The following is a 72,089-nucleotide window of genomic DNA, read 5'->3' as shown; positions in this document are numbered from 1 at the left end:
AGATGTATACAGCGCATAGCTGCCCCAGCAACGGGGCGTCCCAGCGCTAACCCAATGATACCCGTAAGTAGTGACAGCCCGGGAGAGGGAGAAGAGTTATGCTGGGAAGAGCCAAGTCTTTATGGCCTTACAGAAGGCCAGGTGGTCTCTGAGCCCTCTAATAGCAACCGGCAGGGAATTCCAGAGTTTAGCCGCCAGAACTTTAAAAAAGGGGCCACCAGCTTTGGCTCTTAAAACTCTGGGGTTACATGTCAACCCTTGTTCCGCTGACCGCAGACAGTGGCTTGGAACATACGGTGTTAGCAGGTCTGATAAGACTGGGGGGCTTGCTGAATTAAGGTTGTATGAGCAACGCATAGGATCTTAAACTGAATTCTCTTTTTTACCGGTAACCAGTGTAGTTTTGGTAGGGACCTAGACACTGAACAAGTTTTCGGCAGCGCCAATAGAGTGTGGGTTGCTGCGTTTTGTATTCTCTGAAAGCGCTGAATACAGGATTTGTTGGCAACCCAAAAAAGGGAATTGCCATAATCCAATCTAGATAGAATAGTGACCTGTACTATAGTCTGTCGGACTTTGGGCTAAAAAAAAAAAAACAAGTAGGGGTTTTAACCCTCTCAGGCCCGAAACAGGTCCCTGCGATTGCTTTGGATTGTGCGTCAAAAGAGAGACCTCTATCGATCCACCGCCTCCTTTGACGGTGGTGCTGGTTTTAGTTGGTCTGGCCACCATTGTTCTGACCACATCTCACGATGAATGGTATCACAGGCCGGTGTGCCGAAGGGTTTATTTATGCCCCATCCTAGACTTTTATCCTAGTTGATGATCAACCACATAATGAAGGATATGACCTTGTGTGGATGAGGGTTCATATCCTTTCTAAGGTCGACGAAACAAATAGCAGTACTCGTTCCACTTTAGTATAAAAGTAGGGTTTTGAGGTTTAGTATAGTGCATACTCAATTACTACAGCATATTTCTCTGTAGTCATGATGGAGAAAAATGCTGCAGTAAACCCATTAAGGCATTTTAAAACATTCGTTTTTACACTGTTATTTGATTTATACAAAAGAAATGTTGAGATGATTGTTTTCATATACATGTGATTGACATACTTGAATGTTCTTTGCTTCTTCCTTTTATTCTTCGATTTGTCTTCAAATGTATAATTTGTATTTTATGTATGATGATATTTATATACTGAACATAGTTTGTGTTATTTTTGAAATGCCAAGAAAAAAATTTGGGGAAAAAAAGAATGATTAAGAAAACTGAAACAAAAAGAAAATGATTTGTGAATTGCCCCTACAATCTTATAATTTTCAGTAACATACCTACAAGACAGAGATGGCAAGAAGAAAGGTGTCTTCAGACGAAGGAATCCATATGCTAGGGGGCTCTATTGTAACGGTGCCGCTTGGCAAGCAGAATGGGTATCAAGGGCAGGGGAGGCTAGTGACATATGTGTCTAGGATCAAGGCTGGCAAACAATGTGTTAAGAGAGTCATTAGGGAACATTCTATTGTGTGCATAAGGTAAAGTTAGGGAAATTGAAATGTCACTTTATAAGCCAGTGGTATTATTGAAAGCTGCAAAATACACAATGGGACTTTATGGAAACTTTGAAGGGTGTAAAGTGAGGCTGTACCAGGAAAACCTGGGAACTGGTCTAACCTAATAATGTGATGTTACAGAAACCCTTGAAAGTTTGTTACTAACTTACCACACTTTCCATGAAAATGACCTACTTCATTAAGCTTGCCTTCTTTCCATGTTTCCATAACAAATCAACATTAAGTTCATATGCTTCCCTTTTTGGTATAATAGATTCTCATTAACAGATCCTCATTAATGGCCTGGGTATTAAAAACCTCTAAGCACCGAGTTTCATCTTAGCTATGCAAACATGTCATTTGCAAAAGTCAAATACCATTCCGGATTCATAGAATCGAATGTTAAAGATTTTGCACTAATAAATGGTATTTACTCACAGAGAAGGGTGCAAGCAGTAATGTTGGCAGTGTGTCCTTGTGGCTCTCTTCACATGAAAAGGTATTTTCCTTAAGTAGAAAGCAAAAATCATAGGTGTAAATTAACTTTTGAGTCACATCTCCACATATCAAAATGTACACCCGTTAAATGTATGTATTTTTTGCCTGCAGAAATAGTTATGCATTTAGATACTCCTGTGAATGTGCAACAGTGGCTTTCTCCTGGAATAGTATGAGAATTACTAAAAAGTAATGTGTGCTCCAAAGTGCGACATAAGCCTATGGTATACATTTGAGGCTCTTTTTCTGGAGTTTTTGTGTCTTGGGTTCTCAAGTTCACACACTTCCCACGTTTCCATAATACATATCAGTAGCTTCACACATTTGCCAGCTTTCCATAGCACATCGTCAATAGCTTCACACACTTCCCCAGTTTCCGTAACACATCGTCAATAGCTTCACAAACTTCCCACGTTTCCATAACACACCGTCAATAGCTTCACACACTTACCATATTTCCATAACACATTGTCAATAGCTTCACACACTTCCCAGGTTTCCATAACACATCATCAATAGCTTCTCATACATTCCCAGGTTTAGTAACACATCATCAATAGCTTCACACACTTCCTAAGTTTCTTTAACACATCGTCAGTAGCTTCACACCCTTCCCACATTTCCATAAAACATCGTCAATTGCTTCAGACACTTCCCAGGTTTCCATAACACATTATCAATAGCTTCACATACTTCCCAGGTTCCCATAACACATCATCAATAGCTTCACACACACCCCAGGTTTCCATAACACATCGTCAATAGCTTCACACACTTCCAAGATTTCCATAACACATTATCAATAACTTCACATACTTCCCAGGTTTCCGTAGCACATCGTCAATAGCTTCACACACTTCCCAAGTTTCCATAACACACCGTCAATACCTTCACACACTTCCCATGTTTCTATAACACATCGTCAATAGCTTCACACACTTCCCAGGTTTCCATAACACATCATCAATAGCTTCACATACTTCCCAGGTTTCCATAACACATCATCAATAGCTTCAAACACTTCCCAAGTTTCTTTAACACATTGTCAGTAGCTTCACACACTTCCCACATTTCCATAAAACATTGTCAATAGCTTCACACACTTCCCAGGTTTCCTTAACACATTATCAATAGCTTCACATACTTCCCAGGTTTCAATAACACATCATCAATAACTTCACACACTTCCCATGTTTCCATAACACATCGTCAATAGCTTCACACACTTCCAAAGTTTCCATAATACATTGTCAATAGCTTCACACACTTCCCATGTTTCCATAACACATCGTCAATAGCTTCACACACTTCCAAAGTTTCCATAACACATCATCAATAGCTTCACATACTTCCCAGTTTCCCTTAACACATCATGAATAGCTTCACACACTTCCCAAGTTTCTTTAACACATCGTCAGTAGCTTCACACACTTCCCACATTTCCATAAAACATCGTCAATAGCTTCACATACTTCCCAGGTTTCCATAACACATTATCAATAGCTTCACATACTTCCCAGGTTCCCATAACACATCATCAATAGCTTCACACACATCCCAGGTTTCCATAACACATCGTCAATAGCTTCACACACTTCCAAGATTTCCATAACACATTATCAATAACTTCACATACTTCCCAGGTTTCCGTAGCACATCGTCAATAGCTTCACACACTTCCCAAGTTTCCATAACACACCGTCAATACCTTCACACACTTCCCATGTTTCTATAACACATCGTCAATAGCTTCACACACTTCCCAGGTTTCCATAACACATCATCAATAGCTTCACATACTTCCCAGGTTTCCATAACACATCATCAATAGCTTCAAACACTTCCCAAGTTTCTTTAACACATTGTCAGTAGCTTCACACACTTCCCACATTTCCATAAAACATTGTCAATAGCTTCACACACTTCCCAGGTTTCCTTAACACATTATCAATAGCTTCACATACTTCCCAGGTTTCAATAACACATCATCAATAACTTCACACACTTCCCATGTTTCCATAACACATCGTCAATAGCTTCACACACTTCCAAAGTTTCCATAATACATTGTCAATAGCTTCACACACTTCCCATGTTTCCATAACACATCGTCAATAGCTTCACACACTTCCAAAGTTTCCACACCACATCATCAATAGCTTCACATACTTCCCAGTTTCCCTTAACACATCATGAATAGCTTCACACACTTCCCAAGTTTCTTTAACACATCGTCAGTAGCTTCACACACTTCCCACCTTTCCATAAAACATCGTCAATAGCTTCACATACTTCCCAGGTTTCCATAACACATCGTCAATAGCTTCACACACTTCCAAGATTTCCATAACACATTATCAATAACTTCACATACTGCCCAGGTTTCCGTAGCACATCGTCAATACCTTCACACACTTCCCAAGTTTCCATAACACACCGTCAATAGCTTCACACACTTCCCATGTTTCCATAACACATCGTCAATAGCTTCACACACTTCCCAGGTTTCCATAACACATCATCAATAGCTTCACATACTTCCCAGGTTTCCATAACACATCATCAATAGCTTCAAACACTTCCCAAGTTTCTTTAACACATTGTCAGTAGCTTCACACACTTCCCACATTTCCATAAAACATTGTCAATAGCTTCACACACTTCCCAGGTTTCCTTAACACATTATCAATAGCTTCACATACTTCCCAGGTTTCAATAACACATCATCAATAACTTCACACACTTCCAAAGTTTCCATAACACATCATCAATAGCTTCACATACTTCCCAGTTTCCCATAACACATCATGAATAGCTTCACACACTTCCCAAGTTTCTTTAACACATCGTCAGTAGCTTCACACACTTCCCACATTTCCATAAAACATCGTCAATAGCTTCACATACTTCCCAGGTTTCCATAACACATTATAAATAGCTTTACATACTTCCCAGGTTTCCATAACACATCATCAATAACTTCACATACTTCCAAGGTTTCCATAACACATTATCAATAGCTTTACATACTTCCCAGGTTTCCATAACACATCATCAATAGCTTCACATACTTCCATGGTTTCCATAACACATTGTCAATAGCTTCACACACTTCCCAGGTTTTCATAACACATTATTAATAGCTTCACGTACTTCCCAGGTTTCCATAGCACATCGCCAATAGCTTCACACACTTCCCATGTTTCCATAACACATCGTCAATAGCTTCACACACTTCCCAGGTTTTCATAACACATTATCAATAGCTTCACGTACTTCCCAGGTTTCCATAGCACATCGCCAATAGCTTCACACACTTCCCATGTTTCCATAACACATCGTCAATAGCTTCGCACACTTCCCAGGTTTCCATAACACATTAACAATAGCTTCACATACTTCCCAGGTTTCCATAACACATCATCAATAGCTTCGCACACTTCTCAGGTTTCCATAACACATCGCCAATAGCTTCACACACTTCACAGGTTCCTTTATCTCACTGTCATTAGCTTCAACAAACTTCCCAGGTTTTCTTAACAGATCGTCCATAGCTTCACACATTTCCCAGGTTTCCATAAAACATTGTCAGTGGGTAGTCACACTTCTCAGTTTCAAAAATACATCATCCACAGCTTGACACCTATCCATGGTTTTCCATAACACATAATCAATAGCTTCACATGCATCCCAGATTTACCTGACACACTCTCATAAACCCTTTTTGGCTTTCGTAACCCATATTTATTTACATCATACACTTCTTATTTTTCCTGTTTTATGCCTAGGGGCTGCTAAGAGTGTATGTTTGGTGGAAACTAAGGAGAGCAGTCACGGATAACTGCAAAGTTTGCATGAGGAACATAGTGAATGACAGAAAAGTGTTATAACTGGTATTTAAATAAAAAGGGTCAAATAACAAAAAGATTTGTGTTACGACTTTTATCTCCTGCATAAGCAGGACATTCTGCAGAGTGTTGGGGAGCGTGGATTTGACTCACTGAAAGTTGCTCTGCAGCTGGCAAAAGGGGAAGCCACGTATCTGGCAGGCCCCATTAAAGAAGATGATAACCTACCATAACGATGTGTGAGATGTTCCTTTACCACATTTGGTGACGACCTGCTAGGTACAGTCCACCGGGTTGGCTGTAAACCCATGCGGAGAGGCAAGATTGAGCAAACTGGTAAGGTACGGCGCAGCGCCAGCTTGTTAATCAACGTATGCGCGTACTCCAGTATATTTGGAGGCTCGCATCTGAACTGGTTCGTTGTCCTCTGACAGAGTTTTTCCTGTGATTTATTTATTTATTTCATTGTCAAATTGAAATTTGTTGGAAAGCGGCATGAGCTCAGGTGTGCACGTGCATTCACTCAGTTTCAGTTTGGACTGCAACATTTCTCACGCTGGCACGTTAAGGTCGTTCATGGGACTCTTAGAGTACTATGCTAAATTTGTGGACAAGTTCGCTGGAAAGAGAAAGGTTTGCAAATTCTTTTGAGGAAGGGATGTCATTTTACGTGGGGTAAGGAGCAGGAAGATGTGTTTCAAAGTATTAAAAAAGATATTTGCAATGCAGATATCTTCTGTGCCTTTTGAAACGTCTGCTAAGACTTTTTAACTGTGGATGTCAGTGCCACCGGTATTGGAGCAGTACTTACTCAGTTGCATAACATGGTGGAAGGAACTGTGGCTTTTGCCTCCTGTTACTTGACAGAAATGGAATGTCACTATTCTGTCATTGAACAAGAGGCATTAGCGTCTGCTTTGTCAGTGGAACATCTGCACACCTATCTCTGGGGTTTGGGTTTTGTACTCCATACGGATCACAAGGCTTTAGGTGTTTATACCTGCAGGGGCTGGGAAAATCTCTGCGAAACTGGCGGCAAGATGCAGGATATTAGGTTTAGGGTGGAATATATTCCTGGTTGAGGAACACTCAAGCCGATTGTCTATCTCGACTTTCTGTTGATTGGCAAGAAGTAGATAGGAAGGCCCTCGTGTCGAAGGAACTTGAGGGTGCTGTAGCTTGGTTTACGGTATTTGAAGATGGTGCCAGGGGTACCGTGTTTACCAGGGAAGATTGGATGAGAGAAATGGATCTAGATGAAACATTGAAGAAAGTGAAATCCTTGATTGTTAAGGGTGCCAGACGTGAGAGTTCCTTGGTGTTGGTTGTGAGACAATTTTTAAAGGTATTGGAGGAACCTTCTTTAGCAGAATAGGAGATCATTATGAGAAACAACAAATTTGTGCCACCACAGGGTTTGAGATGCATTGAGATGCAGGTTGGTTTCTTTGGTTCATGAAGGACACCTGGGTCAAACCCTCACTAAGAAAAGGTTATGTGAGGTGTTTTGGTGACCTGGTATGGATGAGGATGTTGTTGGTTGGGTGACGAGATGCCAGGAGTGCAAAAACAGTGAAAAAATGGTTAAAACAGATTGAAAATCGGAGTGCTGGCATATCTAGGACCCGGGGGAGCCTTGGCATGCAGTGTGTATGGATTTTATTGGACCAATGAATAAATTGAAGGCTGAAATAAAGTATGCACTTGTCATGATGGATGTGTATTCAAAATGGCTGGGGGTGAAGTTTATGAAAGAGGTCACAACTAGGAATACTATTGTTATGTTGGAAAAGGTGTTTCAATAAGAGGGTTACCCTAAACTACACTTTACGGACAATGGTACTCAACTTATGTCTGGAGAAATGCAATACTCCTTATCAAAGCGCAAACACACTGCTCTGTTCAACCTGCAAGGGAATGGTTTGGTGGGGGGGGGGGGTAACCAGTGGGTGAAAGGCATCGTTTTGATGGCTCTTCAGAATGCGCAACACATTTGTACAACTTTCTCACCGGATAATTTATCCTCTTCTTGCTGTAGTTGTGGCATCTCTGCTTCCTCTGGACCCCACAATAACTCATCCCCCTTATTGGCCCCCAATATTCCTACTTCTTATGGTGCTAAAAAAAGGAAACGCCCACTAAATAATTCCTGTTCTTCAGTATTATGTGCAGGTCCCTTCCTAAACATAAAGAAGATATTCATGATTTACTTTTGACTTCCCAGTCTGATGCCATCTTTCTTATCGAAACCTGGCTTAACGCCTGTTCTGGACCTGATATTGCCACCGCTATACCCCCCAACTACACTATTCTTAGGTTTGATTGTGCGAATAAAATGGGAGGGGGCATAGGAATTATTTTTTTAAAGATTTTTACATGCAAATTGTAAGTGCTTCCGATTAATAATTGTGAAGTCAGCCTTATTAAACTTGCTCTCACATCACAATTCACCTTCCCAGGGACGCTGATTTAGTGCCCCCGGGTCCGGCTGAAGCTTGGGCAGCTGCGCTTCCAGATTTAATTGCTCCCCTCATACTAGAAAATACACATTTTTCTATCTTAGGAGACTTAAACCTTTATCTTAATGATCCTAACTGCTCTATTAGCTCCACTTTAATGGCTCACTTAGCTGCCTTAAACGTTATCTTACATAACTCTGGCCCTACTCATAAGGCAGGCCATCAACTTGATCAAGTCTTCTCTAATTTAGCATTATATCCTTCCCTTGCTATGGTCGTATCACTTTCTAGTTGATTTTAAGCTTAAACAGGTGATGGGGCATGTGCCTTCGTCCTCCACAGCAGGCAAATCTGGTTCTAGAAACTGGAAAAAACTCAACGCTGACGATCTCAATCTTCACCTCCTGAACACTAGGCCGGCCATTATTACAGTTAGCACCTCGGACGCTGACACTATTCACGACTGTCTAACATCGTCCATTGACAGATGCCTTACTCTTTCTAGGAATAAAACTCATAGTCATCGACCTCCTGCCCCATGGTTGTCCAATAAGCTCAAATCAGAAAAATCTAAGTGCAAACCGCTGGAGAGACACTGGAGAAACGTTTATGCTCCGGCTGCGAAACAGGTTTACAAACGGGCCATCAAAGATTACCAGGCACTTTGTAGAACTGCGCAAGCAGAATACATAAACAACAACATCTTGCTGTCTCAAAATAATCCTAAAGCTTTGTTCAAGATGGTGCAAGAACTGTCGGGTGTTGCGCACCAACCCAAGCCTCCAGAATTAACCAAAACTCAATGTGAAGATCTAGCAATGTTCTTCACAGACAAAATTGAAAAAATGTATTAGGAATTTGATACTAAGGGAGATACACCTCCTAAGACCAATAATTTATTATCTGACTACATCTCGCCTTCTGTCATACTAAACAAAGAGGCTAATTCTGAGGGTTTACTTCATAGCTGGCTACAATTTCATAATGTGTCATTTAAACATATATTAACTAGAATCAAATTTGGCTCCCCCAAGGACCCTCTTCCTATCTCCGTTGAAAAAAATGTTGACCCCCATATTCTTAGTCTTATTAATGAACTTCTTAATGCCTCACTTTTGGAAGTAGCAGTGCCAGCAACCTGGAAACATGCTATGATCCTCCCTTTGTTAAAGAAAGCAAATGCTGATCCAGAAGTTCTCACGAACTTCCGTCCTATTTCACTGCTCCCCGCATTTTCCAAAGTTCTAGAAAAACACATTAATCGTCAATTGACACTATTTGTGGACTCCCAAAACATTCTGTACCCATCCCAATCTGGCTTCAGAACAGGCTTTTCCACTGAATCGACGCTCTTAGGAGTCACAGAAGCTATCCGCTAACGATTGGATAAGGGTGATACAGTGGCCTTCATATTATTAGATTTGAGTGCCGGTTTCGACACTGTATCCCATGAGACCCTTCTTCAAGTCTTATGATCTAAAGGCATTGTTGGCTCTGCTTTAAACTGGCTGGCGAGTTTTCTCACTAACCGAACGTTTCAGGTTTGTTCCCCCAACAGCCAGTTCCAGATCCCATAACTCCCCCTATGGAGTGCCCCAGTGCTCTATCTTAAGCCCGCTACTCTTCAACATTTACATAAGTCCTCTAGTGTCTCTAGCAGAAGAAGCTGGGCTTACTATTTATTCCTATGCTGATGACACCCAGCTTATCTTTTCTTTATCCACCAAAGACTCTTCGAAGGTTTCTTCTCTTCAATCAGGTTTACAAGCAATTGCTGGATGGATGCATACTAATAAGTTAAAGTTGAATGGAGGGAAAACAGAGCTTTTAATTTTCAGTGGAAACAAAGCACTCTGGGGCCCGCAACACTGGCCTCTGCAAATGGGTGCCCTTCCCCTACCTTCGCAATCTGTTTGTAACCTTGGCATTATTGTTGACAAACAACTGTCCATGCGTCAACAAGCGGTCAAGGTTGCATTAACTTGCTTTTTAATTTTGAAGTAGCTTAAAAAATCCTATGGATGCTGCCATTTATGACTAAAAAAACTGTGCTTCAAGCCTTAATCGTATCCAGATTGGATTACGGTAATGTTTTATATCTAGGTGCCAACAAGGATGTAATCAGGAGGCTTTAAGTGGTTCAAAACTCAGCGGCCAGACTCCTTTGTCACTTACCTCGAATTGCTCCCATCACAGGGTCTCTCAGGGATCTACACTGGCTAAAGATTGAAAACCGGTCTAAATTCAAAGCCCTTTGTTATATGTACAGAATTAATGCCGGTATTGCCCCTTACTACCTTAATGCACTAGTTCAACCGTATACCCCCTCTCGCCTTCTTAGATCAACAAGTCAGGCAAAGTTTGTAGTCCCTAGGTTTAGACTTGCCCGCATGGGCGTACGGTCTTTTGCCTACTTGGCCCCGTCTCAATGTAAATCGCTTCCACCCTCATTGCGGTTTGAACAAAATGATGTTAAATTTCGGAAAAGCATCAAAACGTGGTTATTCAATGCCTGAGCTTTGACCCGCTGCTCCCCTCTTTTATTCATGTGTCTGTAGGCACCGGGAAACCTCCGTGTAGCTGTCGCGCCATATACATTTAAATATAATAATAATAATAATGGTGAGGAGGTTGAAAGAATGGTGAAGGAGTTAGTTTGGGCCTATCGCAATACTGTTAGTGGTGCATTGAATGTTTCTCTGTTTGAATGTATAAAGGGAAGGACGCCTAGTGCCACTCTTCTTCCCACGTGGTTGGTGTTGAAGGGTGATGATGTTTTCAAGAATAGAGCTGAAGGTGTTGGGGGTGAAAGGGTAGCAGTGGGGGAATGGGTGAAGGTCAAAAGTGGATGTGTGGGTGTGCAGCTGTCTAAATGTATGGGCCCCTTTAAGGTTAAGGCTGTCTATGACTGGCATGTTGTGCTTGAAAATGGTGACAGTTGAAACAAGAGGGGGGTGGCTCTCTCTCAGGAGGGAGGTGATGTGTCACCGTCACTTTTTTTTTTAGTAAAGGTATTAGCAGATACATGATGATGGATGACAGTGAATTGGTGGGGAAGGGAAATGGTGGTGACAGGAGTGTTAGGGATGGAGGTGAGTGTCTGGAGGTCGCAAATAGGGCTCTCCAAGTTCGTAAACCTCCCTGTTATCTCACAGATTATGTAGTGAAATGATTTCCTAGTTTACCTCAATTGGGCAAATGGTGCAGTTTTGTTTCAAAGCTTGCAGTCTTTATTGTGTTTGATTAAGTCAAAGTGTCCAGTTTTATTGCACTTTAAGTGTCCTGTCTTGCTTGTTCCTTCATTATTCTTTGTTATGCTTTTGATTCTTTTTCCATTGTCTTAGTTCAGTAAGGGGGAAGATCGTGTGGCGTAACACAGGCCCCTGCAGCCCCCGCGGTGCTGGGGGTCCCCAAGTTCCAGGGGGCCCCCACAGTGCTCTGCCCACAGAGATCCTCAATGTGTCTGGAAGGGGTCCCTCCACGTACCTTGCAGGCCCCCCCCCTCAAGTTTTGTTACGCCAGTGAGGAGGCTGTGTTATGACTTATATCTCCTGCATAACGGGTACGTTCTGTAGAGTGTTGGGGAGCGTGGATTCCACTCACTGACAGTTGCTCCACAGCTGGCAGGAGGGAAGCCATGATTCGGGCAGGCCCCATTAAAGAAGACGATAACCTACCATAACGTGTAAGAGGTCTTTTTACCACAATCTTTCTAACCACGTGCTGTACTAACTGGAATTTCTGTATTCGCCTTAGTCGAAGAGGAGATAATAAAATGAACCGGTGCAAAGGAGCATTCATAGCTTCCCCGATAACTAAAGATATTCTTCTGTACAATGGTAAAATGTGTCCGTGTTCTTTAGACCAGAACTTGGATTTGGGAGAAGTTCCACGGTTTTTTCTCAAATCCGTTGTTGGATTAAATTCAGCCCCAGCTGCCAGCAGAGTCCTGAACAGAACCCGATACGTTGCGCCTTCATGGAAAATCGCATTTATACCGTGTCTGGGCTGTGGGTGTCTTTCCTGGAAAGAGTGGGGGAAATACGAGCTCTGTGATACATTGCCAAAAGTTTTACGATTTTTTCAGATATAGCAGAAAAAACAAAGGAATGCGTCGAAACTGGACTATCCGAAAGGTGGTCTGGCTGGCCCTCCGCCTGCACCATCACTCGGCCCCTCTCGGGGTGGTTTAAATCATCCTGGGCTCGGTAAGAAATAAAGAACTTAAGATGCATTTTACAGCCTTCCAGTGCGCTGTAAATAGCAAGTGTTACTATTACTCAATATAGTGGAATGCCTCATAAGAACACACAGTGCTCCCTTTGTTTACAGTCTGCTTATAGCATCCAAGGTCCAGTTGTTTCCTCTTTCACGCACTTCGTAAATCTCAGGGTCGAGTTGGATTTGTAAATCCTGCCAGAGCCAGAGTGCGTGGAACTGAAGTTCTCCCCATCTGGACACTGCGGGGGCAGTGGCTGCAGCTGCAGTGCGCGTGCACTGCAATCACTGGAACCGAAGAACAGAGCATCCTTTTCTCATTGGATGCAGCGCTCAAGTTCTAATAGTTTTGTTTTGTATTGTCAGTGACGAAGATCAACATTCAGTCAACTACATAATCATTTGTCATGTTATATAATGTTGTAATGTGCACAGTGTTCCATTGGTTTCGCCTCGTAGCGCTGTCAACTGTTGAATTGCACAACAATGTATGTTCATTTTGTTGAATAAACCTTTAAAAGCTATTATTTAAAATAATTGGGCACACTAGCAATAAGGTTGTTCATCAAAATTCAACAAACTGAACAGGCCAAATTTAAAATTCAAATAAGAGCTTAAGACCATATGTAAACATAAAGGGGTGCTGAATTAATGAGCCTAAACAACATACAGGAACATAAAGGGATATTAAATTAATGAGCCTAACCAACAAACAGGAAGATAAAGGGCCTAAACAAGAAAAAGTTAAATAAAGGGGTGCCGGATGAAGAACCCTAAACAAATAACAGGAAAAAAGGGGTACTAAAGTAAGGTGCATAAAACAACAAACATGAATATAAAGGGGTGCTAAATCAAGGTGCCTAAACAACAAAAAGGAAAATAAAGGGGTACTAAATTAAGGGGCATAATCAACAAATAGGAAAATAAAGGGGTGCTAAATGAAGGAGCCTAAACAATAAACAGGAAAAATAAAGAGGTGCTGGATGAAGAAGCCTAAACAACAAAGAGGAAAATAAAGAGGTACTAAATTAAGTGGCCTAAACAACAAAGAGGAAAATAAAGGTGTACTAAATTAAGTGGCCTAAACAATAAAGAGGAAAATAAAGGGGTACTAAATTAAGTGGCCTAAACAACAAACCGGAAAATAAAGGGGTACTAAATTAAGGAGCCTAAACAACGAACCGGAAAATAAAGGGGTACTAAATTAAGGGGCCTAAACAACGAACTGGAAAATAAAGGGGTAGTACATTAAGGGACCTGAACAACAAACAGGAAAATAAAGGGGTGCTAAATTAAGGGGCCTAAACAACGAACCGGAAAATAAAGGGGTACGAAATTAAGGGGCCTAAACAACGAACTGGAAAATAAAGGGGTAGTACATTAAGGGACCTGAACAACAAACAAGAACATAAAGGGGTACTAAATCAAGGGGCCTAAACAACAAACAGGAAAATAAAAGGGTGCTGTATGAAGAGGCAAACAGGACACTCAATTGGTGCTGAATTAAGAGCAAAATAATAAACAAGAAAAAACCCAGAAAGAAAGCAGATACGATTTCAATATGCATTGCTGGCAGGGTAAGAACAGAGCTAGAATTATACATCTGCGGAAAGGAGAAACGTGTTAAGGGCAGGATTGAGAATAGTAGAATTGTTTAGCAAATAAGATTTTTTGACAGATATGTAATGAATAACACATGTATCTATGGAGTATAAAGAATATGATACAGATAAGTACCTTTATGGCAGGAAAACTCGGGTTGCAACTGGCAGAACTAAACGCTCATGCGTCAAAGAGGTCAAAGGGCGAGCGTCATGGCGTACAGAACAAAGCATTGGCAGCACTACTGAGAACCTTCCACGGAGAAGAGCAGATGCGTCGAACTTCTCAAAAATGGAAGCAGGGTGAGGCTAACAGCTAAACTAAAGGAAAATATTCGGCATGAAAGAAAGAGTATTGAAACAGCATGACCTCAGGAGATAACACAATTATAGCCTCATGCTTTTAGCAGGGCGCGGTGACACTAGGTCTACCTACCAGATTTAAGCGAATAGGTCAGTTTGCTCAGACTAACTTCTTTAAGGTGCTTTGTGGCGCCTCATGCTGCTGTGAGGCAATCTAAGAGGTCGGAAGAGTGCAATGTGCATGGTTACAGCTCAAGGAAACAGGTTACAGACTACGGGGCATATTACCAAGGAATAGCGATATTTATCGAAAAATGCACTTAGCGCATTTTTTTATTGCTGCCTATCGCTGGATATGTTAGCGGAGAAAACATGCTATTAGCAACGTTTTTCTCCATTGTGCTAAAATATCCAGCGTTAGCGGCGAAATGCGTGAATATCGCTGAGAATACAGCGATATTCACGCATTAGCGATGAAATGCTCTTAGCCATGTTATCCACCTCCCATTGGATAACATGGCTAAGAACTGGTCTGGGCAGGTGTTAGTATTTGGAGATATTTGCGCTTAGCGCAAATATTTCCATCGCTACGCCTTCCTTGCTAATAGGCGATAACGACGTTAGCGACTGCTCTCAGTCGCTAACTGGTTGGGTACGCCCACCTTGCATGTCATTAGCGATAAACATCGCTGACAAGCAAAGCGGGCCCCAAACCGCTCGCTATTGCCTAAAAGCTGTCGCTTTTACAGCTTTCTAATAGGGTGATAGAATTATCGCAGCTTAGCGGCCGAAAATATTAAAGACTCAAAGTTTATAACAACAAGCAGTCTTTTGAGAATTTCATTTTAGATTATCACAGCTTTCATTACAGCTCCCAACATTTAAGCATGGTTCTGTTTGGCAGTTATTATAGAAATCAGTTTACTGAGTTACAAAGTCCCACTGCCATTAAGGCAGAAGGATAGTTCATTGTCTAACAGCTCAAATCCTGTGAGGGAAAGGGTTTGAAAAAAATTGAAATAAATGTCTTGGCAAAGAAGGTTTCAGTCCATCTGCTACCGATTGTAGCAGCAGTAAAGCAGTCCAAAGTAAAATATAGTTCTTGGTAATCATCAAAATCGATCAGCATAGCATCCAGGTCTAAAGTTAGAAAAATCAGAATGGTGGTGCCCCTCCTTTGGTGTTTCTTCTTTTGTAAAGTCTCTGACATCATCCCAGTGATGTGGCATCACACCACCATCAAAAGACTATCATGTGTTGAGATTCACATAATGTCACCTAGGACACTTGCAACAGTGAGATGCTTTCACAAGCTAGTCATGATAAATGAAAGATTCGAAAGTCCACACAGGCCAGACATTGGTGGAAAAGGAAATACAAAGTAACAACCTATATGGACAGCTGAACTCCTGTTCCCACAGGAATAATTCACAGTGGTCATTGAAAAAGCATTTAGGAATGTTAAAAATAATACATGTACTGAACAAATCAAGCAACATTTCTCTAGATGTGAAGAGGCCCATTGTATTAGGCCAGTGGAAAGGTCATCATTAGAGGGAAAGCATTTTCGTAAAGCCTTTAAATTGGCATTACACATTCAAATTAAATAAACTTTAAATCAATAGCAAATATAATGAAATGGACTAAATTCAAATAAGGAATATGTAGAACTTCCACCAGGCATTATTACATCGAAAAAGATAACTTTTGGAATACCCTTCCATGACAATTGTTATCAATATTCATATATAACAATTATATAACATTTTCTAAGTTCATAGTACAAAATTGACTTTCAATTGTTCATAAACTATGGCATATTTATGATTATTATGTGAAATTTCAAGATTGTACCTAGTTGCTACATGTTTTTGCACCAACATTTCTTTACGGTGTACTCTGGCAATAAACATTAGAAACACTAGGTCACTTTATTAACAACACATTCCCATTAGTAAACATTGATAAACAACATTTCCATTAGAAATACATTAGCGCAACTTGTTTATATGTACGAGTATTATTTTGTAAGTATGTTTTCCTCATCTCACATTTTAAAGCATGCTTTTGCGGTGTTATTGCTACACTTGTCTTAGTTTCGTGTGCTGCAGTATCTAAAGTGTGCAAAATGTACTTTCAGCCTTTCATGTCTTTAATTTAATAAATGTGCCATGTATTATTATTTTTAAAATCGTGCTCCATCATCCGTATAAGGTAACGCTCGTAGAGTCAGCAAGGGTAGCAGGGCAGGAATCTAAATAGAGCAGACAGACTATCACAGAGTACCATGTGAGCCAAGATCTAAATGAGGCCCTATGTTAATCTATGAGCATTACCAAGATAAACAACAGTAGACCATTCTTGCACCTAAACCAAAATGCAATAACCAGCACTGTTATGCCCCAGGGAGGCCACAAGGGAAGCAACAAAAAGGTATTAGCTGTCAGGCTGGTAGATTCGAATGCTTCCAATCTTCTTACCACTCTTTTTGGGGGACTCAAGCTACGGTTCAACAGGAGAGACAGATGTCTCTACCCCTTTTTCTTTAGGGCCAAAGCAAAAGTCCAGTCTCACTGACCTGCTGTGTCCTTACTCACAGGGGAAACAGTTTCTCACTATCTTTTTTCTGTAGTACTATAGACAAGAGTCCTACATTATTTAGATGGTAGATATCCTCCTCCTGGTCAGTCATAAAGACCCTAGAATGATAGTGGGAATTTCCACTAGATGGTTAGCGGTGAGAGCCAGGTTCAAATACTCCCTGCAGCTAGGTCTGAAGCATAGGCCAGTCCACTAGTCAGCTGGTTCTTCAATATGATGCCTCCTTATCCCTGAGAGTCCAAGAGAACCATTCCCAAAGCTTGATACAGACAGAAAGTGTGGCTTCTTCTTATCTTCCACAATTTCATGCAGTGTTGTGAGGTGCTGTTGGGGAGAAGCCTTAAGTATAATTGGACACTATCAAGTGATTGATAATAAGTCATAATACTTTTCAAAGACAGTTTATCAGCTAACCAAGCCTACTTTTATAGTCATTCCAGGTGCTTTACTGCAAACAGCCAAGATATCCAAGCACTTAGGGTTCTTCTTTGTAGTGAGTTGATGTAGCTTAACTGGGTTCTGGCCACCATTAAAGGCATTCCTTACACCATAGCTCTCTTTGCATCAACCTGCATGCTTTACCCATTCTTCTAACCTTTATTCATGGCAGTCTCAAACACAAATCATAGAAATTCTGCAGAGAGTGATTTTTCAGGGTTTAAATCCTGCAGTTCAGATAGGAATGAGTTAGTTGATGACTGAGTCTAACTGCACCAGAGCCAATATGGCACAATGAGTCTCACACTACTCCTATACATAGGTAGGCACGTGGCTTAGAACGAACAGACTCTTAATCTCATTGGAAGGTTTTTTGGGGTGTTGGGCTTGCATTCTTTCCACTTCTAAAAGATCGAACAAGTAGATTATATTTGACCAAATAGATCCCAATTAAATCAGATGTGGCTGATGACTTGCATATTCCCTTATCTGTCAGACTATGCGGGAATTGGAATGGTCCTAGGCTTTCAGCTTAATGTACATCATAGTCACAGGTGGTCTTTCTATAGAAACATGTTGTTAGTTTTGGTAGACACAAACATCGTTAAAGCATTCAGAATTAAATCTGTGAAATTTTTCATGTGTAACAAAGATTCAATTACATTACAACTAGTTTAGGAAGCTTTTAAGGCTCATCCTAGGGATATGATCACTTAGATTTTGCTGTGCAAATCTAGAGGCAGCAATATAAAATGAGCTGCTAAGGCAGATCAAATAGGTAAAGAATATTCTTAGACACCTGGGCTAAGCTCAAGAGATAAGAACCTTTACGTAAAAGGCTCAAGCCATTACAATGAGCAGGATCTAAATGGGAGAGAAAATTGGACCGGGCACCAAAATTAAATTAGACTCCATTAGTGAATTAGAAAGCTAAAAAAGTGGCCCTTAATGGCTAATCAACACAGTTTTGAACGTGTACAGAAACGCTGTATAAGTCTTTTGAAAGCTTTGAGCTTGCTGCAGTTAATGTTTATTTAAATGTCAGGGAAATGAACAGTACAAACCTGCCCACCAGACTATAAAATAGGCTCACAAACAGACAAAAACTGTCCCACACACTGACCTTTCAGACCAGCCCATCAGGTACTGTCTGATTGCCCTGTAGGCCAGTCCAACCCTGGGTCAGTGGGAATATTGTTGGATGATGGAAATAAAAGTTAGAGAAAATGGCAAACTAAGAACATGTATTATTGTTAATCTAGGAAATCAAGCACAGCTGAGTCAGCATGGATCAACCATGGAAGTATATTGAAACAGTGTGCAGTTTAAAATATCGAGTTGGATAAATATTGAGTCAGAACTATTGTGGTTCAGAAATATCGACAGCAAGAATATCATGGTAAAGAATATTGACTTAAAGTAAGTAATATCGATTTTAAAAATATTGAAGTGTTTAATATTGTTTGCAAAAATATAGTTGTTAAAAATATCGATTTTGGAATTATTTTGATGTATTTAAGTATGTTTTAAATATATGCGATGTATGTTTTTTTGTATAAGAATTGTTTGTATTTTTAATATATTTGTTATATTTTTTGCGGTTATTAATTCTTTTTATTAGAATTTTGCATTTTTTAGTTTTGTAGCGGGTTGTGGGTTTATAAGGGAATAGGATGGGAAGCAATTTAATTATACATGAATTGATTTTTTTAAATAAATATTTGTGTAATTGAGATGTTATAGTGGAAAATGTGTGAAGTAATTTATTATCAATTAATTAATATTTGTTGTTAAGTATTAATAATTATTTATTTTGTAATTAATTACGGTAATTGTGTAATTCATTTTAGGTTTGTATTTTGGTGTTTAGAGGTGTAAAGCAGGAGCGGACATTACCAACTTGTCCAATTTTCGACCAATTTCATTGCTTCCCATTTTTTCAAAGATCCTGGAAAGACACATCAATACTCAATTAACACATCTAGTGGAGAGCTCGGGCTTCCTACATCCGTCCCAATCAGGCTTTAGAGCGCATCATTCGACTGAAACCACACTTCTAGGAGTTACCGAGAGCCTGCGGCACAGTGTCGATCGCGGAGAAACATCCGCCCTTATTCTTCTTGACTTAAGTGCGGCGTTCGACACTGTGTCTCATTCCATCCTTCTTGCGACTCTCCGGTCCCTGGGAGTAGAAGGTGCGGCTCTAGCCTGGATAGCCTCCTTTTTAAAAGACCGCACTTTCCAGGTATTTTCTGCTTCTGCTTCCTCTACTATTCATCCCTCGGCGTATGGTGTTCCCCAGGGGTTGATACTTAGTCCCCTATTGTTTAACATTTATGTAAGACCTCTAGCCACTATTGTGGAAGAAGTGGGTCTTACACTGTACTCCTACGCCGACGACTCACAGATCATCTTTTCTCTCTCTGATAAAGAATGCCATAATACTTCTGATTTGAAAGAAGGTCTGATCCGGGTCTCGAGATGGATGAAGACTAACTTCTTAAAGTTAAACTGTGATAAAACCGAGGTTGTGATACTGGCTAAGAATAAGGACCTCTGGGGCTCCCACCACTGGCCCCCTGATATGGGACCAACTCCGCAACCAGTAACCGTAGTTCGCAACCTTGGATTTCTCAATGATGAGAAACTCACAATGAGACAGCAGACTGTAAAGGTGGCCTCCATCTGTTTTGCCACCTTGAGATGGCTACAGAAGATCCTGTGGATGTTGCCCCTTTCCACACGAAAAACGGTAGTCCAGGCGTTGGTTGTTTCCCGCCTGGACTATGGCAACGTCCTATATCTTGGAGCCGACCTAACAACTATAAAAAAAACTCCAGGTTGTGCAGAACGCTGCTGCCCGCCTGCTCTGCAACATCCCTAGGAGAACATCTGCCTCTACAGCACTTCGCGACCTTCATTGGCTTAAAATTCCCCATAGAATCAAATTCAAAGCTTTGTGTCACGTTTTTAAAATTAAATACGGCTCAGCCCCTAAATACCTTCGGGACCTTATCCAGGCTTATAAACCTAGCCGAACTCTAAGATCATCACTACATGGTGACTTACCTGTTCCCAGATTTAGGCTGGCAAAAATGGGAGGCCGTTCTTTTGCCCATCTAGGCCCTAAGTTCTGGAATACTCTTCCTGTGACTCTAAAGACAGAAACCAGTCTTCTCTGTGTCCGCAAGGGACTCTTCTGTCAGTAATTTGTAGCCTGTAAACTCAGCCTGCCAGTCTTCTTCTTCAGTCTGTCCCTTAGCGCCGGGAAACCCACTGCGGGTAGCTGCGCGCTTTAGAAGTTTAAATAAATAAATAAATAAATAAAGCATGGGAAGTAATTTATTTTTAATTGATGAATTAATAATTGTTAACTAATTTTAACTAATTATTTGGTAATTAATTATGGTAATTGTGTAATGAGTTTTAGGTGTGTGTGTTGGTGTTTATAGGTGTAACGGGTGGGAAGTAGTTTATTGTTTTATAATACTAATTATGTGCTATTTGATATTAATTACATTAATAAAAAATGTATTATGGCAATTGTGTAATTAATTGTAGGTGTGTGTTGTGGGTAATGGACGGGTAGTAATTTGTGTTTAGTTAATTAATATATAATTAATTCATGTTAATCATTTTATTTTTATTTTGGGTAATTGTTTATTTTTGTGTGTGTTGTTTTGACTTTTAAAGGGGTATAGGGTGGGTATTAAGTACATTTTATTCACTTTATAATAAGATTTTATTAGTTATAGTTTTTAATTTAAAAATAAGTTTTAATTGTGTTTTTTATTTTATATTTTAATTTAGGTGTGTGTTGTGGACATGATAGTGTTAAAATGTGTGTAGTTAATGAATGTTTATTAGTTTTTTTATTAATAATACATTTTAATTGATTATTAATTGTGTAAATTATGGAAGTAAATTTAATTTAAAATGTTGAATTGTGCTGTTATTGATGTGGTGTTATAGGGTAGGAAATAAAATAAATACATTTATGTATTAATTAATTTGTTTTAAATGTATTTATTATTTTATTTTATATAATATTTGTATCAATCAATCAATCAATCATGCCATTTGTATAGCGCACTACTCACCCGGGAGGGTCTCAAGGCGCTTGGGGGGAGGGGTATGCTACTGCTCGAACAGCCAGGTCTTGAGTTGTTTCCTGAAGGCGAGATGGTCCTGGGTCAGCCGAAGGTGGATGGGGAGGGAGTTCCAAGTCTTGGCAGCCAGGTAAGAGAAGGATCTTCCTCCGGCAGTGGCTCTTCGGATGCGTGGTACGGCTGCGAGGGCGAGGCTGGTGGACCGTAGCTGGCGGGTGGGCGTGTAGAAGGTCAGGCGGTCGTTGAGGTACTTGGGGCCCAGGTCGTGGAGAGACTTGTGTGCGTGGGTGAGGAGCCGGAACGTGATCCTCTTATCGACGGGGAGCCAGTGCAGGTTCCTCAGGTGGCTGGAGATGTGGCTGCGTCAGGGGACATCCAGGATGAGTCGGGCGGAGGCGTTCTGGATGCGCTGGAGTCTTTTCTGTAGCTTGGCTGTGGTTCCGGCGTAGAGGGCGTTTCCATAGTCCAGTCGGCTGGTGACGAGTGCCTGGGTGACAGTCTTCCTGGTCTCGGTCGGGATCCAGCGGAAGATCTTGCGAAGCATACGCAGGGTGTTGAAGCACGATGAGGAGACGGCGTTGACTTGTCTGGTCATCGAGAGGGAGGGGTCCAGGATGAAGCCCAGGTTGCGTGCGTGGTCGGTTGGCTTGGGTGCGGTGCCCAGGGCTGGGGGCCACCAGGAGTCGTCCCAGGCGGAGGGCGAAGATCCCAGGATGAGGACTTCCGTCTTGTCCGAGTTCAGTTTCAGGCGGCTGTCCTTCATCCACTCGGCGAGTTCTTTCATCCCTTCGTGTAGGCAGGTTCTGGCGGTGTCGGGGTCTCTGGTGAGGGAGAGGATCAGCTGGGTGTCGTTGGCGTAAGAGATGATGTTGAGGTTGTGCTGGCGTGCGATGGCTGCGAGAGGTTTCATGTAGATGTTGAAGAGGGTGGGGCTGAGTGAGGATCCTTGCGGGACGCCGCAGATGACTTCAATAGGTATTTGTTATATGTAATTAATATTATAATATGTTTTCTTTTTTATATATTTTATATATTTGATGTGAAATTATTTAAATATTTATTTATATTTATATATTTTTAAAACATTTGAATATACATATATTTTTTAACTGTTGAGAATAGTAATTTTTGCTTCTCCGCTATCCAACAATTTCCCTACTGTTGCACTCACAGGAGTGGGAATAGTAAATATTACTCCTCCGTTATCCAGCACTTTCCCTACTGTTACACTCATTGAAGTTGGAATAGTAATTTCTACCCCTCCACTATCCAACATTTTCCCTACTGTTGCACTCACTGGTGTGAAAATAGTAATTTTTACCCATCCGCTATCCAACACTTTCCCTACGGTTGCACTCACTGAAGTGTGAATATTAATTTTCGTCTCTCTGCTATCCAACAGTTCCCCTACTTTTGCACTCACTGGAGTTGGAATAGCAATTTTACTCCTCCGCTATCCAACACTTTCTCTACTGTTGCATGCACTGGAGTGGGAATAGAACATTTTACCTCTCTGCTATCCAGCACTTATCCTACTCTTGCACTCAGTGGAGTGGGAATAGTAATTTATACTCCTCTGCTATCCAGCACTTTCCCTACTGCTCTCACTGGAGTGGTAATAGTAATGTTTTCCCCTCCACTGTCCAACACTTTTCCTATTGTAGCATTCACTGGAGTTGGAATAGTAAATTCAATGACTTCACTGTCCAACATTTACCCTACTGTTGCACTCACTGGAGCAGGAATAGTTATTTTTAACCCTCTGCTATCCAACACTTTCCCTACTGTTGCACTGTATTATGAAATTCAAGTTTGAATATTTTTTAATAGTGTAATGTTTTAATTTATTATAGATTTTTGTTTTTTTATATTTTAAATCATTGATATATTTTCTTTGTATTTCATTGTAAACTTTCAACATAAATTAAAAACAATAGTTTATTAATTGTTTTAAAGTAATTATATATGTATAAACAAATATGTTTGTGTGTTTATCTTTTTTATTAATTGTATTTGTTATATTTTATTAAAATATATATTAATTTTATTTTATTTTGTTAAAATGAAATGTAATATTTAATATATTTAAAATATATGATTTTATTCAATATTTATATAAAAGTCGATATTTTATACATCTATATTTTTACATCGATATTTTTTAGTCGATAGTTTTGTACTTACCTGTTTAAGTATAGGAGTCGATATTTTTGTTGTCTATATTTTTTACTCAATATTTTTTACATCGATATTTATTACATCGATGTTTTGTGACAGTGAACCCATTGAAACTGTTGCGAACCTTTTACATAATGTTAGATCCACTTCCAGCAATGAAATGAAAGTGGATTTTCCTCAGTATTCTAGCACTATTTACAAGTAATGATAATAATATGTTCAGGATTCCATATACCTTCCAAACCTTCCCAAAATTAACAAGTCAGGCTAGATAGGCTTGATTGGAGCCCTTAACCTGAAGAGGGGGAAAGCTGCAGACCAGGTGGATTACCAAGGAAAACTTGAATTTATTGTCAGATTTAAATTGCATATTCTAAATTGCCTTTTCAGTGGTACACAACAACAGGACACCACATCCCTGAACATATGTGACAATTATTTGACAATGTTACGGATATAGTCCAATATCATTGTTAAACTGCAACTCAAAAATATTTACTGGGGTTAAGCTAATATATTAAACAGCATTAATAGTTCACACTCATACACAGTGACCAGGATGTTTTTACTCTATAAGGCATTTGAATGGTCTCTTCTATGCATTAATTTGTACAGTAGTTCCTGGCAGTAGCATTTTTCACCCCTGTACAAGTTTACATGTTGAACATCAAAAATGCATTTGACAGTGCATATCTTTGGGCCACTTTGAAACACTTTGCCTTTAGCAGTGCTCCAACCTCTGCAATACACGCTATATACTGGATACCTCCAACTAAAAGCTGATAGGATTTTAATGCAGGAATTCAGTATGGAATTGAGGGATGAAGTAGTTGTCCTCTTCTATCTGTCCATTTTCATTTATACATCAAACTGTTAGTGCAACGATTGTGACAAAAGAAGAATGTAATTCCTTTCTCCTGCAGGGAGCATAAATGCCTGCTTTCTAGGTAGATTAGTTGAGTTACTATATGCCAGTCATTGCATATTTTGTCAATACTGTGGAAAAGTGTGAATGTTGACTAGCTTAGCAATTTAAAATAGTGGTAACCTACTCTTTGCTATGCTTCAGCTATATAGTACGGTAGTGTGGGTCTCTCCTAGGCCTCCAGAGTATTTGAAAGACTCTCTAAGTCCACCACTTAGCAGAGATCTTTTTGTTTCCTCGCCACATGATGCCTGTGAGAGAGTGTTCATAAGTGGTGAGTGAATATAAAACTGACTAGAGGATATCGATTCTGTGTTTCAATGGTTAGATTCTCCTGTCAGATTAAAAACCATGTAGGTTGATGCTACTGTAGTAGGTTGCGATACCCCTGAGTAGTCAAGTGTGAATATAGCTGAAATCTAAATAAAATAGAAGTGGGTCAACATGTTTTTAAAAGAGATCCTTTGCGCTTCCTTAGGACCAGGAGAATGTACGATAAATGTTGAATGGAGTGTGGAGTTTCCACCCCAGTGGGGTTCAGTAGAAAGTGGTCCCCCTCTAGTAGGGTGATAACGTTGGACTTGGTCCTTTTTGCAGGGTCATCCCAGAACTTTTTGCCTTCCTCCTCTATTTTTTCTGACCTGTTGTTGGCTGTTTTATGACTCTGGGCACTTTACCGCTGTTGATCAGTGTTAAAGTGCATATGCTCTCCCTATTGTAAATTGATGTATGGATTAGTGATTCCATGATTGGCTGATTTGATTTATTGGTCAGACCCTAGTACAGTGCACTGAGTGTGCCCAGGGCTTGTAAACCAAATGCTGCTAGTGAGTTTGCAGCACTGGTTGTGCCACCCACAGAAGCAGCCTGTAAAAGTGTGTCTAAGGCCTGCCATTGCAGAGCCTGCATGCAGTCTGTTACTGCCATGCTGACAGGGCAAGTGCACCCACTTGCCAGTCCCTAAACCTTCCCTTTTCTTCATATCAGACACCCCTATGGTAGGCCCATGGGCAGGGTGCATTGTAAGTATAAGGTAGGGCATGCCCTGGTGTGTGTGGCATGTCCTAATAGTAAATTACTGCCATTTTCGTTTTTCACTTTTGCAAGGCTACCTGTTCTCCATAGGCCAGAATGGGCAGTTAGATTATTACATCTTATAATCCTAACTGACTCAGGGAACATGGTGGAAATTCGAGTTGAGTATTCCTGAACTCAGAATGATAAAATACATCTTTTAGTGAAGTTGATTTTAACATTCTGTGTTTGAAAATACCACTTTTAGAAAGTAGGTATTTTCTTGTCTAACTACCCAAGCCTGCGTCTGCTAGGTTGTGTATTCCTTGTCTGGAGTTTGAGTGACAGGGCTGGGGATTCAAGGAGACAGGGTGAGTCAGCCCAGTGGTGAATAGAGAGATCTGCATCTAGATGGGTGGGAGGCGTTTTACCTAGGACCTGAATAGGACTGTGCCTCCCCCCACAGTGCTGGCTCCACCTTCTGTGGTGCGTCTGATGTCTCTGACCTGCACTGTGAAAGGAGAGAAGGAGTCATGTCAACAGAGTGCTTCAGGGCTGTGCCTTCCCTCCACAATGCTGGCTACACCTCCTGTGATGTGTCTGATGGCTCTGCCCTGCACTGTGAAATGAGAGAATGAGTCATGTCAACAGAGTGCTCCAGGGCTGTGCCTTCCCACCACAATGCTGGCTCCACCTCCAGTGGGGCGTCTGATGTTTCTGCCATGCACTGTGAAAGGAAAGAAGGAAACAGAGTGCTCCAGAACTGGTTTGGACTAGGCAAAGGCCCCTCTGCCCTCAGAGGGCAAAGGATATTGGGGTATAAGTATTGGGACCCAGATCCCAAGAATTTAGATCACTTTTGGACTACAAGAAGAAACCTTTGCTGAGAAGAGGCACCTGAAGAAACTGAGGAGAGACTATTGGGGGATTAGCCTGCAGTGGTTGCCTGACTGCCAAAGAAAGTAGAAAGGACTTTGTGTGCACTTTATTCAACTTGTGAAGGATCTACAAGGGCTTGATAAAAAAGATTGCCTGCTGAAGTCTCAGGGACAACAGACTTCAACCCCCAGCTCCCCAGTGTTCTTTGGAAGTGCCTGCTGCTGTTTTGGGCCTTCTGAGGGACTGCGTGTCGCAAGGAGCTGGAAGCGTGTTAAAACGAAGAATGTTGCGCAGGTATGCCTTGTAGGTAAAGGTAGTAGTTTTTTTCTTCAAGTTACATCACAGGTTCTAGGTTACAGGAAGATGTTCTGATCCATAAAAGTGCCCTACCAGGAGCAGCCGCCTCGCTGTACATTACAACACATCTCCCCCCTTATAATGATCAAAAAATTCAAAAGGACTTCAGGTGATAAGATACACATGTCAGCAAAGGAGGATGCATTAACAACAAAAGATTATAACACCTCCGTGCCCACGCAAACCAGGAATGCCTTGAAGAAGAGCAAGGTGACAGAACGTAGCATGCACAGGTCAATACACGAAAACTGCATGATGTCCAAAGATCAACATGCTTATTCAAAGCAAAAGAAATTGTCCTCCTAGTTATCCAACTGCACAGTCTTGGCACAGTCCCCAGTCCCGTCAAAACGGTCCAACAAACAGGGAGGGAAGGATCTCCTCCACGACAGTAAGAGGGCAAAGTAGGTCTTCAGTTCCAACTTGAACCGGTAAGTCCACAGGGGGAACTTAAGGAAGAGAGTGTCCCAATGTAGCATGCCAAGGACAGCTAAAACAAGGCAGTTAGGCAGAGAGCAATCACTGGTGTTACAGAACCAGGTCATCAGGACAGTGACACCTCTTCGAAGACAGCATTTAAACAGGCAGCAGGACATATAGGCAGCATGGGAAGAACATTTCTTCCATAACAGGAGGTTGATAGCAGGCTCCCTAGAAATACCAGCAGAAACTGGCACGCCCAGGCTAGGGCTGACCGTTCACAGGTGGAGAGGAATGTTAGGAACTTTTGTTACTCATTTGGGGAACACTCACCCAAGTTCAGCAGGCACTGGCACGTCCACGATGGGGCCGACCGGTCTTTTGGTCACTGGTGAGGCTTCAGGACTTCCAGCTTGCTTCTTTCAAAATGTGCTTCTTCAGTTTCTTAGGTACCAGTCCATTCAAGGTAGCTCACGTACGTTCTTTCAGATCGTCGCCAGTGTTAAAACGAAGAATGATGCGCAGGCAGGTCTTGTAGGTAAAGGTAGCAGATTTATTCTTCAGGTTACATCACAGGTTCTAGGTTACAGGAAGATGTCCTGATCCATAAAAGTGCCCCACCAGGAGCAGCCTCCTCGCTGCTCAGCCCTTCCACACCAACTGATTCACCTTCCAATACAAACACACTGAACATTCTATATGACCTCATCATAGGCTGAGCAGCAAGACAGAGAACTACTGTAGGGAGAGTGCATTGGGTAATTAGTACAGTACAACAAAGCACGACTCAAGAGGGAGAAGCATGTTGCCATCGCAGCCGCTGCCATCGCATCTTGGATGTCGCCGCTGTAGCTGACCCATTGCACCGCATCTCAAGAAATGTCCCACAACCCCGAAGAAGCGTGTCGCAGCCGCTGCCGTTGCAACTCTGAGTAAGGATGTCGCCGCTGTAGCTGTCGCATTGCACCGCATCACAAGAAACGCCCCGCATCCACGGAGAAGCGTACAGCCGTCTGAGCTGTTGCCGTTGCATCACTGAACAAGGGTGTCACCTCTGCAGTTGTCGCATCGAGCGGAAGTGTCTCGCATCGTCAGAGAAGAGTGTTGCCGCCAAAGCCGCTGTCGTCGCATCCCTGAACAAGGGTATCGCTGCTGCAGCTGACGCAGCGAGTCGAGACTTCTCGCAACATCAGAGAAGTGTCCCGCATCAGGAAGAACTTGGCGTCTTTATTTCTTTGCACTGAATCTTTGCCGCATCTTCATCTTTTCAACACTTTTGTTGTGGAAGCGTGACGCATCGTAAGGTACATTGACTCAAAGTGTCGCATTTTAAGAACTAAAGAGAACTAAGCTAAAACCTACCATTTTAAGTACAGTATTGTGGATTTTTGTCGTTTGTGGTCTTGTGATAAGTCTATATAAAGAATACTTATTTTTTATATAAAACCTGTGTGGTGTCCATCTGTAGTATTGTCACTTGACTACTGTTTGTGTTCACAAATGCTTTACACACTGCCGCTGAGATAAGCCTCTCTGCTCGTGCCAAGCTATCAAGGTGGTGAGCAGGGGTAATGTAGGAGTGTACTCCCTTACCCTGACTAGTGTCAAGGGTCCCTATTTTTCACAAGTACCTACCTGTGCCAACTAGAGCCCCCCAAATCCAACAGATACCAAATGATAGATCCTATCACTAGTTATCCAACCTAAATTGGAGAAGAAGGAAGAAGCAAGCAAACCGAAAACATGCAGAAAGAAAAGACAATAAGGTTACAATGTTTCTGATGTAAGATCGCCTTATCAGCCAGAAGGTTCCACAAAGTGGACCACTATTTGTGTCAGGCACTGCACGGGACATCAGACATTAAAGCGAGTACGGCATGCAAAAATACTTTGGACATAGCTTTGACTCGTCTACCGTGCTAGATTTGTCACTGGAAAGTGTTAATTTCAAGATAGAGCAGAGTATGGTTAAAAAATTTTGAAAACATAACAAGCATCAATGTGGTTATCGTATCTTCCATAGAGAACATAGTGGAGACATATTGTTATGTATTGTGTGTTAAATTATCATGTTATTCATATCTCGTGTGTCAAATCGAGATAGAGCAGCACCATGATCACATACCGTGTGTCCTACACTGAGGTATATCATAAAGTAATCCCCATGCAATGCATTCACCCCATCGCCTTACCTCCTGAAATCAGGACATATACTCCATGTGTCAGATCGAAAGGGTGCACTCATTCACGCACTACGATGGAAATGAAAAAAGAGGAATCTGTAAATAGGTTCTCTTTAGCATGTCCGGGTATGTGTTAATATCAGCAGAATACTGTTACTCACGGTTTCGCCAGGTACTATGTCTTCCTGTCGTCTGTCCGAATGTCTGATCCATGCCTTGTCATCGCACAGTGTTTTTTCCAGGCTGGGCTGGAAGGAAGCTATCGCGCATGAGTGGCCACCATCTTGAAACAGTAAAGATGTCCTAGGTGTAGCCACATTGTTATAGTAGTCGTCCGGAGATGTCAAGAGTGGTGATAGAGTATAAATTGGATGTATAGATCAACAATAGTATCTTTATAAACTTTGAGGGGTATGTGAAGGCCCTTCATGTGTGTAAGTGAAGTCTAGGTATAGTTGACAGAGAAAACGCTTTAATACATGGATGTATCTCTTGAAGTTATGTCACCAACGTGTGGTACACATATCCTAATGTGCATGTCGTGAATTAGTTGCATATTGGATTGCCATGACACATATCGGTTCTTATTAGATTAAGGGGACATTGTAGAGTCACTTATCCAAGAATTTTGTGTATATCATGACAATTAAACTGATACATGGGATGTATATCCTGTGGTAGCAACACTAAAATGTTGCGACAAGAATATCCTAATGTTTGGGCATTAGGTATGTTTCACAGTAAATAGCCAATATCCATTTTGGATGTTTTATAAAGTTCGGGAGCTTAGTTGGATGGATCAGTTACACAAGAGTTGTGTTGAACTAGGTATGTCAAGAGAGCCGGGCTGGTTTCATTGTAGTTCGGTCCAAGGAACCTCATTATTCAATCCGTGGATGTGCGTTTGGAGGCGAAAAACCCAACTTAGCTTCTTTCTGAATAGTTCTGTGGCATCCCATGATGGATTGGCCTCTAAAATAGTCCATGCAACATCTTCTGGTGAGTGTTTGGATTCAATGAATGGTTGCACATCTTAGTAGTGCTGCGTCCGCAACGAATGCTTTTGTGCTCCCCTATCCTGATCTTGATAGGTCTTGTGGTCATTCCTATATGGTTGAGTTTACAGAGAAATGTAATAGATATATGCAATTACTTACCTAGCAATTAGTGTTTTTTTTTGTGTCCATGTGTAGTTGCCGATATCCAGTGTTTTAGTGAGCCTGGTTGATGCACATGTATTGCATGTGCCACACGGATAGTGCCCTGTCACTGAAGGGAGATTCCACAGTGTTGTCTGTTTGGGAGTTTTGTTGGGTCGTGGTCTGGTGTGCACTAGAAGATCTCTTAGATTCTGCATCCTCTTTCAGGCAAAACATGGGCGTGGAGGGTCTAGGTTTCCTGCATTTATGATATTCCAATGTTTCATAATGATGTTCTCCCCTCTCTCTTACCTTTTTGGACAGGATTATGTGTATATGACTGCTATACATAAGACTGGATGCAGAGTTTCAGGTTAGTTAGAAACAACCTGTTGCCTTCGTCTGTAAAGTGCACTCCATCATTTCTATAAATTCCATGCATGTCAAAACGCAGGTTGTTGTTATTGATTGAGCCCATATTATAATTTCTGAGGAATGCAGAAACAGTTTTATTAACATCGTTCCTTGCTTTGTCAATCTGTGGACAGAATTGATTTGACCTCTTCCATTTCTGTCTTTGGGATATATTAGAGTATACAAAGACAGTGTGAGGGAAAAGCGACCTCAGTTCTGCAAAGGTATCCTTCATTAGGATCTCTAGCCCTACCACAGTCAATGTGCCTAGGTCATTGCCATCACAGAGCATAATCATGAGGTGAGGAGCTCAGCAATCCACAGAGGTTTTAACCAAAGCCAGCAGACTGATAAAACTTTAACCCTCTCTGGCCAAATCAAGAAATTTCCACATTGGCAAAACCAAGGGGCATATTATCAAGAACGGCGTTACAATTATCGCCGCTTTAGCGGCAGGAAACTGCCGCTAAGGTGGCAATAATGGGCTTGATAATATGCCCTTGTAAATTCCCATAGCATCCCAGGTTCTGGTGTGAACCTGGGCTGCTCTGGGAATTCACAAGGGCATATTATCAAGCCCATTATCTCCGCTTTAGCAGCAGTTTCCTGCCGCTAAAGTGGCGATAATTGTAACGCCGTTCTTGATAATATGCCCCCAAGTCCCTGTTAATACCTCATTTTTTTACAGCTTCTGTAGTCCAGTAGACGTAGCTGTGGCCAACAAACTACACTCTAAGCATTTTGAAGAGAAGGAGCAATAGCACTTAGTAGAAGGATGGAGCTGAATGGGGTATTTTCCCAAAAGAAAAGCAGTTAAAATTGAGGTGTTTAAAATATATATATATTTGATTGACATCTGACCTATTGGTTCCTCCAGGTTGCTTGATATACTGAGCTAACAGTGTATTGGGGGGAAAGGGTGTTAAAGAGACAGAGCATTTTTTTTAAAGTTGAGTTACTACACAATTTAAGTAATGATCACCTTTAATTTCGAAATCGGGACTATGTAATAAATTGCTGTGCAGTATTTAAATTTTAAAAAACAGAAGCTAAGTATAGGTTTGGACTCCCCTTTGTCACGATTACTCCGTGATGATCACAAAGAAATCGCATAGAGAGTAATCTCTTTTTGAAAGAGAGGGAAAGGGTTAACAGGTGCTAACCATTCACAGGTGGAGGTAGAGTAGTCTGAAATGAAAGACATGATTTAATCTGCTGCCTTTCTCATGATCGTAGAGTGGAAAGTTGAAGAGGTTGCCATTTTACAGTTGCTTTGTAAGGGAGTGGTGTACCACTCTTGTGCTTAGTTTTTATAAATCCTTATAGCTTAAAAACTATCCAAAAAGAGCTACTACAATACAATAATCTACGAACTCAATTCACTGGTATCTACATAACTTTTTAATTATTTCAAAAATTTACATTAGAAATGACGATGTATATGGGAGTTTACTTAAACAGAACATCACAGTGATATGAAAAAAGATGTCAGATGAACTATATCTAGAAGAAGGTATGCGTTTAAGATGTTACCACCGAATGTTTTGGGAAGTTCTAGGAATATGAATTAGTGCGCTTTTATTTCATGGTGTACTTTATAGATAAATAACAGTATAGTATTGTTGAAAGTTACAATGCATTTAAAAGTTAGAATGTTTTAAATGTCTAAGAATTATGTGCAGAATGGATACATCTATGTTATTTGCATTCAGGGAATTGTAGTGATTTTATTCAAATTATTAAACAGGAGTAATGTAGTCACAAATAAAAGATAAGAAAATGTGCTGTGCCTGTATATGAATTATAAGTAGTAATACTTGGTAGATATGTACTAGGAAGTGTTTGTCAATGTGGTTTTTAACTTATATGACCTGCTTACATATGTTTAGATGGTGAGATATGTTTTTCTGATTGCAGATAGTTATATGTATGAGGAGGCTCTTGAGTTTACTTAAAGACATAGACAACTATATATTTTTGGAAAGATGGCCTGACGGTATATATCTATTATGAAATCACGTATGTGTTTACAAGGTGATCAATGTTCTTTAAGGCTGTTGAAAATGTCTTTTTTATGTTGGGGGTGATACATTTCTTTAAACATGCTGTTTTTAAAATAGAGGAGGGTTATTAGTGCAGAATGTCCCTTGAGAGTTCTTGTGCTAGCTACACTTAATGTGTAACATTTCTTTGAGAAATACTAAATTTATGTTTTAAAGAACCTAGAAATATAGGAGGAATTAGGTATATCTGCCATTAAGAAAAGATGTGCTTTGAAAAAGTGAGAATTGTTGTTTTCAGTTTTAGAATTACTGATGCATGTGCACACTGAGTAACAGAGCAATGTATGCTCCTAGAAAGCCATGTATCCAATTATATATTAAGTGTTATATCTAGACTTCACTCAAACATAGCTTAGTAGAAAAGGATAGATACACTAAAACAGGTAGTTTGGTACTGTCAGAGGACTTAGACAATGAGACACAGCCACAGTCCCAACTGTATGTATCTAACAACAATGGAGGTACTTTCACAGTCAGCCAGGCACTACTCAGGCCCTCATCCAATCACCCAGCCATCACTCATGCAGTCATCGAATCACTCACAAACTATCCACACACTTATTCACTTACCCAGGCACTACACATGCTCACTTGCAATCACGCAGACACTAATTATGTTATCATTGAACTATCCAGGCACTACCCATGCATTCATCTAATCACCCAGGCACTAACCCTTTACTAATACAATCACCAAGGCTGTACCTATACAGTTATTCAAACACCCAGGCACAACCCTTGAACTCATCAATCCCCCTCTTACAACCCACTCACTCATTGAAATATTGAGGCACAATCCATGCACTCATCCAAACACTCAGGCACTACTCATGCACTCATCTAATTATGCAGGGAGTACCACTGCAGTGAACCTATCACTCATCCAGTACCTATGCGGTCATTTAATTACTGAGGCAATACTCTTGCACTAATATAATCACCCCAGCAGTACACTTGCTTTCATCCAATCACTCAAGCTTTAACAATGGACTCATGCAATCACTTAAACACTAGTCATGCACTCATCTAATCAGCCAGACACTACTGAAGCACTCATTCAGTTATCCAGGCACTATCCACTTACTTATCGAAGCACCAGGCACTACCTGTTCACACAACCAAAAATACATGGGCAGCAGCCATTTACTCATCCAATCATTGAAACACTACTCAGGTACTCAACCAATCTGCCAGGTGCTATGCATGCACTTAAACAATCATGTATGCACTATCCCTGCACTCTATAAATCACCTGTATAATATCTATGCACTCATGCCATCATTGAGGCACTGGAGTTGAACTCGTTTAATCATCCAACCATTATCTATGCTTATATTGAATTATTGAGGCATTGGTCATGCACTTATCTAATCATCCAGCTATTGTTACTCCCTGTTAACTGAGATAAATTAATACAGTTATAACCAGACAATTGATGCACATATTTAGTTCAATTTTAGCTAAACGTTTATGGTATACAACCTTTACAACAAAACTTTTACAACAAACTACCATTACAACGCAACTTTTACAACGCAAACTATTACAACGCATTGCTCTAGGGGGCGCTCTAGGATAGGGAATAGGTTAATTTACTATCCAATAACCTTCCCTACTATCCACGGGGACTGGAGTTGGAATAGTAAATTAAACTATTCACTATCCAGCACCCAAAAGCATTATGCGTTTTAATGGTATGCGTTGTAAAACTTACGATGTAAAGGTAGGTGTTGTAAAGGTAGGCATTGTAACATCATACATCCAACGTTTATGCATGAATTTCACCCTCAGCCATGGTGGACCGTCCTAGGTTAGTTTGGAAGTATATTTGTATTAATTAACAAGATTGAAACAGGGACTGTTGACTTGTATTTAAAAAGTGAAAAAGAAAATAATGATAACTGGGAAAAGTTTACTGTGTTCTTATTTGTAGAGGAACGCTTTGTCTTTTCGAAATCCTAATACTTTTTTCTTTCTTTATATTTTTTCACAGTGCTTCAACTGATGCAATAAAATTAACAAGTATGTTTTTTCGCATTCTACAAAATTACATACACAGACTGCTCCCCGGATGTTACAATTGTGTTATAGTTCATGCAGAAGATAGCAAAACTCTTTAGTTCTGGTGACATTTCATTGCATCTTCTCTCCACTTACGCTGGAACTTGTTGTCAGGAGCAGGGGCTGGAGGTCTGGAGACTGATGATCCATCTCCTTGTTTTATCTCTGTGCAATTTTAAGTTGCATCTTGTGACATGTTTGCAAGTGGTACAACATGTTTGTTGTACCACATGAATATTTTTTGCTCTGCCCGAGATAATGTATTCTCACATATACTGCACCTCATTTATTTAGTTGGGGTCTTCGATTTAACAGATGGAATTGTTTAAAAATCCCAAGATACGCTTTGTTTCTTCATTGTTGGTTCCTCATCAGAAGACTTTTCATGTGTAGCTAAGTCCTCCTGGTATCAACAACTACAACTAGCTGTTGGTCTTCCTCTTGTTGTTCTGATGCCTTTTCATTTTTGTAGAAATAGCCAACAAAAGTTAAAAACCAGCACAATTTTCAAAATCAGTTTGGGTGAGCCCCTATAACACACTAAACAGTACCTGGAAAGTTCAAGAAGGGAGAAATGGGTGTGTAAGTCCTTTCATAAAGGAAACTGTGTAAACCAAGGAAAGTTGGTAGAATTGTGCTAATGGCGAGTACTGTTGCGGAAAGTAGTTTTATAAAACTGTTGTTTATAAATGCGTTGTTAAAATAAAATTAAACCAATATGTTACTAAACAGCTAGACTCAAACTCTATGTAAAATTTGTCTATATATGTGTTTTACACTTTGTCATTTGTATTCGCTACTACAGACGTCATCGCGACCTCCGGTGTCACCGTGATCAAGGAAAATGCAATTTCGATATAGTTTTTTCAACGAATGAATACGAAGAGGAAAGTTAAATTAATATCTTACTAAACAGCTAGACTGAAAGTTTTTGTAAAGTATGTCTACATATATGTTTTACACTTCGTCAAACACATGGGGTATTCGCTGTGTGTCCTCGGTGATCCCGACGTTGTCACGTTACAGGGAGGTTATATTTAGAAAATAGAATTTGAAAAAAAACTTAGTAATTCGCTGAAAAAACTAAAGGTTAAAGAGATGTTATAGTTAGGCTGACATTTCACTCATACAAAACCAGAGAAATTCAGCAGTTATAGTTAGCTGAGCTAACTATAACTTGCACCCCGCAATGCTCTGCTTATGAACTCACACGGATCCCTTCCAATTTTAGTGTCATGTGGCCTAGGGGGATGGGGTCCTGTGGACCACTATTGGCTCGAGTGGAGGGTGTGGGGGCCCTCCCTCCGCATAACCGCACCAGTTGTTGGGGGTACCCCTCCCCTTTACAAATATCTGTTGGCCCCAGAGGATGGGCACCTCGGGACCGAAGTGGCTCTGGGAGGAGGCCATATGCCTCACCTTTTGGAAAAAAGATTGTCAGCAGCATGGGGTTGGCTCCGGGGGGGTTGGACGCAGATCTTGGCTTGTAAGTCAGGCCCTGAGGTCAATCCCATGCAACACACAAGCAAAGCTTGAGCACAATGTGGGGCTGGCCCCCCTTCAGCCATGCGTGGGGAGCATTTGACTTTAGCTATGGCAACATAAAAAATCCCTAGAAATTCACTGAAAAAAACAAAGGTTAACATAACTATATAGTTAGGTGACAGTTGCTGATTATCTACATATTACATCACTCCTGACATCTTCTATGACACCATTGAAAAGATCTCTGCAACATTTGCAATGAACTATTGATGAGATAACTGTGCATGGCAGGGACGCAAGTTTTAGTTTCCTTAGGGTACGACTTATTAGTTACCAGAGATAAATATAACTGGTGAATTTCAGTGCTCTTGTACATTTAACACATTATGTTGTCACTGTAATAGCCGACTAACTATAAAGTTATATATATATATATATATATATATATATATATATATATATATATATATATATATATATATATATATATATATATATATATATATATATATATCACAATGAAAACAAAGGTTAAAGATGCGTTATAGTTAGGTGAAAATGTCTGTTAAAATGTACTGTTTTAAACTAACAAAACCACTGAACTTCACCAGTTATAGTTATCTCAAGTAACTATAACTTGTACCCTAAACTAACTATAAGTCACTCCCCACCATGGATAGTGTTGTCATCAATGATGTATTTTCATATGTTGCAGTCATGTTATCAATGTTGTCATAGAAGATGTCATAAATAATGTAATATTTCTGGTCTCAACAGTGCATGGCGAGGGTGAAAGCTATAGTTATTCAGGGCACGTGTGACCAGTTATACTCTACTCTACTAACTATAACCTGCGTATGTCAATCACTACTTAGGACCTCACATATTGCATCACTCATCACATGTTAAATGACATCATTGATGATATCATTGATAACACCATAGTCATTTGTAATATAGAGTTACTGAGTGTACATGCGTGGTCCATAAAATGGAAATGGAATAAGCCTTGGAAGCAGGCTAACGGCTAGGGCGGTTGACCTTAAATCTGGGGAACGGGGTCCGAGTCTCAACAACGACACTCAACATCCTGTGATTCTGGGCAAGTCACTTAATCTCCCCGTGCCTAACAAAAATGAATGTGTCCTTGTGTAATGCAACTGGTGCTCATGTAAAGTGCTCTGATACCCAATACCTTCCGGTCAAGTTTACACTATTTAAAACTCCAGAGAGAAAAAAAAAGCAAGCTAATTGTGCACGTTAAAAGTTATATGGTGCACCATTTATAAATCACTAAAGAATGGGGTGGAAGTATTAGTCCATGTGAAACAAGATAAAGAGTAAACACACCGATGTAGATTGCTGAGGCATATTTAACAGTGGGTCGTGGCTTAAAGCCAAAGCCTGTTCTTAACAATTTGTGAGAAAGACCAAAGCTTATGTTGACAAAAGATTATCTACTTGTGGCTATCGGGGCATGTGCCTGTGTTAATTTGTTGTAATACAGTGCTATCGACAAAGTCTATGTAACAAGGATGTTTAGAAAGTGTGGATGCCTATTTTCAGAAGTTCGCCGAAAGTTTTATGGCACGGCAGATTGTTGAATGCACAGCAGGTCATGAGCCGGCTGCAGATGTAATCACGCCCGATGTAAGGCTGCAGAGGTAATGGTAGCCTATCGTAATAAAGCTTGTCAAAGATTCTAGCTTTGATTCTCACTAGTTGATTTAACCACCTGCTATCTGATCAAAATACAACAGTTTTGTATTTTATGATTTACAATTCCTACTACTTTGAAGGCCAATGATATTCCAACTGACCAGTTCAAAGAAGCATAATCAGCCTGTATATACTCCTTTATTCACACAGCTCCCTGTTTTGCCGATATCATTGAAATCATACCTTTATGGTTATGCTTTAAAATCACTTCTGTCTTAAACACTTTTTAATGCACTCTTAATCTCTTTGCGATTCACAAAATACACTGTAATAGCCTCTACTCACCCTTATCCCCTCTCTTCTCTCTCTCTCTCTCTCTCTCTCTCTCTCTCTCTCTCTCTCTTTTATCTCTCACTCCCTCACAGTGAACTTTCACAACCTTCTTGATCTATTCCATTCGAGAGAGAGAGGGAGGGAGAGTGGAAGAGAGTATGAGAGAGGGAGGGTGAGGCGAAGAGAGTCTGAGCGTGGGAGGGAGAGTGGAAGAGAGAGTGCAGGAGAGGGTGGAGAGTGGACGCAAGTGTTGGAGAGAGAGATGTATTGGGTCAGAGACGGAAACATTAGTGCATTGTTATCCTAGACACATCACTTAGTGTAGCTCAGGGACACGTGCATTGACAGCAGAAAGGCTTCCTTGATCACAGGGTGTGATTTGTTCGCTGCTCGTGTCTTTGTGCACGTCACCTCTTGTACGGAAAAGGTTAGAAGCGCTGTAATGCTGCAGGTTGAGTCTAAGGGGCATATCATCAAGGGATGACAATAATATTATCGCCGCTTAAGATCCTGTTTTCGGGCGAAAAGCGGCGATGATATTATCGCATCATCATCAAGGACAAGCTACCGTGTGATTCCTTGACTTATCGCCCATTTTTCACACGCCTCGCCACGCATCGATAATGAGATGCAAAGGAGGCGTGGCTGTGAAAACAACATTAGATAATATCGCGAAGCTATCAAGGAGGGTTGGTGATATATAAAACTGCGTTAAGTATCCCTTAACGCAGATATTTAACGTCTGTTAAATTCCTGACTAAGGCATACCTAACATTAGGGGTGGATTGTGTGGCTAAGACCACAGGCCCTATCATCTAGGATATCGCCGTTTTCCACCATGGAAAACTGCGGTATTCCCACTATCTCTGGAATTTTTATCACCTCAGCGATGCGCGTTGTTGATAATGCGCTAACGGGGTGATAAATTCCAGAGATAGCCAGCGATAAATATGTAAGCGCTAAGCTCATTTTGCGATATTTATCGCCGGCCCTTGATAATATGCCCCTAAGTGCTCTGCTGACAAGTTAAAGTGCCAATCTGAAGGTCTGCTATCATAGGGCAGACACAACCCCTGTCTTTCTGGAGAAGTGAAGCACAGCTGAGGGGTCTCTGCAGTGTGTTCAGTGTCCTTTAGCTGCACAGTGTCACTTGTCCAGGATAACAATGCGCTGTGTCTCCATCACCTGACATTCAAATACTCGGTAGTGGTTTTACACAATTATGGCCATGACATCTAACATTCAGAGCTGTTGCTGTCTTTGCACAGCTGTGTGTTGCAACGCAATCTATGTACTGCTCTGGGACTGCTGTACTAACTCATTGCAGTGCAAAGTGCCCATTTGTTGGTATTCGCAGAAATAGTGCCTCATTTATATTAATGAGGCAGGATTCCCTCTATGAATTTCTTTGAATGGCTGTGAATTCATTGGGGACCGGCACTTATTTTACTCATCAAACACTGACTGTGAGCAAGAGAGGGTAAAGCACACAAAGTGGAAAGAAAAGGGAAGAGAAAGACGGGAGAACCATGGCAAAGGGAGAGAACAGGAACCTGCTAGGATCAGGGAGATTCTGATAGTGGATGGAAGAACCATGAGGTAAATTTAGGTCTACCCATCCTTGGCATTAGGCACATTGGCATTTCAAAGCACAGACCACAAGTGTCTGTGCAGAGCTGTGGGCACCGGCACTCATCCTATTACAAATTAAGTTCTAAAGCCACTGACACACGGACGAGCTGCTATTCATCCAACCAAAGATTGTTCTGCATTCCCCAAAAGCATGTCATATCAAATGCAGCTAAATGCTTTAAAGCCTTTCACATACAAAGATTTTGGGCATGAAGCACATTTTTCATATGAACATCCATGCAGCCGTCCTAAAATCAAACACTGCAGACAGCAACTGAATCAGTCACTAAGAGCATCTGTAATTGATTTTAAAGAGCAACCTTGAACGCCAGTGGGGTTGTGATTGCTCGGAAGGGGCCACAGAGCTCACTTCACAGCCCCTTGGGTCTACAGTCGAACTTAGCAAACAGCAGCAGCGGGACAGCCCCAGGCTCCATGCTCCACTCTCCTGGCTCTGCTTAGCCTCCTGTCCCAAGGTATAGGGGTTATTGCTCCCCTGGAGTCCTCGTCCTCCTCTGTTAGGGGAGGGGGACAGGCTGCGTTTTATGACACACAGCTCATTGGCCAGGCGTCAGAGGGAAGAACACTTGTGACTCGCTGCCCCAGGTGTGCAGTTCACCTACCTCAGGCCTGGTTCCTCCCTGTTAAAACCGGCTTCCTGGGCATCAGGTCACTCACGGGTTATCGCATTTCCCCTTAGACTCTTGTCCTGACTGAGACCCTTGGGAACCGTTCTGGCCCTTTCAATCTGGTTTAGGGCCAGCCTGCTGGGAGTTCTTATCCCCCTTGGGCTTGGAAAGGGGTGCCCTGCCCCCTGTTCACTCTGTTGGCAAGCCACCACTGTAAGTTTCTCAGGATCCCTCTCAGGAAGGTCAGACAGATACTGTTTGAGTAGAATAGAGCACTCCTCCCAGAGACGCTCTGCTATCATCACCTGATTTAGGGACTGGTAATCATTTGCTTCCATCCCTCTCACCCACTCACTCCAGTCTCTCACTATGTCATGGACCCAATTCTCAAAAGGAACCCCGTCGGCCTTCTTGTTCTCACGGAAGCTCTGCAAGTACTAGGCTGGTTTCAACCCAAACCGCCTCATCAAAGCATCCTTCATGCACTCATATGTAAGACTGTCTTTCTCAGGCATCCTTTCAATTACTTCAGTCCCTTCCCGAGGGAGGCGACTCAGTAAAGTCGCTGCTATGGACTGACCAATAAGACCTTGAGCCGTACATGCTAGATGGAAGGCATGCATCCAACTGAGAATATCAGTGCCAGGCACATACATGTGTATCAATTCTTTTGGTACCTTGGGGGTGTTTTCCTTTGCCTGTGACTTTGAAGTTGACTCACCAGTCACAGAGCGTAGCCCTCTATCAGCTGCTAACTTGAGCTTCTCTTTCTCCAGGGCTATCCGCTCTTTCTCCAATTCCCTATCCTTCTCTTTCTCCTGTCTCTCCCTTTATTTCTCCAGCCTCTCCCTTTCCCTCCCCTTCTCCTTCCAAGCCCACTCTTCCTGTCTGACCCTTCGCAGCTCCTCTTCTGCTGGCGCACCATCCTTAGCTTCTCCCTCACAAAATCCCTTGCTTTCTCCTCTGCTAGATCCTTAGCTTCCTGGAGTTTCAGCTGCAGTTTAAGGGTCTCTGCTAGCTCAGTCCCTCCCAAGGAGGCGAATCCTGGGACAGGGGAAAAGGTAGTCCTTGAGATAGGGGGAGATGAAAGTCTAGGGGCAGGTCTAGGGAAAACCCGAGGGAAAAGCATGGGGGAAAGCCTAGGGGCTGGTATAGGGGAAGCCTGCACTGACTGACGTGGCAGGCTTGTGATAACAGTACTCTCCAACTCCTGCACAAGTTACCTCTTGCTCAAACATTTTGTCATGTGGCTAATCAAGTGCTCCCTGTCCTTAGAGCCTGGGACTTTCCACCCCCTGTCAGCACACATTTGCTTTAATTGCTCCACAGTCAAGTTCTGCAGTTCCGATTCCTCTCCAATGTTATCTGCCATTTTACATATAGCTTATGGGTAGCTGCTGAACTTATTAACTGGCGTCAGTGTCCGTTGAGACTAAAGTCTAGTGATCCAACACCGATTGCCACCATGTTAGACCCAGCTTTCTGGGCACCAGGGCACTCAGGGGTTACTGCTCTCCAATTTCATCTACTGGAGTGTTCCTCCATTGGTGTCCTGGGGCCCCCAGTACTAGTGGACCCAAAACTGGATAACCAAGTACTCCTCTCCAGCACTTCACTCTCTCAGGGTAGCGAGACAGAGCAGTCCAATGCTTACTCAAGGAGGTGAGGTGGGGTTAGACATTCAGAATACAGTGAACACCGTACCACCAGCTGATCAACTCAATGTCGGTCAGTGCTTTACGTTTTATAAAAGAAAAGTACTTTAATACACACAAGATAACTATACTACACATAAAACTAGGATAAACAGTGAAAACCAGGTGTCTCTACAACCCTCTGGGCCAGAGTTTTGACCCCAAACAGTATTATAGTGCCTAGACACCAAGCACTATAAAAACACAGTTAACTTGAAAACACACAATTAGCATTGCATAATACAGACCATATTTCACAGGGCTTCTCTCATTCGCTAGAGCCTTGATACCAATCTTTGGATGGAAAGGATATAGTTTCAGCATATGATGTGAAGTCAAATGTTCTTGATCAGCCCCTCAAACTCCACCCAAAGCAACAGAAGTGAGTCCTGAGTGAGGAGACTGCTCTAGTGGTGTCAGGGATCTGACCACAGGTGCCTGATGTCTTGGCACAGTTTACCGGAGTCCCACTAGTCCAAAGCCACTGGCTAGCTGTAGGAGGGTAGTAGCTGGACAGAGTGCCAGCTACTGCTTGTTCAGGCTCCCACAACACAGGGGAGGAGCTTAGAGGCATTTGATCTCACCTTCAAGAACTAGAATCAAGCTTCCCCCTCTCTGGCTCACTTGATGTGCTGCAAGATTCCTTTCCACACCAGCTTCCTTGATGTGCCGCAAGCTTCTTTCCACACCAGCTTCCTTGTCAAAAGCGCATACTCCACAAGTCTCACAGAAACAGCTGGTCTTCTCCTATGCTGCTGATGCCCTGGATTCTCATTGAACTCTTGGCAGACTTCATCCGTCAAAGAGAAAACTTCCTTATGTTCCAGACGCAGTGAGCAAGTGTCTTATCTCTTGCCTTCCCACTGTGGGTCGCGCCTGTATACCTTCGGACGGACCTGGTATTGCAGCCTCTTCAGTCATCAAACCAGTCTTGAACAATAGCTGGCCAGACTTTTATCACCTCTGATTGATAGGCTCATCCAATCAGAGAGTCTGCTACTTTTGCCTCCTGAATACACGTCCAATCACAAACCATTCATGGCATGTTCAATGCATGGCTAAAGCATGCACAGATGGCCTACAGTCTTCCCCGGTACTAGCATGTGCAATTCCCTAAAGAGGAATTTTAATTAACTCCAGACCAGGAGGCACTGACCAGTGGGGGAGGGTCCTCTTAGCGAAGTTAGTGCAGCTAAACTCAGATACAAGCTGAGTGTCTACCCCAGCCCACCAGGCCTCTGCATGGAAATGGACAGGGGGCACGGGGGAGCTGGGATATCCAGCAGAACAGCTCGCATTGCTCACACTGGCTCAACTCACCATTCTCCTCAGTACACCCAAGGGCTCTCAAGAACTCTCAAACACACGTCAGACAGGACCACAGGCATGGCCGACTGCACAGACTTGGTCAGGAGGGTGGCTATTGACTCACCCCTCTTGACTATAGATTTATTGCTGCCACCATTGTCAGTCTACCACAGCCTGGGTACAGTGGGCAGTAACCACTCTCTGAAAATGCCCCCTGGACCTCAGAGCCAAACTCTAGGGTCTGAATCCATGTAAACAGGGAGACCCTCAGTAGACATGTATGATTGTCATGCTCACTGAGGTAGGGATCTAGAAACTATATAGTAGCTTTTGAGTGACTTGCCTGGAGATTAGCATAAGGCAGGGGAAGCACTCTCTCCAGAGACATGCAGTCGGCTTCCCGTCCCAACACACCCCTGCAATTCCAGCAGCGTAAGGATTGGCTGAGCGTTGGCAGCCTCAGACCCACCCACTAGCTGGGTCAGGAGCTGCCGATGTCTATTCGGAGCCTTGGGTGCTGCAGCAGCAATTCCCCTGGCTCCTACATTGCAGAGCCCCCCCCACCCCCTTGAAACCCTCACGGGTAAGTAACGTGCTTATAATACACTGATTGATAGAGATGCTGGTGATGGCTCAAGTGTTTATGTAGGGCTGGTCGGAACAAGGTACTCATCCAACCTGACATGTACACTTCACCCCTTGGAGGCCCGGCCCCTGCTAAATATCGAGCAGGCTTGGAGCAGAGGCTCACGCCTCCCCTCACCTGCTTATGCAACTTCTTTGCCTGGGTGACAGTCATGCAGTAAGAAAATAAAAAGATGGAATCATCTATGGATTCATTAAACATTGATTGATTAAACATTTTCAATAAGGCAAAGAAACAGCGGGGTGACATGTATCCATGCATCCGATGTATAATCCAAAATAAATTTCCTAAATCAGATTAGGTATATAGGTGAATTTGTTTCACCTTTTTGATCTTTTGAAGGAAGGACTGGCTCTGGGCCTATCCGTTAGTCTCATTTTATTGAAGGTCTTAATGTAAGTAACATAGGGCCCGATGTAGGTAAAACGCATTTACCGATTTTAAAATACCGAATCATACCGAATCGGTATTTTGAAATCGGTAAATGAAATGTAGGTAAAAAAAATCGGAAAATTACCGAATCGGTAACAATCGGTATCGTGGTTCGATACTTACCGATTTGATAATAGCCGAATCGGTAAATAACGAATCGGCGATTACCGAATAGGCAAATACCGAATCAGTAATTAAAATACAACCCCATGGGCCAAAAGGCCATAGGAATGCATTGCAAATACCGATTCGGTATATTCCGATTCGGTAGTAGCCGATTCGGTAAATACCGAATCGGTAAATACCGAATCGGCAAACACGGAATCGGCGAGCAAGAGAAAGTGAAACCAATGACAACAGACAATGAGGTGGAAGCACCCTACCCCACCCTAGCAGGGAGTGGCTACCCAGGCAGGTGCAACTCATTAGAACTTTCTGGAGAGGCAGCCTGGGCTGAGCATTCAGAGTGAGCAGCAGTGGTAGCACTATCCTGAACTGTGAGGAAATGGCAAGCAGCTCTGAGAGCCAGAAGGCTGAGCGCAAGCGCAAGGCCAAGTTCAGCACCAAGGAGCTGCAAGTGTTGGTGGAGGAGGTGGTGAGGGTACACAGGCAGCTGTTTGGGAGGCTGTCCCTCACACTCCCAGAGAGCACCAAGAGGAACCTGTGGATTGCAATCGGTCAGAGGGTGAACGCAGTTGGTGTCACCCCCAGGAGCCTGGACGACCTCAAGAAGAGGTTTTACGACATTCGCAGCCTCACCAAGAGGAAACTGGCCGACTTGCACAAGCAGGCAGGACTAACAGGTGGAGGCAGGAACCCCGCACCACCCCTCACTGACCTTGAGGAACTTGTCTCCACGACAATTGAGAAAGAGAGTGTGGTGGGAGTTGGCGACCTGGACAGCTCATCCAGAGCCACAGCAAAAGGTAAGAAGCATGCGCAGCATGACACACCCTACCAGACACCTCCCCTTTCGCCCCAATGCACAGCCAAACCCCAGCCCAGTACTGCTATCAACATACATGAGCAATGCATCATGGTAACTGTAGTCAGCTAATGTAGTAACAAATGCCAGGGCACATTCAAATGAAATGCACCTAGAAAATGATTCAGAGTATTGAAAATGGGATGTGCAATGCTTTTATTGTAGTGACTGTAAGACATTAGCACTCAGTTCACAAATGCTTCTTTATACCTAGGGGCACCATCAGGCAGTCGAGCAGCAACGACACAAGCTCCAGCTCCAGCAGCATCAGACAGTGCGGTGGCAGGGCAAAGCAGCATTGTACCATCACAGGAGGAGGAGGAGGAAAACAGCACTGCCGGGGGCACTGAGGATGACACAGGACATACCCTCTCATTTCCCCACTCCCCCCTACTGTCACTAACGCCCCCAGTGCAGTTCTCACCCGAAAATTCCCCAACACACAACCACCCACCACCTGCAACATCTCCTACCAGGAGGATCACCGTTCCACCATTGAACATCATGGAGGGATCAGCGGCTCAGGCTCCAGCACCCACCCCTGCAACACCCGTGTCAGATCAGCCCACACAGCAGGTCAGCAATCGGCGCAGGCCACGCACATCCAGCCCTGCTTTACCAGCACGGGAGGGCAGTGTATTCCAAGGGCTGGAGGCGAATATGGTCCGGATCCAAAGGATGCAGGCCAAGTCGATCCTGGCTTGCCATCGCCAATTGCGGGAGCACAACCTGCACATGGGGGAGATGACAAAGGTGTTTCAGAGTATCGTTGAGAGCAACAAGGCAATAGCTACTGGACTGGGGCGCATGACTACTGCCGTTACCCAGCTATGCACTAGGATGGAGGAGCACGAGCACTGTAGGCGCAGGGATGCCGCATGCAAAACCGGTCACTCAACCGCCTTGCTGCAGCTACCGCCCAGCTATGCCGCCGAGGGGCTAACATGGAGGACTGCCTCACCAAGAACACTGCTGAGGTGACCAGGGGCATGGCCCGCATCACCACTGCCATGGAGACACTACTAATTTCTAACACGGTGGTGAATCCTGCCCTGGACTTGGGTGAGGCTGGGGACAGCAGCAGCCGCAGCAGCCCGGCCAGCGCTGTATCTGAGCCGCGCCGGAGCAGCAGGCGCTCCGCTGAGGCCGCCGGACTCTCAGAAGGGGGTGAGTCACATCCAAGTGGGTCAGCTAAGCGCAGCAAGAAGTAAGACTGCCAGGGTGGGTGAGGCAAACCGGACATTTCACAATCCCCACCTATTCTGTTATAGTTAAATTTGTAGCACATCAGTGCAGTAACGTTGTGCCAACATTAGTAAAATTTAATTTTTTCAACATACATTGACGTGTCTGTGCATCTGTACTCACTCAGAAATAGTTGTCTGTTATCTCCTCACGTCTGTACCTCCCGTCACTTGGTGTAGACACTCCAGCAGGTTCTGTTAGTGGCACAGCTATGTCATCGTCAGGGTCCTCGTAGTCAGACAACTCTACCTCTGTGCCCTTCTTGACCGCAAGGTTGTGCAACATGGCAGATACAGCAATAATCTTGCAGCAGGTGATGGGGGTATATTGTCTAGCACCTCCGGTCTTGTGCAGGCATCTGAACCTGCTTTTCCAGATGCCGAAGGTCCGTTCAACTACATTCCTTGTGCTTTTGTGCGCACGGTTATACCTCCTTTGGCTGGGTGTTGAGGGGTTGAGGTAGGGGGTGAGAATGAATGAGCGGAGGGCATATGCACTGTCGGCTAGAAGAGAATGGGGTAACATTACTCACAGTGTGTATGCGAAAAACTCCTAGGCAGTCAAGGACTTTCAATAAAATAAACAAGTAAGAGAACCCAAGTCAAGGACAATTGAAAAGCTGTAGGGGTGATCTAAATTCATCAAATTTTAATGAAAACACATATATATTTAATGTAAACAATAGCACAAACACAATTCAATAATAAAATGACTAAATGACACAATGCTAAAAATTCACAACCAAGGAATTACATTAAAAACAATTACAAATTCAATTTATAAAAGGAACACCAATCCTGAAGGTGTCCAGCTGAAAAGACAAAACAGTACTCGACGCGCGTTTCGGCGACTTAACGCCTTCTTCAGGAGCCACAAGGCATTCTGAAATAATAATACAGAAACATAACATAAGACACGGTACAATTTACATTCTTACATTCTTACATGTATCAATAATAAAATCCACAGTTGCATATTTCAATTAACTTAAAAAAGACCATTCTATCATAACAGCTTATACAATTGCCTTGGGGCGAAGGTGATCTCAAAAGAACTTTGTTTATTTTCTGTTCACTGATTGATGCATATCGGCTAATAGTGCGAGAGTACAACACCTGTATTGTTAATTAGGCAAAAAATACAGGGCACATTTTTGCCTAACACATGTTCGATAAGTTCAAACAATTAACTATAATGATGATACATTCAAAACTTACTTCATGCAGACCAGGGATTTGCTCGGTCAATGCTCAACCGTAAAATTCTATGAGGACCAATTGAATCTAGATGGGGTGAGAAAATAAGAGGGGGGGGGAGGTTTATTATAATCCCAGAGTTCCCGATGGTAGGAGAACAGTGAATGAATTGAGCACAAGTGATGGCATCGATATAGGCGGCCAAAAGCATTTATTGGATTTTAATCACATAATTACAGTTGCCAAGGATCGATCTATAAAATAACAGGGATCTGCATCTGTAGGGAATACAAGGACTGAAAGACAGTAATTTACATTGCATATTAATACCTGATGTAAGTGTGCGAAGATTACAATCCTAAATGGGGTATGCTGTCAGGTAGAGGTTCATATAATATCCAAATAGAACAACGAATCTGTGAAAGGTGAAAAAAGTCCAATTTTATTCTCTATCCTATAGACGTGTCGAGATTGATAGGACACACAAAAAGATAAAATGAAATATAGGGGGGGGGGTACAAGGTAATTCCATATACCTGCAAAGTGATATCTTAGTGCCTGGATATTTCTTATAGGGTGCTGCCGAAGGCAATAATCACGACGTGCAGCCCAAGGCGAAAAAGAACTTGAAATCAGGTATAGATACATTACTGAATGTCTATCTCTGTGTCACAATTAAGCATAGTTCAATTGTAAAAAGGCAAAGATTCGGTGCGTCTGGTAATGCAAAAATGCGAATAAAGAAAAAGGTGAAAAACAGATAACTGATAACAAACGAATCTGAGACACATAGAGCTGAAACTTAAGAAAAGAGAGGCAGTGGGCGCCTAGGTGCAAGCGTACACGGTGTGCAAGCATGCACAATGTCTCTCTGTTACTGCAATATTTATAAAGACGATGTTTGTAGAAAATGTTAATAGTCAATACCTCAGCAATGGAATTGCGCTGTTCCAGTAAGGTAAAATCAATTAAAAATGGTCGGGATCGGCGACAGGATGTCAGACCTGCAAAAGATAATAATTGAACTATCAATATATGCACCCTTCGCTGATAGGGTGTGCTGGCTAACAACGTCAAGACTAGCGCAAAACTACAAGGAACGTCCCAAAAATAGAGATGATGAAGAGACAGGCAATTCTCACCTAGCGCAGGCAGGATATGCCCAATGGCTGCCCACTCAGTAACGTAATTGATGCGACTATACAGGTGTGGGGTGAGATCCAATTGGAAGGAATACAAAAGGAGGGTGAGATTTTTAAGATGCCAGGAGCCGTTGCGGGATGTCGGACCTGCAAAATACAAATGAACTATCAATGTGTAACATTACTCACATGCATACATGTACTTCACAGTGCTATTTAGGTTATGGGGGTCTGACACTGTGTCTTACCTAGGAGGTATCCTTCACCGAATTCCCCTGCTGTCAGCCGTGCATAAATGCCACTATTTTGAAACATATAGGAGTCATGGGTACTCCCTGGAAATTTTGCTACCACGTCAGTGATGACACACTTGGCATTACATATTAACTGCACATTTATGGTGTGCGTTGATTTCCGATTTCGGTATATGTATTCCGTGTCAGCAGGGGGACAAATCGGAATGTGTGTGCCATCTATGCAGCCAATGATGTGGGGGAATCCTGCCATCTGGTAGAAGTCTGCTTTTGTCTGTACCAGTTCAGCATGGGTTGCAGGGAAGGAAATGTATTGGTCCATCCGTTCAATCATGGCGTCTAGGAACTTGTGGAAGAACCGGGACAGGCAGCTCTGGCTCACCCCTCCTACCGCAGCTACTGCACTTTGAAAGCTGCCAGACGCAAGCAGGTGTATGCTGCATAGCACCTGCACGTGCACTGGGATTGCGTGTGCCCTTGGGGTGGGGTGCTGCAACAGGGGTTGGAGGTCCCTAATGAGCTGTGAGATGGTCTCTGGGTCCAGCCTGTACCTCTGTAGGATCTCTGCATCTGTCTGCATGGACAGGGTGAGACGCTCTCTATACACCTGTTCCTCTCTCTGCCATTCCCTCTCTCCATCCTGCTGTAGCCGTAGCCGTCTTGCTATGACATAAAAAGCTGCCATGGTGCAAGCAGAAATGCATTTTGGGTCCTTTTTTATAGGTTGCACCTGGTTACCACCTGATTCAAATCTATGGTAAATACCGATTCTTAAATACCGATTTTGAGGCAAAATCGGTATTTCAGAGCTTTCCTACATCTCAATTTTACCAATTCTGTTTTTCCGATTCGGTATAGTACCGATTCGGTGATTTTTCCGATTCCCTAATTTTTAACGATTCTATTTGGTTAACGAATCGGTATATTTGCCGAATCGGTTTATTTTCCGATTCGGTATACTACCGACACGGTACAGTTTCCGATTCGGTATTTTTACCGAATCGGGCGTTTTTGGGACTCCTACATCCCGAAACCTCGATACCGGTCGGTAACGGCCGAAAATACCGATTTTCGGCCGTTACCGACCGACCTACATCGGGCCCATAGTTCTTATTTTAGATCTTGGTCCTGTTTCTTTCTTTATCTTTCACTCTAACTAAGGTGCCCTCTGTATATATATTTTTTTCAGATTATTACGCTTTACTCATTTTGGTCCTGATGATGACTCTTTGACTTTTGGGGGTCGAAATGTTGTTGACACTTTTGGTACTTGGGAAGGGATAAAAACTTACAATGTTCCATTTTCATTCACCGACTATTCTACGAAATGATGGCCTCTTTGCCATTGTTTGTTTATCTGTACTACACTGTGTACTGTCTTAAGTACTTGTTTGTGTAATATGGGGAGACGCATAGCCAGAGGGCTCTGTTATACTGCAAGCACACAGGTGTGCGCCTACAACGCCTACAACTTCCAGCTGACAGCGGGGGAAACCGCGGACTGCCGGCCCCTCCCCTCTCCACCGGGGGCTGTAAAAACTGCTCGCGTCTCCCGCTCCGCGGGAGATGCATCGCCAGAGGGCTCTGTTATACTGCAAGCGCACGGGTGTGCGCCTACAACGCCTACAACATCCAGCTGACAGCAGGGGAAACCGCGGACTGCCGGCTCCTCCTCTCTCCACCAGGGGCTGTAAAAACTGCTCGTGTCTCCCGCTCCGCGGAAGACGCATCGTCAGAGGGCTCTGTTATACTGCAAGTGCACGGGTGTGCGCCTACAACGCCTATGACTTCCAGCTGACAGCGGGGGAAAACGCGGACTGCCGGCCCCTCCCCTCTCCACCGGGGGCTGTAAAAACTGCTCGTGTCTCCCGCGCCGTGGGACGCGCGCAGGCGAGAGCCCGGCTAAACCCGGGCAAAGGGCGGGCCGTCTGGGGCCGTCAGGGGTCGGAAGAGGACGGGCTGGGCCACCCCTCTGACCTCCCCGATGGGTAAGCATAAACAGCAGTGTAATGTAGAGTCTGAGGGTAAAAAAGCTAAGGTCCCGAGGAGAACGGAATCAATAATATCATATCTGACATCAGCGGTGGGGGGTTTATCCAAAGAAATCGCCAATGCTGACATAGAACTGGGAATGGCACCGCCAAATATAGACCCTGAATCTGGTGTAGCAGGGATGGACCGGACTCTGGGTATACAATTGGAGCCAAGCATTGTGATACTAAAACCACCTACAGTGACTGAGTCTCGCCAAGCACCGACCGCTACAGTGGGTGAGCCAGAGGAACAAGGGGTCAAAACCTCTGAAACCCCTTCTCAGAATCCACTGCATAAGCGCAGGCCGACTAAGAAACTACACAAGAGACAAAAACACGCTATTCCCGCTCAGCGTATGGACCCTAGAAGTAGGGATTTGGTGGCAGAAGTAGTGGAGGAACTGTTTACAGCACGATTAGAGCCCGCTTTGACAGCTATTGCTAACGATATTGTGGATACGCTTAATAAATGTGTTGCGGGGCAGTTAAAGAAATGCGAAAAAATAGATTTGTTTATTAAACAGCAGACAGGCAAACAAGTGAGCCCCATTCAGGTACAGGAAAATCACCCTGAAAAGCCTAGGGGTGAAAATCAGCAGAGGGACCCTTGGGTACTAAAGGGGAAGAGCCCAAAATTGACCTTAGGAACCTCATCCCTTGCCTGTAACAAGGTAGGAGCAGGGATCACCAATTGTGGAGTCAGCAATATTCGTCGACTTTCTTCGCCTAGTGCTAGACAGGGGAGTCCACAAGGTATCATTGTGAATTTGCCACCCGTTTCTGCCCCATTGGTGGCTGTCTTTACGGGGGTCCCTCCACTAAGGGAAGATACAAATGAATCGACTCATGATCTCCTGAGGTTGGTCAGCTACTGGTGTGCACAGCACAGTAGTGGTGGGCTAGACGTCTCCAGATCGATTATCATGGCAAGGAGAGTTGCATGGATTGGTTGTCGCCCTAAATGCATTTCAGGAGACTGTGTGGTTGTAAATTTTAACTCACGTTTAATTGCTGATAGACTTTTTGGGATGCCTCAGAGCTGGATAATACTAGTATAAGACCTGTTTCCCTAGGCTACTTCTACCCCCCAGGCAGGCCTCCCATAAATTACTCTATTATGCACCAGCCATTGGCCACCTGGGGTAGCTTGTTTGCTACGCCAAAAAGAAGGGATGACGTCACACAGAACAGGTTAACAGGGTGGACCTTGTTGAGGGTAGATACGGTTCCTCCAGCCTTATCATTAACCAGTTCTCCCCCGTCTCAGGTAAACATGGAAATAGGTTTGTCAAACCGTTTCTCTCCGCTGACATATTTGGACTCAAACGATTGACATGATGTTACCAACCAATGCCAGGGAGGCCCTGAGGGTGGGGCAAAACACATAGTACCCTGCAAGTTCCTTAGTTGGAATGTGGCGGGAGTTAGGCCTAAAAGGTTAGATGAGCTGTGGGTGGAGTTTGTGAAACAGTATGACATCATTGCCATGCAGGAAACGTGGGATGTTGCAAGTAGTTTTAGTATGAATGGATACTCTAGTTTTGCCGTTCCAGCTGTAGCATGGCCTGCAGGTAGGCCTAAGGGAGGGTTAATCTTTTTAATCTCACTTAACCTGAAAGGTGTGTTTAAAAGGCTGAATTTAAACTCTAGTAACATTATGATACTTGAATGGAGTAGTACAAATCTACACATGTACCTTTTAATTAATTTTTATAATTCTAAAGATGGCTCACATTACAATGAGCATTTAGGTGTATTAGAATTTTTTTTGTCAGATTATAAACTTAATCAGAGCACTGTTTTTGAGATGATCCTTATGGGAGATTTAATTATTCATCCGTGCAAATGGGATTGTAACATGGGTGACCCTTGTGGGCCACCCAGTGCAGTGGCTCCTCATTTTGAGCATAGTATTCAGGGGGAGGCACTTGAGGAATTTTTAGCAAATATGAACCTATTTGAATTAGGTAGTGAGGCAGGGGGGGAAAGGGTTCCCACCTTTATAGGAAGAGGGTCTGCTACAGGTATCGACTATATCTTTTTATCATCCGGGGTATTGGATAAGACCATAGCCTATAGAGTGGTGCTCTCAATATTTATTGACCATAACCCAATCCTCTTAGAGGTTGATCTGGGGGAATTGACAAGCCTGCAAGTTCACCTGCCTCCGGACCTGCACCGCACCCAAAAGGCCAGGCACCAGCAACAACCTCCTCAAGTGCATCCTGCTCAACACCCGCTCCGTCCACAGACACGCCGTTGAACTCTGGAACCTGGTCGACACAACATCACCAGACGTCGCCTTCCTCACGGAAACCTGATGAACGCCTCCTCAGCGCCCGACATCGCCATAGCCATCCCGGACGGATACAAGATCACCCGGAGGGACCACGTCAACCAGACCGGAGGAGGCATCGCCATCGTCCACAGGAACACCATCCGCATCACGACCAACTCCGACGACACCTTCACCGCCGCCGAGCACCTCCACTTCCAGATACACACCGACCCCAAGACCACCCTCAGAGGCACCCTCTGTCAGGACCCTAACCACAGTGGCAGTCATAAATGAAAATGGTTATAACTCTGCAAGAAAAACTCTGTCATTAAAACACTCGTGGTCCGAACTGAATCGGAATCGGGATGCCAAGATGGCAGCCGACTTGTCCCACAAGTGACGTTCTAGCCTTTCTTCACCGCAGCGGTCGGAGCTCAGGTGCAGCGCGAGCGAAATTGGAACTGCGCACTTCACCTGACCAACGACGGAGAAAACAGCGTTTTTGAGCAGTGCTTCACAGAATCGTGGTTTAGAGTAGGGAAAGCGTAGTAAACTGTAGGAAATAAAAGGAAAACCTAATTGTGGCTTTTGAGTCCGTCCTAGCCGTGAATTCGTCATATTTGACGGAACCAAGCTTCGGAGGTTTCCCGGAGGTGTTTCAAGCCAGCGCGTTGTCTGGAGAAGGAAGACGTCACGCATCTTGGAGACTCGTTGTGAGGAGATAAACAACAGAAAGAAGGCAAAAGCTAAGTGACTATTATAGACTTGTATATATTATTTAGTAGTTGTTGGGTGATGTAAATTTAGATACTTACCGTGTTTAGTAGCGAGAAAACTGGAGCCCTTCTCCCTGTGGAAACAAGAGAAGAAAACTAATTGTTAATCCAGGCAGAAATGAACAGCTAAAGTAGACTCCAGAGAAAGAAACTTCAACAAATAAAACAGAGTAAGTCAGATACACTATTAAAAGTAATTTAGAGCCCATAGTAAAGATAAGGAATGAGCAAATTGTATTTTACAGCAAAACAGATCATCCTTCTCGAAGAGTAGGAAAGATACAGGGAAGATCAACTAGAAAATAACGGCATGTCAAGAAAGAAGTGAGTAAGAGCTGAGGCAAGGGGAAAGCCAATAGAGTTGCAGAGTAGGAACAGAACAAATAAGGATTTTTGTCTTTCAGATACAACTAGACAGCAGCCCCCAAAACGTAACAGTAAATAAGGAGAGAGGCACAGTTCTTGAGAGACAAGGGTATGCGAAGAGAGATAGGGGAATAAGATAGAGGAGAGAGTAGGCTCTAAAGAAGTAGAAAGAGTAATGTGTATTCATCCCTTAGGTTCCATAGAAGAATCTTTGCGGAAAGCACACGGAGCCCAGAAGTCCACTCAAGACCAGTCTCTTCTTTTCTCTTTTGTTATTTTATCCAATTTCCCCCTTCCCCATGGTAATAGTCTTGAGGTGAATGTATAACTTGACCTCAGGGTATTGCTTAGTGGGATTCGGGATAAGGCATCTCTGTTCCTGTGCCGGATACGGGAGAAGACGCAATTATTCAAAGGTACTAAGTCTGACACCCTCATCTACAGACCCCAGGGACCACGCACCCAATTCAGCGAAGACATCGCAGACTTCATCAGCCAGCACGCCCTCCACTCCGCTGACTACATCCTCCTAGGGGACCTCAACTTCCACCTGGAGAAAAACAACGACACCAACACCACCACCCTGCTGGACAACCTCACCAACCTCGGACTCAAGCAACTGGTGAACACCCCCACCCACTATGCCGGCCACACGCTGGACCCCGTCTTCTCCTCCAGCAAGCACATCTCCTTCAGCCACTCCACCGAACTCCATTGGACGGATCACAGCTGCGTCCACTTCAGTTTCAGAAGAACCTTGACCCACCACCACCCGCAACAGGTTCCTCGCAGGAGCTGGAGCAAGATCACCGCCGACCAGCTCACCACCTCCCTCAGCCTGGACCCTCCCGCCAGCGCAACGGACCCCAACGAAGCAGCCCGCAACTTCACACAGTGGCTCACCAACTGCGCCGACGACCTCGCACCACTGAAGAACCCTCCCAGCAGACCCGGCAGCAAGAAAGCCTCCTGGTTCACCGACGAACTCAAAACATCCAAGAAAAACTGAAGCACCCTTGAAAAAGCCTGGCGCCATGACCAGACCACAGAAAACATGACTGCCCTCGAGAACGCCACCCGCAACCACCACCAGCTGATCCGCACCACCAAAAGGACAACATTCAAAGAACGACTGGACAACAACACCCACAACAGCAAGGAACTCTTCAGCATCGTCAAAGAGTTCTCCAACCCCAACGCCGGAAACAACGACATCACACCCTCGCAAGACCTCTGCGACTCACTCGCCACCTTCTTCCACCGCAAGATCACCGACATACACAACAGCTTCGGCGCACAGACCACGCACCCAACCCCCGAACCAACGCCCCCCCACCACCACCCTCTGCAACTGGACCCCGGTCAGCACCGAAGACACCACCCGCACGATGAACACCATCCACTCCGGATCACCAACCGACCCCTGCCCCCACCACGTCTTTAACAAGGCTGACTCCATCATCGCACCCAAATTCCGGGACATCATCAACATCTCCTTCAACACCGCCACCTTCCCGGAGAGCTGGAAGCACGCCGAGCTCAGCGCCCTCCTGAAGAAACCAACAGCGGACCCCACCGACCTCAAAAACTTCCGCCCCATCTCGCTCCTCCCTTTTCCTGCCAAAGTCATCGAGAAGATCGTCAACAGACAGCTCTCTGCCCTCCTCGATACAAACGGATCCCTCGACCCTTCGCAGTCCGGCTTCCGAGCCAACCACAGCACCTAGACCGCCCTCATCGCAGCCACCGACAACATCAGATCCCTGCTCAACAACGGGGAAACAGCGGTCCTCATCCTCCTGGACCTATCTGCGGCGTTCGACACTGTCTGCCACCGCACCCTAGTACAGCGCCTCAGCAACATCGGGATCCAAGGGAAGGCTCTGAAGTGGATCATCTCGTTCCTCGCCGGAAGAACCCAGAGAGTCTGCCTCCCCCCATACAGGTCCGAGGCCACCGAGGTCATCTGCGGTGTACCACAAGGATCCCCAAACAGCCCCACCCTCTTCAACGTCTACATGAGCCCCCTCGCAGCCATCGCACGCCAACACAACCTCAACGGTACAAAAGGGGGTGGTGATGGACGGAGCATCTGAACCAATCAAACCCTCACCGCCAGTCAAAAGATCTGGGTTTGATCCATCACCGTTCTTTAGCACACTCTGCCACCCCAGTTCAGACATGGCTATATGCTAATCAGTCTGACCCTGTGCCTCATGGGAACAGTCCAGCCTGAACTACCAAGCCATGTCTTCCCTGGACCGGAAACAAGCTTCCGAGGACCGGTTTCTGGCATTACAGCCGTCTTCAGCCCGGCTTGCTTGAATCCAGTGGCAAAGTGAGCAAGGGACTCACGTCTGAGCATACCCTGCCACACTTATGGTGGCCAAAGCGGTACAAAAGGGGATGGTGATGGACGGAGCATCTGAACCAATCAAACACTCACACCCAGTAAAAAGATCTGGGTTTGATCCATCACCGTTCTTTAGCACACTCTGCCACCCCAGTTCAGACATGGCTATATGCAAATCAGTCTGACCCTGTGCCTCATGGGAACAGTCCAGCCCGAACTGCCAAGCCATGTCTTCCCTGGACCGGAAACAAGCTTCCGAGGACCGGTTTCTGGCATTACAGCCGTCTTCAGCCCGGCTTGCTTGAATCCAGTGGCAAAGTGAGCAAGGGACTCACGTCTGAGCATACCCTGCCACACTTATGGTGGCCAAAGCGGTACAAAAGGGGGTGGTGATGGACGGAGCATCTGAACCAATCAAACTCTCACACCCAGTCAAAAGATCTGGGTTTGATCCATCACCGTTCTTTAGCACACTCTGTCACCCCAGTTCAGACATGGCTATATGCAAATCAGTCTGACCCTGTGCCTCATGGGAACAGTCCAGCCCGAACTGCCAAGCCATGTCTTCCCTGGACCGGAAACAAGCTTCCGAGGACCGGTTTCTGGCAATACAGCCGTCTTCAGCCCGGCTTGCTTGAATCCAGTGGCAAAGTGAGCAAGGGACTCACGTCTGAGCATACTCTGCCACACTTATGGTGGCCAAAGCGGTACAAAAGGGGGTGGTGATGGACGGAGCATCTGAACCAATCAAACACTCACACCCAGTCAAAAGATCTGGGTTTGATCCATCACCGTTCTTTAGCACACTCTGCCACCCCAGTTCAGACATGGCTATATGCAAATCAGTCTGGCCCTGTGCCTCATGGGAACAGTCCAGCCCGAACTGCCAAGCCATGTCTTCCCTGGACTGGAAACAAGCTTCCGAGGACCGGTTTCTGGCATTACAGCCGTCTTCAGCCCGGCTTGCTTGAATCCAGTGGCAAAGTGAGCAAGGGACTCACGTCTGAGCATACCCTGCCACACTTATGGTGGCCAAAGCGGTACAAAAGGGGGTGGTGATGGACGGAGCATCTGAACCAATCAAACACTCACACCCAGTCAAAAGATCTGGGTTTGATCCATCACCGTTCTTTAGCGCACTCTGCCACCCCAGTTCAGACATGGCTATATGCAAATCATTCTGACCCTGTGCCTCATGGGAACAGTCCAGCCCGAACTGCCTAGCCATGTCTTCCCTGGACAGGAAACAAGCTTTAGAGGACCGGTTTCTGGCATTACAGCTGTCTTCAGCCCGGCTTGCTTGAATCCAGTGGCAAAGTGAGCAAGGGACTCACGTCTGAGCATACCCTGCCACACTTATGGTGGCCAAAGCGGTACAAAAGGGGGTGGTGATGGACGGAGCATCTGAACCAATCAAACACTCACACCCAGTCAAAAGATTGATCCATCACCGTTCTTTAGCACACTCTGCCACCCCAGTTCAGACATGGCTAAATGCAAATCAGTCTGACCCTGTGCCTCATGGGAACAGTCCAGCCCGAACTGCCAAACCATGTCTTCCCTGGACCGGAAACAAGCTTCCGAGGACCGGTTTCTGGCATTACAGCCGTCTTCAGCCCGGCTTGCTTGAATCCAGTGGCAAAGCGAGCAAGGGACTCACGTCTGAGCATACCCTGCCACACTTATGGTGGCCAAAGCGGTACAAAAGGGGGTGGCGATGGACGGAGCATCTGAACCAATCAAACACTCACACCCAGTCAAAAGATCTGGGTTTGATCCATCACCGTTCTTTAGCACACTCTGCCACCCCAGTTCAGACATGGCTATATGCAAATCAGTCTGACCCTGTGCCTCATGGGAACAGTCCAGCCCGAACTGCCAAGCCATGTCTTCCCTGGACCTGAAACAAGCTTCCGAGGACCGGTTTCTGGCATTACAGCCGTCTTCAGCCCGGCTTGCTTGAATCCAGTGGCAAAGTGAGCAAGGGACTCACGTCTGAGCATACCCTGCCACACTTATGGTGGCCAAAGTGGTACAAAAGGGGGTGGTGATGGATGGAGCATCTGAACCAATCAAACACTCACACCCAGTCAAAAGATCTGGGTTTGATCCATCACCGTTCTTTAGCACACTCTGTCACCCCAGTTCAGACATGGCTATATGCAAATCAGTCTGACCCTGTGCCTCATGGGAACAGTCCAGCCCGCACTGCCAAGCCATGTCTTTCCTGGACCGGAAACAAGCTTCCGAGGACCGGTTTCTGGCATTACAGCCGTCTTCAGCCCGGCTTGCTTGAATCCAGTGGCAAAGTGAGCAAGGGACTCACGTCTGAGCATACCCTGCCACACTTATGGTGGCCAAAGCGGTACAAAAGGGGATGGTGATGGACGGAGCATCTGAACCAATCAAACACTCACACCCAGTAAAAAGATCTGGGTTTGATCCATCACCGTTCTTTAGCACACTCTGCCACCCCAGTTCAGACATGGCTATATGCAAATCAGTCTGACCCTGTGCCTCATGGGAACAGTCCAGCCCGAACTGCCAAGCCATGTCTTCCCTGGACCGGAAACAAGCTTCCGAGGACCGGTTTCTGGCATTACAGCCGTCTTCAGCCCGGCTTGCTTGAATCCAGTGGCAAAGTGAGCAAGGGACTCACGTCTGAGCATACCCTGCCACACTTATGGTGGCCAAAGCGGTACAAAAGGGGGTGGTGATGGACGGAGCATCTGAACCAATCAAACTCTCACACCCAGTCAAAAGATCTGGGTTTGATCCATCACCGTTCTTTAGCACACTCTGTCACCCCAGTTCAGACATGGCTATATGCAAATCAGTCTGACCCTGTGCCTCATGGGAACAGTCCAGCCCGAACTGCCAAGCCATGTCTTCCCTGGACCGGAAACAAGCTTCCGAGGACCGGTTTCTGGCAATACAGCCGTCTTCAGCCCGGCTTGCTTGAATCCAGTGGCAAAGTGAGCAAGGGACTCACGTCTGAGCATACTCTGCCACACTTATGGTGGCCAAAGCGGTACAAAAGGGGGTGGTGATGGACGGAGCATCTGAACCAATCAAACACTCACACCCAGTCAAAAGATCTGGGTTTGATCCATCACCGTTCTTTAGCACACTCTGCCACCCCAGTTCAGACATGGCTATATGCAAATCAGTCTGGCCCTGTGCCTCATGGGAACAGTCCAGCCCGAACTGCCAAGCCATGTCTTCCCTGGACTGGAAACAAGCTTCCGAGGACCGGTTTCTGGCATTACAGCCGTCTTCAGCCCGGCTTGCTTGAATCCAGTGGCAAAGTGAGCAAGGGACTCACGTCTGAGCATACCCTGCCACACTTATGGTGGCCAAAGCGGTACAAAAGGGGGTGGTGATGGACTGAGCATCTGAACCAATCAAACACTCACACCCAGTCAAAAGATCTGGGTTTGATCCATCACCGTTCTTTAGCGCACTCTGCCACCCCAGTTCAGACATGGCTATATGCAAATCATTCTGACCCTGTGCCTCATGGGAACAGTCCAGCCCGAACTGCCTAGCCATGTCTTCCCTGGACAGGAAAAAAGCTTCAGAGGACCGGTTTCTGGCATTACAGCTGTCTTCAGCCCGGCTTGCTTGAATCCAGTGGCAAAGTGAGCAAGGGACTCACGTCTGAGCATACCCTGCCACACTTATGGTGGCCAAAGCGGTACAAAAGGGGGTGGTGATGGACGGAGCATCTGAACCAATCAAACACTCACACCCAGTCAAAAGATTGATCCATCACCGTTCTTTAGCACACTCTGCCACCCCAGTTCAGACATGGCTAAATGCAAATCAGTCTGACCCTGTGCCTCATGGGAACAGTCCAGCCCGAACTGCCAAACCATGTCTTCCCTGGACCGGAAACAAGCTTCCGAGGACCGGTTTCTGGCATTACAGCCGTCTTCAGCCCGGCTTGCTTGAATCCAGTGGCAAAGCGAGCAAGGGACTCACGTCGGAGCATACCCTGCCACACTTATGGTGGCCAAAGCGGTACAAAAGGGGGTGGTGATGGACGGAGCATCTGAACCAATCAAACACTCACACCCAGTCAAAAGATCTGGGTTTGATCCATCACCGTTCTTTAGCACACTCTGCCACCCCAGTTCAGACATGGCTATATGCAAATCAGTCTGACCCTGTGCCTCATGGGAACAGTCCAGCCCGAACTGCCAAGCCATGTCTTCCCTGGACCTGAAACAAGCTTCCGAGGACCGGTTTCTGGCATTACAGCCGTCTTCAGCCCGGCTTGCTTGAATCCAGTGGCAAAGTGAGCAAGGGACTCACGTCTGAGCATACCCTGCCACACTTATGGTGGCCAAAGTGGTACAAAAGGGGGTGGTGATGGATGGAGCATCTGAACCAATCAAACACTCACACCCAGTCAAAAGATCTGGGTTTGATCCATCACCGTTCTTTAGCACACTCTGTCACCCCAGTTCAGACATGGCTATATGCAAATCAGTCTGACCCTGTGCCTCATGGGAACAGTCCAGCCCGCACTGCCAAGCCATGTCTTTCCTGGACCGGAAACAAGCTTCCGAGGACCGGTTTCTGGCATTACAGCCGTCTTCAGCCCGGCTTGCTTGAATCCAGTGGCAAAGTGAGCAAGGGACTCACGTCTGAGCATACCCTGCCACACTTATGGTGGCCAAAGCGGTACAAAAGGGGGTGGTGATGGACGGAGCATCTGAACCAATCAATACACTCACACCCAGTCAAAAGATCTGGGTTTGTTCCATCACCGTTCTTTAGCACACTCTGCCACCCCAGTTCAGACATGGCTATATGCAAATCAGTCTGACCCTGTGCCTCATGGGAACAGTCCAGCCCGAACTGCCAAGCCATGTCTTCCCTGGATTGAAACAAGCTTCGGAGGACCGGTTTCTGGCATTACAGCTGTCTTCAGCCCGGCTTGCTTGAATCCAGTGGCAAAGTGAGCAAGGGACTCACGTCTGAGCATACCCTGCCACACTTATGGTGGCCAAAGCGGTACAAAAGGGGGTGGTGATGGACGGAGCATCTGAACCAATCAAACACTCACACCCAGTCAAAAGATTGATCCATCACCGTTCTTTAGCACACTCTGCCACCCCAGTTCAGACATGGCTATATGCAAATCAGTCTGACCCTGTGCCTCATGGGAACAGTGCAGCCCGAACTGCCAAACCATGTCTTCCCTGGACCGGAAACAAGCTTCCGAGGACCGGTTTCTGGCATTACAGCCGTCTTCAGCCCGGCTTGCTTGAATCCAGTGGCAAAGTGAGCAAGGGACTCACGTCTGAGCATACCCTGCCACACTTATGGTGGCCAAAGCGGTACAAAAGGGGGTGGTGATGGACGGAGCATCTGAACCAATCAAACACTCACACCCAGTCAAAAGATCTGGGTTTGATCCATCACCGTTCTTTAGCACACTCTACCACCCGAGTTCAGACATGGCTATATGCAAATCAGTCTGACCCTGTGCCTCATGGGAACAGTCCAGCCCGAACTGCCAAGCCATGTCTTCCCTGGACCGGAAACAAGCTTCCGAGGACCGGTTTCTGGCATTACAGCCGTCTTCAGCCCGGCTTGCTTGAATCCAGTGGCAAAGTGAGCAAGGGACTCACGTCTGAGCATACCCTGCCACACTTATGGTGGCCAAAGCGGTACAAAAGGGGGTGGTGATGGACGGAGCATCTGAACCAATCAAACACTCACACCCAGTCAAAAGATCTGGGTTTGATCCATCACAGTTCTTTAGCACACTCTGCCACCCCAGTTCAGACATGGCTATATGCAAATCAGTCTGACCCTGTGCCTCATGGGAACAGTGCAGCCCGAACTGCCAAACCATGTCTTCCCTGGACCGGAAACAAGCTTCCGAGGACCGGTTTCTGGCATTACAGCCGTGTTCAGCCCGGCTTGCTTGAATCCAGTGGCAAAGTGAGCAAGGGACTCACGTCTGAGCATACCCTGCCACACTTATGGTGGCCAAAGCGGTACAAAAGGGGGTGGTGATGGACGGAGCATCTGAACCAATCAAACACTCACACCCAGTCAAAAGATCTGGGTTTGATCCATCACCGTTCTTTAGCACACTTTGCCACCCGAGTTCAGACATGGCTATATGCAAATCAGTCTGACCCTGTGCCTCATGAGAACAGTCCAGCCCGAACTGCCAAGCCATGTCTTCCCTGGACCGGAAACAAGCTTCCGAGGACCGGTTTTTGGCATGACAGCCGTCTTCAGCCCGGCTTGCTTGAATCCAGTGGCAAAGTGAGCAAGGGACTCACGTCTGAGCATACCCTGCCACACTTATGGTGGCCAAAGCGGTACAAAAGGGGGTGGTGATGGACGGAGCATCTGCACCAATCAAACACTCACACCCAGTCCAAAGATCTGGGTTTGATCCATCACCGTTCTTTAGCACACTCTGCCACCCCAGTTCAGACATGGCTATATGCAAATCAGTCTGACCCTGTGCCTCATTGGAACAGTCCAGCCCGAACTGCCAAGCCATGTCTTCCCTGGACCGGAAACAAGCTTCAGAGGACCGGTTTCTGGCATTACAGCCGTCTTCAGCCCGGCTTGCTTGAATCCAGTGGCAAAGTGAGCAAGGGACTCACGTCTGAGCATACCCTGCCACACTTATGGTGGCCAAAGCGGTACAAAAGGGGGTGGTGATGGACGGAGCATCTGAACCAATCAAACACTCTCACTCAGTCAAAAGATCTGGGTTTGATCCATCACCGTTCTTTAGCACACTCTGCCACCCCAGTTCAGATATGGCTATATGCAAATCAGTCTGACCCTGTGCCTCATGGGAACAGTGCAGCCCGAACTGCCAAACCATGTCTTCCCTGGACCGGAAACAAGCTTCCGAGGACCGGTTTCTGGCATTACAGCCGTCTTCAACCTCAACATCATCTCCTACGCCGACGACACCCAACTGATCCTCTCCCTCACCAACGACCCCGCCACCGCCAGAGCCAGCCTTCACGAGTGGACCAACAAGGGCTGAGAGGGGGGAGTCAGGATGTCGGTCTACAACAGACCAAGGGATAAGGATCAAATGGGATAGGGTGGTGCCTGTAGTGTTCTTTGAGGAGCTGGCTATCGAGGCAGACGCTAATTTGGCAATTTGCCTTGATGGCTCGACTCCGAGTGCTGAGATTATAGGAGCACATGCGGCTGTATGCGGTCAGATTGTGAAGAAACTAGAGTTAAAATAAGGAAGGCACATAGATGGTTTGATAGTAGTTGCTCTAAGGCTCATGGTGCCCTTCTACAGGCGTTAAAAACAAAACCAAGAGATAGGGCCCTTGTTGCTGAGAACCGGAAGAATTATAAAATAGCTATTGCCAAACGCAAACAACAGATTAAAGAGGAGCCATGGAATAACCTCTTCTCAATTGAGGTTTTGCGGAACAGCAGGAAGTTTTGGGCAACTATAAATCAACCGTTCTTCTCTAAGCAAGAGAATTCAAATACGGATTGTGTCATCCCCGACGAACGATGGGTTGAACATTTTAGGGAAATTTATGACAAGGAGCACTTAGAGGTGCTGGATGGTGCTAATATTGCCTCCCGAGGTGCATGCCTTGTTATTTTTAAAGAGAGTGAGGTTGAAAAAGCGATAAAAGATATGTCAAAAACAAAGCACCAGGCCCAGATGGGGTGCCGGCAGACCTATATAGTTCCTACCCTAAATTTTGGGCCAAGATTCTGTCCAATGTTTTTAATGCTTCTTCCATAGCAGGTTTCCCGTCGTCTTGGGCCAAATCAATCATTGTCCCAATATTTAAAAATGGGGATAGAGGGGACCCCGCTTGCTACAGGCCAATCTCTCTGTTGGACTCTGCAGTAAAAATCTTGGCCAGAGTCATTCTACATAAACTGAGGGATTGGCTAGATGGAAGGGGGTCCTCTCAAACCTCCAATATGGATTCAGAGAACATAGGAGTACTCTTGACCAATGTCTAAATCTCCATCTCCTCATAAGTAAGTACACAGTTGCTAAGGAAGGTCTTTTGTATATGGGCTTTATGGACCTTTCGTCAGCGTTTGACTTAGTCAACCGTTCCAAACTATGGGCAATTTTATCCGAAATAGGCATAGATCCATCATTGGTAAACTTTTTAAGTGATCTGCACCAGGAACTTTTAGCAGCAGTCAGGGTGACTCGGTAAGGACGGTGCACTAGCCATTTTAGCTCAAGGAGGGGCGTCAGACAAGGATGCATTCTGGCCCGCTTCTTTTTACTATATATATTAATGCTTTGGAGAAGTCCCTGGGTGTGGCTACTCTGGATGTTCCGCGTATAGGGGATTCGGTTATTCTGGTTATCCTGTACGCGGACGATGCGGTGTTACTCTCACGTACGGGTATGGGTCTCCAGAGGCTGCTGGACCATTTCGGCAGCTTTATGGATTCCTTAGATCTAAAAATTAATACCAAAAAGTCGCACGTTATGGTGGCCGGGATAAGTGGCAGGAAGACAAAGTTAAAATCTTTTTCCTGCAACGGTGCTGAACTATTAAAGGTTCCGGTTTTTACTTACCCCGGGGTCCTTTTTGACGAAAAAGGCACGTGGGGGCCCCAACAAAAGCTAAAGAGTAATGCGGTTGCCAGGTCAACTTCGGCTCTCTTGGGTTTTTCTAAGAAGTTGGGAGCAAGACCTATGGAGGCAATTCTGAAGATTTATAACTCAAAATGTTTGGCGATTGCTTCCTATGGTGCATCCATATGGGGGTATATGTCGCAGAATAAAATACAAGTTGTTGAAAATAGGTTCCTTAGATCCCTTCTGGTAGTTCCTCAGTAGACCCCAACTTATTCTTTGCACACAGAACTAGGTCTGGGTTATATTTCAGACCAATTAAAAATGGCTCCGCTAATTGCTTGGGTGAAAACATGGTTAAATGAGGAAATTACCCTGAACCACCAGATCCTCAGTGATTGTGAAGAATTAGACAAGGCGAACAGGGTGCCCTGGTTGGTGCACATTAGAGCGGCGTGCATCAAGCTTGGACAACCCGAACTGTTCACATTACCTGAATGTATAAAAAAAGAGGACATAAGTTGGATTAAGCATAACTACCTGAACATGTTAGAATTGGATCGGGAAAATTGGGAGCTAGAGAAGCCGTGTGTCAAAGCTAATTATGTTTTGATAACCTCCCCCTCTATTGAACCATACTTAAAAATTGTGACCAAGCCATTTCACCGCTATTTGTTGGTCAGAATTCGGTTTAATTTAATACACCACACTTTAGGAGCCTTTCGAACTTGGGTAAAACCAGAAAACTCGAGACCATGTTCTTGCGATAATTTCTCAATACAAGACACTATGCATTTTGTCATGTTCTGTGAGTTTTATTCTGAGATAAGAAAAAAAAATGTAATCCCAATATTAAGAGAGGCAGGTTTTGCACAAGTGAGGCCCGCCTTGCTTTATTGGCAAATGCTTAGGAGCACGCGTGACATCTATAGAATTGCTAGTTTTTTGGTGACCGCTGCCCGGATTAACAACAAAGAGTGTTTGTGTATAATGCTTTTATTGGTCCATCACTCAGATGAATTGTTTTTTGCACTGTCTGTTAGAATGCACATGGATTGTTAGATTTGTATATATATCAATTAAAAATTTTGTAAAATGTTTAAATACATCATTTATTTATTTATTTATTTTGAAAGTTTTATAGAGCGCGAACAAGATCCTTACGGATATCAGAGCGCTTTACAATCATAGTGAGCATGCAAAAGAATAATAATTTAACAAAGAATTTGAGAAAAGAAAGGTGTAAATGGTTCCAAAAAATAGAGATTAGCAATATAGGTGGCGACGATGCAAGGCGGTCAATATACATACAGAGAACAATATAAATAATGTTTGGAGGAGGTATTGAGTTATAATATTACAATAGTCAAAAAAGTTCAGGTAAATTTGTCTAAAAGGAGAGCTTTTACTTCTTTTTTGAAGGATGCCGTGGAAGAAATAAGTCGGATTTCTGGAGGGAGGGCATTCCATATCCTGGGCGCCATTCCTGAGAAAGAGCGTTTATAAGTTTTTTTCTTGTGGAATCTCCTGGGTTTCAAAAGAAGAGTGTCAGCACTTCTTGTTGCTCTTGATCCACCAGAAATTGTCAGTTTCTGCGCCAGATAGCTGGGGGAATTATGGTGTAAAGCTTTGTGAGTCATACTGGCGATTTTCAGATGTATTCTGGCTTCGTAGGGCAGCCAGTTTAGAGTTTTCAGATCGGGAGTGATGTGTGATCTTTTTTTTGAGCCTGTGATGAGTCTGGCTGCAGCATTAATAGTGCCTTTTAATGGTGCGATAGTTGATAGGGGGAGACCACATAGGACAGCACTTCCATATTCCACCCGTGGGATGACCAAGGCTTGGACTGCAGTTTTGAAATCCTTGGGAGGGAGGAAAGGTTTCAATTTACGCAATGTATTGATGTGGAAATTAGCTCCCTTCGTTGCATTGCTGATGTGATGATGCATGTTGAGATTGCCATCAAGGGTTATGCCTAAGGATTTAGCAGAGTCCACAATAGTAGGTTGAATGTTGAGAGAAGTGAGCTGGTTAAGCCAGGCCTGAGTGATGGGTATTTTGGAGGGAGGAGCTATTAAGAGGAATTCTGTTTTTAGCGCGTTAAGTTAGAGGTGATTCTCTGCTAGCCAGGTCTGTGTGTTCCTAAGCGTTGAGTTGAGTATTTTGATGCCATCGATGGTGTGTATTTTAAGGTAGAGTTGGGTGTCATCAGCGTACATGTGGAATTGAACATTAGATGCTTGGAGTAGGACAGTAAGGGGTTCCATGACTAGGTTAAACAGAGTAAGGGAGAGGGAGGATCCTTGAGGGACACCAAGTGTTACAGGGACTGGAGTGGACAAAGTATTGTTGATCTTGAATTTTTGGGTCCTGTTGTGGAGAAAGGACGTAAGCCAATTGAGAACTGTCCCTGAGATACCGATTCTGAGATTCAGCAGATTAAGTAAATTCTCATGTTTGACCGTATCGAAGGCTGAGGAGAGATCGAGTAATATGAGGAGGCAAGAACCATTCTGATCAAGTATTTGAAGTGCATCATCAATGATGTGGGTCATAGCAGATTCAGTACTGTGGCCTGCTCGGAAACCTGATTGATATGGGTTGAGGAGGTGAAAGTGCTCGATGTGTTTAGTCAGTTGAAGGTGCACGCATTTTTCTAGTAGTTTGGCAAGGGTAGGGATATTGGTGATAGGGCGATAGTTGTTAAGTTCGGAAGGGTCCGCTGTGGGTTTCTTTAAAATGGGCGAAACCTGTCCCACTTTGAGGGAATCCGGGATGTATCCTTGTTGGAGTGAGCTATTAATGATTTTGGTCCATAGGGGGAGAAGTAATGGGATAAAGTCCTTTACGGCGTTAGTGGGTAGAGGGTAAGTGAGGTGATTGGAAGGCTTCAGTGTGCTAAGAATCTTGGCAATTTTTCTTCCGAGTATATTTCAAAAGTTGACCACGAAGCATTGTTTTTTAACTCAATGGGCTTTTTACTGTCAGGATTGGAGTAGAGATTTAGATCAGTGAGGAGGTCATTCCTGATGTTGTCTGACTTTAAGTTAAAGAAGGAAGAAAATTCTTCACAGGACGGCAGTACATTAGAGGTGTTTGAGAGAGTTTGAGGGACATCTCTGAATTGAGTTTTTATTAACTCGAACTGTTTTTTTGGTCTTTTTTTGCTTGATCAAGCTAGAGGCTAAAGAAAGCAGTTTTCGAGCGTTTGATTTTTCTGAAGTAAGCGTTTCTCTTTTTCTTAAGCGTTTTGAGGTGTAAAGCTGACGGGACAGATCTCCAGTTACGTTCTGCCAGTCTCATTGCTCGTCTATCATCATTAAGGATCCCGTCATACCATGGTTTAGAGATTTTTGAGGAAACATTCTTTAGTTGAAGGGGGGCAGCTGCGTTGATAATTGAGGACATCGACTTGAGGTAGTGGTCTGTAAGAGCCTGTACGTCAACAACGCCAAAGGGGGGTAAGAGAAGATTGTGGCTGAGGAAGGGTAGTGAGTTGGGGTTGAGTTTCTTCAGGTCTCTCTTCCAAACCTTAGGTCTGGTGGATTGAGTCGGAATGAGTTTCGTTTTTTCGTTAATGAAGAAAGTGATAATGAAGTGGTCAGACCAATCACAGGGTTGGATTGAGTCGAGTTGGATAGAGTCAGCTTTGGAGATGATAAGATCCAGGATGGAGTCTTTGTCGTGGGTGGGGCTGTTGCAAATTTGTGTGAGGTCTAGGTCAATGAGGAAGTTTTTGAGACCCTTGACCACAGAGTCATTGTGGTCGTTCCAATGAAGGTTGAAATCACCCAGGAAAATCTGTGTATGTTGACGTCCAGTGTTCGTTGTGATCAGATCCATGAGGTGTTCAGTAAAGGTGAGGTTGTCTCCTGGAGGGTGGTAGATAATATGTAGGGAGCAAACAGGGGTAGCTCCGCTGATGATATCAAGGCAGAGGTGTTCACAGGAGGAGAATAAGGGTGAGCTAGCTCTACTGATTGCGAGATTGCTACGGTGAATACATGCAAGTCCACCTCCTGTTTTGTTATGTTATGTTATGTTAAGGCCGTACTTTTAGAGCGCACGGCTGCCCAAGAGGGCGTCCCGGCGCTTTGGCAAAGAGACCTGAAACCTAAAAACACAAAAGGCAGCAGCACTACAGTCACAATGATTACGCGGAGAAGAGCAGGGTCTTCAGCTCTTTCCTGAAAGCCAGGAGACTCGTAGCTTTGCGTAGGGAGAGAGGGAGCTCGTTCCAGCATCGAGCTGCCACAAACTGAAAGGATCGTTCTCCCATCCGGACACGCTTGGCCGGGGGCACATCCAATTTAGCCAAGTCGGCGGAACGTAACAACCTCCGCGGCACATAGAAGGCAGTCCGCTTCCTAATATAATTAGGGCCGATTGAATGAAGGGCTTTGAAGGCCAGCGTAAGAATTTTAAATCTAATTCTTTTAGAAATAGGCAGCCAATGCAACCTATTCAGAAGCAGTTGAGCGCTGGCTCTCCTCGGCAGGCCGAAGATAGCTCTGGCCGCCGAATTTTGGACAATTTGCAGTCTGGCCAGGAGATACTTGGGCAGACCCGCAAAGAGCGCATTAGCGTAATCTAGCCTAGATCCCACTAACGCCTGGACTACTGTCTTCCGATATTGTAGGGACAGCAGAGGAAGAAACTTCCTCAGCATCTTGAGGATGCCAAAACATTTCCCGGATATCCCCATGATGTGTGGGCGAAAGGAGAGATCATCATCAAGCACCACTCCCAGATTTTTCACTTGGGAAGATGATTTCTCCGGGGGGAACATATCCTGGGGCCACCAGGACTTCCAGGCCGGGTCAGGGGCACAGCCGAAGAAAAGCAGCTCAGACTTATCCGAGTTGCACTTCAGGCTGTGCCGCTGAAACCACGCAAAAACTGCGCTCAAACAGCTCTTAATCCTGTCGCCGTCAAAAGCCTCACCTTTGCTGCATGTGAACAAAAGCTGGGTGTCATCAGCGTATGAGATGACCCGGGCCCCATAAGCCTCCGCTACAATCGCCAGAGGGGCCATATAGATATTAAAAATGGTGGGGCTCAGAATGGACCCTTGAGGAACCCCAACCTCTAGCGATTGCATTTCGGCGGAGAAAGGAGGAGCCCAGATCACCTGCCGGCGGTCCGATAGGAAAGAATGGAACCAGTCCAGCACCGTCCCCCGCAGGCCGATCTCCCTGAGTCTTAAAAGGAGACCAGCATGAGGGACGGTGTCAAAGGCCGCCGACAAGTCCAAAAGGACTAACATAGCCTTACCCCCAAGATCAAGCGTCTCCCTGATGGCGTCGGTCACCTCCAAGAGGGCCGTCTCCGTGCTGTAATTCGCACGGAAACCAGATTGAGAGTCATGGAGAATGTTATTCTTCTCAATAAAGGTGGTCAGTGTGAGTTGGACATGCTTCTCAACCACCTTCGCCAGAGCAGGGAGGAGGGAGATCGGTCTATAGTTAGCCAGCTGCAACGGATCTAACTGAGGCTTTTTGATCAGCGGCAGAATAAGTGCATGTTTCCAATCCCGAGGCACCACTCCGGAACTTAAGGATAAATTGAGCAGGGGGTTCAGCAAGTTGTTAAGTGCCGGAGCCACCCTGCCCAGACTCCTTGCTGGACATACGTCCAGCGGTGAACCGGATTGAAGCTGGGACAGGAGTACCAGGGAAGTTGCACAGGACAGCTGCGGAAAGACCGATAGTATGGGCTCACCTTCTGCTTCTAAAGATGGTATCTGTCCGTTATGGACAAAAACATCAGCTGCCCCTGGAGAATCCACAGGGGGAAAGGAATCCTG

This window comes from Lissotriton helveticus, chromosome 6 (assembly GCF_964261635.1).
Source record: "Lissotriton helveticus chromosome 6, aLisHel1.1, whole genome shotgun sequence".
Lineage (NCBI taxonomy): Eukaryota > Metazoa > Chordata > Amphibia > Caudata > Salamandridae > Lissotriton > Lissotriton helveticus.
Note: the sequence above shows the minus strand (reverse complement) of the source record.